General features: G+C 43.8%; 1 protein-coding gene across 1 annotated transcript; it reads right to left on the bottom strand.

The window, feature by feature from the left end:
- Positions 1 to 340: 340 nt before the first annotated feature.
- Positions 341 to 44112, bottom strand: LOC141111731 (transmembrane protein 272-like). The gene is made up of 5 exons (XM_073603872.1): positions 44093 to 44112; positions 39447 to 39454; positions 39130 to 39306; positions 33764 to 33918; positions 341 to 403 (listed from the first exon to the last, which is right to left on the bottom strand). The coding sequence occupies exons 1-5, from the start codon at positions 44110 to 44112 to the stop codon at positions 341 to 343; spliced, it is 423 nt and encodes a 140-aa protein (XP_073459973.1).
- Positions 44113 to 60948: the final 16836 nt, after the last annotated feature.

Here is a 60948-nt window from a genome sequence, read left to right as displayed (position 1 = left end):
GCCCCGTCTCCAGAAGTGGGGAAGGGGACCTGTCAAAAACAGGTCCCTGACCCCCCACCCGGGGAAGAGGAAGCGTAAAAGCGGAAGTTATACTTTTGGGTGGAATACCGCTTTGAGGTGTTTAGAATACAGTCATTATGCAATCTTTTTCAGCGTTTTAACTCAAGAAAATAATAGCACTACACTACACTTTGGATGCAATTACATATATATATTTATAACAAAGCCATCATGAAAAGACAAAATATATTGACATTAAGATTTTTATGTACAATGCATTCCTTCAAATTTAATTATCCATCAAAATGCAGTTATTTCAAGTAAGTGTAAGTGTGACAACTTAGTTTTCTGATGAGACCAGATGTGCGGTTTCTGTTTTAGCTTCCATGGCCATACGTATAGACTAAAAGAAGAAAAAAAAAAAAAAGCACACTGTTATATTTTGTCAGGCACAAGTAACTATATGAATGTATCTAGATTAGAAAATAATCTACATTATAGTGATGCATGTAATAATGGTTTTAGGAATTAGTATTAACATCAAAGCAGACCTTCAGTCATTTTATCAACTTTCCATCTATTAAATCTTCTGCCCTTGTTGTTTTAACTTTGGATAGTAAAACATTTTTTTTTCTGCCAGTAAATGCCTTATACAGCTCACTTCCAGTTTCTTGACTGGTAAAAAGCCTAGGCTTATGACATCATGCACAGCGCTCTCTCTCACTCTTGTGAGAGTTTGCCAGGAAGGGAGAGGAGGATGAGTCATAAGGGCCAACGTCCTGTAAGAGAGGGGAGGGAGGAGAGAGCAGATGCTTACAGTACTGGATTGAGTGAGAACTCAAAAGTATTTATAGGGTGAGGGGGGCGATACAAATACTGGAACATTTTTTACCTTAAAGCGGAGGTTCGCTGAAAAAAAATATTAAAAGCCAGCAGCTACAAATACTGCAGCTGCTGACTTTTAATATATGGACACTTACCTGTCCAGGGAGCCCGCGGTGTCGCCAGACGAAGCCGATCCGTCCTTCGGCTCTCGGCTGCTGCCACCACCATCCTCGGTAAGGGAATAAGGAAGTGAAGCCATGCGGCTTCACTTCCTGGTTCCCTACTGAGCATGCACGAGTTGCGCTGCGCGTCCTCAGGTCCCTGCTGTATTCTGTGTCTCACAGAATACAGTGGTGGAGGAGGACAGAGTAGGCGGCGGAAGTGGCGTAGGTCCCCGCAATCACCGCGGTGATCTATGCCAGGAAGTAGGAGCAAATACCTGTATTAGACAGGTATCTGCTCCCTCCTCTCCCCTGAAAGGTGCCAAATGTGACACCAGAGGGGGGGAGGAATCCAAAAAGCGGAAGTTCCATTTTTGGCTGGAACTCCACTTTAATGCTGGAAATGCATGGAGGTAAAAAATGTTTTCCCTTTGAAACCATTTTAATCTTTAAATTGAAAATTTTGAAAAAAAAAAAGATACTTTTTGTTATTAAAAAAAAAAATTCAATAAACCCAATTGTAATCATACATTTAGGCCAAAATGTATTTAGCCACATGTATTTGGTTAAAAAAAAAAAAAAGTCAGTAAGCGTACATTTATTGGTTTGCGCAAAAGTTAAAGCGTCTACAAACTAGGGTACATTTTCTGGAATTTACCCAGCCTTTAGTTTAGGACTACCTATCTAATTTCTTGAGGTGCTAAAATTGCAGGGCAGTACAACCCCCTCCCCCCATATGACCCCATTTTGGAAAGTAGACACCCCAAGGAAATTGTTGAGAGGCATTTTGAGCCCATTGAATATTTTATTTTTTTGTCATAAGTGATTGAAAAATGCCAAAAAGATCAAGGGGGCAGGAGGCGGAGCCTAGCGGAGCAGACATGCATTGTTAGAGCTCCACACCGCTGAGGAGAGAAGAGAAGGACAAAGCGGAGCCTGCAGGCTCAAAAGGTATCCATTTGAACCTTTTTGCCCCAGGGAACAAACTGTGAAAGTTTGGGCAGGAAATATGGTACTGGGAGGAAACCGTGGCAGAAATAAAAATCACCTCACAAAGAGCTCACAGGCACTCACTGCAGCTGAAGCAGCTCCAGTCACCTCACAAGATACAGCATCAGGGCGCTCTCACAGACAGAAAATGTCACAGCAAGACTCTCCATTTGAGTCAGATACAGAACAAATCCTCTCACAAACTTCTCCACAAGCCTCCTCAGTATCCCCAGTAATATTATTACAATTTGAAAAGATGCTTCATAAGGCTTTAAAACAAACCTCAGACCAAATAACAAACAGCCTAACCAAAGAAATAAGAGAGCTGGGAAACCGCACCGCAGCCTTAGAAATAAAAATGGATGAAATTGAAATTACAACCCAAGAAAATATAACAGAATTGGAACAATTAAAAAAAGAGAATTTAATACTTCAAACTAAGCTCGAAGATTACGAAAATAGAGCCAGACGTTCAAACTTGCGCATAAGGGGAATACCTGAAACTGTGACAGACCTGCAATCTACTATTACTGCTCTATTACAAGAACTAAAGCCAGATATCCCTATTGAATGTTTAGAACTGGACAGAGTACACAGAGCCCTCACAGCCAAAAAGAAAGATGGACCCCCACGTGATATAATCACAAAATTTCATTATTACAGAACGAAAGAACAAATACTAATTGCTGCAAGAGAAAAAAAGGAACTTAATTTTCAAGGACACAATTATCAAATTTTTGCTGACCTATCCCAACTTACTATTACTAAAAGACGATCCATGAAACCCCAACTAATGGAACTGCAACGCCACAACATTATGTATCAATGGGGCTTCCCCTTTTCAGTCAGATTTAACTACCAAGGTACAATTTACAGAAGCAGATCAGCAGATGAACTACAACAAACCCTTTTAAAATTAAATCTGACAGAACCCACAAGCAGCAACACTCCCACACGCAGAAGAATGGCGTCATCTTCACCTTCAGGCAGCACCCAGAAAATTCCAGAACAAAATGGGAATCATCATTCTCACAAAAGAGGCCGTTATGCCACATCATCCATGGACCAAGAAGATTCAATGGACTGACATCCTAATTCCTGATATCTCTTCATTTATTATACTAAGAGATGGTTCTCTTTAAAAAACCTATATTTATAACTGAATGTAACTGCATTCTGATAGTCACACACTGTGTGGGATCATGTTACATTCCAGTTATATTTCTTATTACTTCTGATTCATATAGCCTTAGAATATATAAGTGAAATAAGGAAATTCTTGTTCAGTTATATATTATCAGGTAATAACAATAGATTTATTACTTTTTAGGAAAAATATGTTCAATAATCCAGAAGTAATGGAAGCTTTTTTTTTTTTTTTTTTTTTTTCTTAAAACAAATATATTATTACCTAACTCTAGTTCCTAGAATTATGTTTTTGTTTATTCTAATCTGAAGCAATACAACCTCAATTTTATGAGTTAACATATCTAAACAGTTACATATGAATAAAATATGTAATTGTTTACTCTAAAAGGGTTAAAACCCCAAAATAATTCAAACTATCTTCATCAATACCAAAGTTATTAACAGTACCTTTCTAACTGAATTATTTAGCCTAGGGCAAGACTAACCATATACAACCACCCTGGAATAAATAATTTCAACAAAAACTATATTCTGCACTCCAACTAATGAAACATCAATTTGATGTCTTTTGACATAGCACTTCTCTCCTGTAAGCGGAAGATCCGTGTACCCCCATTAGCCCTCCTCATTCTCCCAACCATATTATGTGGGAGTGTGACGAAGGCACTTATTCCCCTGAGAGAGATATTTATTCTCTTTCACGGGTAAATTGTGATTACTTGCAAAAAATAATTTATACAATGTATCATCTAATCTCACATGTTTTTTGTTTACTCTTTACTCCAGAATTCACTGGTTTCTTTTCTATCTATTCATCTCTTCAGTCCACACAGGTTGATCTGCGCAGTCAGCTCTGCATAACAAAAAGTAAGTCAAAACTATTTGATCTGTTGCCATGGCACCACTGAATATACTTTCCCTGAATGTTCAGGGAATAAATGTCCCTCAAAAAAGGACCAAAGCCTTCCGTACTTTCCATAACAAGAAGGCTCACATAGTATGCCTCCAAGAAACACACTTCACCAAAGATTCTACTCCAAAATATATTTCTCCTTTTTATCAACAAATTTACACGGCTTCTGCCTGTACCAAGCAAAGGGGAACTCTAATTGCATTTCATCGATCCACACCATTCACCTTATCATCAGAAATTAAAGACCCAGAAGGTAGATACCTGATACTCATGGGTTATATAATGGATACAGCAATCACGGTGATTTCCTACTACGCTCCTAACAAACAACCTACACCATTCCTCTCACATATATTACAAGTGATTAATACACACAAAATAGGAACAGTGATAATGTGTGGGGATTCTAACCAGGTCCTACTCCCATTTCTAGATAAATCACCTTTTACACCATCCAAAATAACCTCTAGATTACCTTTTTCTCAACTTCTTTCCAAATACAATCTGGTAGATTCATGGAGAGAAAGTAACCCAATGAAAAAGAAATTCACTTATTTCTCGCCCCCTCATCAAACCTTCACCAGAATAGATCATATTTTTCTAACAATAGGAATGATACCAGAAATTATTGCATCAGATATAATTCCGATTCCGTGGTCTGACCATAATGCAGTATACACTACTATAGCCTCAGCCATACCAAAAGCGCATGACCCAACGTGGTACTTACCGGACATAATGCTCAAACACCCACTACATCAGATGGCCATTGAACAAGCTTTAAAGGAATACATATCAATTAATAATACAACAGACATCTCCCCAATAACACTGTGGGAAGCTCATAAGCCTGTCTTGCGTGGTACAATACAAAGACAAATGGCACTATTTAAACGGGAACGCAAAAATCTAGCAAAAAAACTAGAACTCAATTTTAATGCAGCCTACATATCATTTCAAGATAATCCATCTCAGAGTACAAAATCTCATCTGGAAAAATCTAGATTGGAATACGATCTATTTCTCACTGAGTCAGTTGATAAATCCCTCAAACGCTCCAAACACAATTTCTACATGAATACAAACAAACCAGGTACATATTTGGCTCGGGCATTAAATTCAACTAACAAATCTTTCAAACCAATACGTTTGAAATTATCAAAAAATGTTTACACTTGTAATCCAGTTAAAATAGTCCATAAATTTCACTCACATCTCGCAACTTTATACAAGACAAACAATAAATTTAATCCTACAGAGGCTGAATCCTTCTTCTCAAAAATAACCTTACCTGAGTTATCTCAGAATCAAAAAAGCAGTTTGGATGAGCCTATAACTATAGATGAAGTTGCTAACGCCATAAAAGACCTAAAACTTAACAAAAGACCAGGCCCAGACGGCTACTCGGCTTTATACTATAAAACATTCTCAGAAATACTCTCTCCCATTCTCACTGAAACTTTTAACAAACTTCTAGATGGACATTCTTTTCGGCAAGAAACACTAATGGCAATTGTTTGTATGATCCCAAAACCCCTTTCTGATGATACTTCCTGTGTGAATTATCGGCCTATCTCTCTGTTAAACCTCGATATTAAATTATTAGCAAAAATAATAGCAAAACGCCTCAATAGCATTATAGGAAAATTAATACATAGAGATCAAGTAGGCTTCATGCCAAATAGACAGGCAGGCGATAATATACGCAGGGCAGTGTTATTGGCACATATTGCTAAAAAACGGAAAATCCCTTTATGTTTTCTATCTCTCGATATTAAGAGGGCATTTGACACAGTATCCTGGCAATATATGCAATATTCATTACAAAAATGGGGTTTTGGACCCCACTTTTTAACATGGATCAAAGCATTATATAATAAACCCAAAGCCTATATAAAATATGCTGGATACAAATCTGAAGCCTTTAATATCGAAAGAGGTACCCGACAGGGTTGCCCATTATCTCCCTTATTATTTGCCCTTATACTCGAACCCATGGCCCAATATATCAGAACAAACCAAACTATAACTGGCATTGAAGTAGGAGGTATTACACACAAATTATGTATATTTGCAGACGATATATTACTTTTTCTATCATCACCACAGGTCTCTGGTCCTAACCTAATACCAGCTCTTGATGGATTTGCAGCCCTATCCGGCCTTATGATTAATCCTAAGAAATGCCTAGTGCTTAATATTTCACTCACAAACATGGAATTGATCCCGGCTAGGGCTGCACTCCCATTCACATGGGCAGAAAAATCAATCCCATATCTTGGAATTAATTTAACAGCCTCTCATTCTGACTTATTCTCAACCAATTATCCTCCTGTATTAAGACAGATCACAAATCTAATAAAACAGTGGTCGCAACTTCCTTTATCCTGGATGGGGAAGATTAATGCAATCAAAATGACTATTCTACCCAAATTGCTTTATCTATTCAGAGTCCTCCCTATTCCAATTCCTTCCTATTTTTTGAGAATAGTACAAAAAAGAGCAACTTCGTTTATATGGGGCTCTTCTAAACCACGTATACCTATACACACACTACATCTTCCCAAAAATAAAGGAGGCCTGGGATACCCTAATTTTACTAACTACTACAGAGCGGCACATTTGGCCAGTCTGTCCAAATACCATGCAAAACAGGAAATCCCATTATGGGTATTTATAGAGGCTTCAGAAAATGACCCTCTATTAATATCAAATTTATTATGGCTTGATCCTAAAGACCGCTTTAAAATTCATAATCCCATAACTAAACACTTCTTATCTCTCTGGGATAAACTAAAAACCAAATATCAGTTACAATCTCCACACAATCCTCTCCTTTCTTTTATCAGAAATCCGGCCTTTTATCCGGCATGGATCTACCCAAATTCTTTTAAAGCTTGGACAACATCAGGCATTCAGACACTAAATGACTTCATAGCATCTAAATCATTCCTTTCATTCCCATCGCTTAGAGAAAAATATGATCTACCAAACTCTGAGATATTTAGATATCTCCAAATCAAAAATTTCTATACACCATTCCTAAAGGGGGATACACCATTATCCCAATTATCCATTTTTGAATCAATCTGTACAAAAGATCCATTTGCTAAAGGTACAATTTCATCACTTTATAATCAATTATATGGAGTACCAAATCTTAATAGACCCTCTTACGTTCAGAGGTGGGAGGAGGACCTGGGACGAACTTTAGAAGACACGGACTGGTCTAACATATGGCTCACATCTAAGTCATCTTCACCCAACATCTTAGCACTGGAGACAAATTATAAAGTCCTAACTCGCTGGTACCTTGTACCCGCTAGAGTGGCAAAATATTCACCTAATACCTCAGCTCTTTGTTTTCGAGGATGCCCAGAAATAGGCACATATTTACACATATGGTGGACGTGCCCAGTAATCCAAACCTTCTGGAAGGAAGTCTTCGTGATTGCATCTAAAATATTTAAAAAAATAATACAACCAGATCCATATTTAACTTTACTTAATCTAAAACCGGAATGGTTAACACTCTCTCAATTCAAACTTATGATCCAACTAATAACGGCTGCAAAACACACAGTGGCCAAGGCATGGAAATCTCCTACATTGGTACTAGCAGAAACAATTCACAGAATGAATAATACAATGTCCCATGCTAAGATGGTAGCCATCGATCAAAATCAAATTCCAAAATTTGAAAAACTTTGGCATCCTTGGATAAAACAGTTCCTGTCAAACTTCAATGACTCTGTCCTGTTGCCATGGTAACAGATTAAATGACTTACAGAGATACCCATTCTAAGGCTTCAAAGAGAACTAAAAAGAATAATAAACTGACGAGCGGGACAACCTTGTGGACCATACCTCTACCTTTCAACCCTTTTTCTTCTTTCTCTTTCCTTTTCTCCACCTTAAGATTGAAGCTCATTATCAGAATTTATTTGACCTATATACACTCTACTTGTAAACAATATGTATAGTAGGTATAAATCATTTAAATACCTACAAAAGTAACTAAGGAAATGATATATATCTTTAATTTAGGTTTACGTGAACCCAATGTTTAATATTTGAAATTTCATGATATTTACCTATATAAACCCTCCTGTAAAACAATGAGCTTACTTTATAGATCTTTGTAAACTTACTTTATGTATCTTTATAACATTGTATACTCAATAAACTTCTTTTGACAAGGAAAAATGCCAAAAAAAAAATTACAAAGTTGTCACTAAATGATATATTGCTCACACGTGCCATGGTTATATGTGGAATTACACCCCAAAATACCTTCTGTTGCTTCTGGGTATGGGGATGCCTCATGTGTGAGACTTTTTGGGAGCCTAGCCGCATACAGGACCCCAAAAACCAAGCACCGCCTTCAGGATTTCTAAGGGTGCAAATTTTTGATTTCACTCCTCACTACCGATCACAGTTTTGAAGGCCATAAAATGCCAAGATAGCACAAAACCCCTCCAAAATGACCCCATTTTGGAAAGAAGACACTTCAAGCTATTTGTTGAGAGGCATGTTGAGTTCATGGAATATTTTATATTTTGCACAAGTTTCGGGAAAATGTATTTTTTTTTTTTTTTTTTTTTTTTTTACACAAAGCTGTCACTAAATGATATATTGTTCAAACATGGCATGGCTATATGTGGAATTACACCCCAAAATACATTCTGCTGCTTCTCCTGAGTATGGGGTATACCACACCCATTTTGGAAAGACACCCCAAGCTATTTGCTGAGAGGCATGTTGAGTATTTTGCAGATCTTTCTTTTTGTCAAAGTTTTGAAAAAAAAAATTTCTTTCCTTTCATTTTCAAAAATAATTGAGATCCGCAAAATACTCACCATGCCTCATAACAAATAACTTAGGGTGTCTACTTTCCAAAATGGGGTCTGGTGTGGGGTTTGGTGCCATCTTGACATTTCAGGGCCTCCGAAACTGTGATAGGTAGTGAGGAAGTGAAATCACCATTTTACGCCCTTAGAAAGCCTGAAGGCGGTGATTGGTTTTCGGCAGGGCCGGACTGGCCTACCGGGATACCGGGAAATTTCCCGGTAGGCTGGCTGCCCTGGGGCCGCTTTGACCAGCAGCTGCAGTGCCCCCCTCCCTCCTCCGGCTCCTCCTCTTGTATGGCACGGAGCTGGGTCTGTGTGTGTAAGGCGGCCCTGTAACAAGGTCCCGCCCCCCTAGACCAGCGCGTGTGATAGTCTTCTAGATGGAAAACTGATTGAATCAGTGTTCCGCCTATCACATGAGTTGGTCTAGAGGACGGGACCTTGTTACAGTGCCGTCTTACACACACAGACCCAGCTCCATCTGTGCCATACATCGGCCGCTGTGTGTGATACAGGAAATGGTGGGGCTGCAATGATGGGCACAGCGAGGCTGCAATGATGGGCACCATAAAGCTGCACTTGATGGGCACGGTGAGGCTGAAATGATGGGCACAGTGAGGCTGAAATGATGGGGCTGATGAGGCTGCATTTGATGGGCACTGATGAGGCTGCATTGATCTCTTGTACCATGTCTGCAGTCTTTGGCCATCTCTTGTACCATGTCTGCAGACTCTGACCATCTTTAGTATGATGTCCTCAGTCTCCAACCATCTCCTGTACCATGCCCGCAGCCTCTGACACCTACTGTATCATGTCCGCAACCTCTGACCATCTTTTATCATGTCCGCAACCTCTGACCATCTCTTGTATCATATCTGCAACCTCTGACCATCTCTTGTATCATGTCCTCAGTCTCTAGCCATCTCTTGTATGATGTCCACAGTCTCTAGCCATCTCGTGTACCATGTTCGCAACCTCTGACCATCTTTTGTCTTATATCATGTCTGTAGTCTGAGGGGGAGTCTGGAGAGGAGTCAAGAGTGGTAGTGCAGGCAGGATGGGGGTCATGGGAGAAGTAAAACTTGGACTGTGGAGAGGAGACCATAGGATAAAACCAGAGTCACCAACCTGGAGCCGTCTAACTGAGCCCTGCACAGTGTACCTGAGAGGAGGTCAGTGACAGCGCCGCCAGGCAAGTCTGATGGGGGAGTGAATACAATGTTATAAGGGGGCACTGATATAAAAGGTTTCCCCCTTATATCAGTAACCCCTCCCCCCCCATTCTTTCTGTGGAAGGTGGTCTCTGGAAACCAGAGTCCCCCCCCCCCCCCCACGTTCCTGGGGTGCCCCTTGACGATGGACCAATTTTACCACTTAACTGGAATTTGAGATAAAAAATACACTCTTCAAATGTGCTTTAAAAACGCATGGTTTTCCCTTTCACGAACAAGGAAATAATGAAGTTATGATGGTTTTTGATGTTGGGCTGGTATAATAATGCTATGGGGCTGGTTTGACATTTTTTTTCCAGGGCTTGTTTTTATTCCCAGTCCGGCCCTGGGTTTTCGGGGTCCTGTACACAGCTAGGCTCCCAAAAAGTCTCACACGTGGTATCCCTGTACTCAAGAGAAGCAGCAGAATGTATTTTGGGGTGTAAGTCCACACATAACCATGCCAGGGTTTGAATATTATACCACTTAGTGACAACTTTGTGGACGCAACATACCTATGCTACGCAAATAGCTTGGGGTGTCTACTTTCCAAAAAGGGGTCATTTGGGGGGGGGGGGGGGGGGGATTTGAACTGTCCTGGCATTTTATGCACAACATTTAGAAGCTTATATCAGACATCACCCATTCTTGTAACCACTTGAAGCCAAAGCCCTTTCTGACACTTTGTTTACATGAAAAAATATTTTTTTCTGGCAAGAAAAATTACTTTGAACTCCCGAACATTATATATTTTTTTTTAAAGAAAAGGCCCTACAAATTAAAATGGTGGGTGTTGCAATTTTTTTTTTCCCCATACAGTATTTGCGCAGCGATTTTTCAAACATTTTTTTGGGAAAAAAAAAACAAAAAAACACCACACTTTAATTTTAATGCACTAAAACACACTATATTGCCCAAATTTTTGATGGAATAAAAAATATGATCTTATGCAGAGTACATAGATACCAAACACGACATGATTTAAAATTGCGCACAAACGTGCAGCGGTGACAAACTACATACATTTTTTAAAAGCCTTTACAAGCCTTTACAGGTTACCACTTTAGATTTACAGAGGAGGTCTACTGCTAAAATTACTGCCCTCGATCTGACCTTTGTGGCAAAAGCTCAAATGCATGGTGCAATTGCTGTTTACATATGACACCAGACCGCTGCTTGCGTTCGACTTGAGCATGAGCACGAGGGGGTACAGGGGTGCCATTTTACATTTTTATCCGATTCCCGACCGGCGCACGCCGATGTACGTCGGCAGAATAGCACGGCTGGGCAAATGGGCGTGCCCGTACGTTCCTTAAAATTTGCCGCCATGCCATAGCGTGCCGGCCGGGAGCTCCGGGTCGGGTCGCGGGTCTCACGGACTTGATAGCTGTGGGGATACCCGCGATCACCTCACGGAGAGGACTAATGGGGAGATGCTAATGTAAACAAGCATCTCCCCGTTCTGCCTAGTGACAGTGTCACTGATCTCTGCTCTCTGATCGGGAGTAGAGATCGGTGACGTGTCACACGTAGCTATGCCCCCCACAGTTAGTAACACTCCCCAGGGCATACTTAACCCCTCCCTAGCCCCCTAGTGGTTAACCCCTTCACAGCCAGTGTCATTTACACAAGAATCAGTGCATTTGTATGGCACCGATTGCTGTATAAATGACAATGGTACGAAAAATGTGTCAAAAATGTTCGCCATAATGTCGCAGTCACGATAAAAAAAAAAAAAAAAAAAAAAATTTATCGCTGATCACCCCCATTACTAGTAAAATACAAAAAAAAAAAAATATAATAAAAATGCCATAAAACTATACAACGCTATAACTTTTGCGTAAACCAAACGCTTATTGCGATTTTTTTAACAAAAATATGTAGAATACATATCGGCCTAAACTGAGGAAAAAAATGTTTAAATATTCTTTTGAGATATAGCAAAAAGTAAAAAATAATGCGTTTTTCAAAATTGTCGCTTTTTTTGTTTATAGCGCAAACAATAAAAACTGCAGAGGTGATAAAATACCACCAAAAGAAAGCTCTATTTGTGGGGAAAAAAGGACGTCAATTTTGTTTGGGAGCCACGACGCGCAATTGTCAGTTAAAGTGATGCAGTGCTGAATCCCAAAAAGTGCTGTGGTCAGGAAGGGGGTAAATTCTTCTGGGGCTGAAGTGGTTAAACTGTTCCTTTCATTTTTTTTTTTAATCATTTTTATTGTTATCTCAGGGAATGTAAATATACCCTTTGATAGCAATAGATAGTGACAGGTACTCTTGTTAAAAGATTGGGGCCCATTAGATCTCTCTTCTGCCCTCAAACCATCTGACCACACCAAGATCGGTGTGATAAAATGTTTTGCCAATTTCCCAATGTCGCCACTTATATCCAGCGAAACCCAAGTCATAAAATGCTCATAGCTCCCAGTTTCTTATGCAATAGACATGATTGGAGCCATTCTTGTCTGATCAGCTCTATGGTCAGCTGGCGGAACCACCGGCTGCATTCTCGGTTTCCCTGTTGAGACAGGAGAGCCCGAGAAAACCATTGAAGACAGTGGGAGGGAGGGGAGATGTTCCCTCGCACTGCTTGTAAAAGCAGTCTAGAGGCTAACTAGCCACTAGGATTGCTTTTACATGAAAGCCGACCGCTTGCTGAAAATAATGATACCAAGATTGATACCTAAACCTGCAGGCATCATTCTGGTATAACCATTCAAAGTCCAGCAACATACCAGTACGTTGCTGGTCCTTGTTGGGCATACATTGTAAATGTTCTTTTTTTTCCCCATGCAGCCTGTGGGCTGAACGAAAAAAAGATTGATCGGTGGGTATGCCCACCATTAGAATACCGCTGTTCATCCACCCACTTCTAATGATAGGGATACATGCACCATTTTTTTTTTTTTTTAACTGTGGTGGTGAAATCACCTCCTACAGCGTTGGAGTCGCTGATTTACGTATCGTGCGAGCAAACGCTGCTGCTGTCAAAATGAATAAATTAGTGCTGCAGCTGAATGGCATACCTGCTAAGCAAATGATGGTTAACAATAAAACAAAGTAACATTACAGTATAACAGTAAGACATACCATACCTGCAAAGCAAATACAATAAAACATAGTAAAGAGAGAGAGAAAGAGAACACACACACACACACACTGTGTATATATATATATATATATATATATATATATATATATATATATATATATATATATACACACATACATACATACATACACACACACACACACACACACACACACACACAGTGGGGACGGAAAGTATTCAGACACCCTTAAATTTTTCACTCCTTGTTATATTGCAGCCATTTGCTAAAATTATTTAAGTTCATTTTTTTCCTCAATGTACACACAGCACCCCATATTGACAGAAAAACACAGAATTGTTGACATTTTTGCAGATTTATTAAAAAAGAAAAAACGAAATATCTCATGGTCCTAAGTATTCAAGACCCTTTGCTGTGACACTCATATTTAACTCAGGTGCTGTCCATTTATTCTGATCATCCTTGAGATGGTTCTACACCTTCGTTTGAGTCCAGCTGTGTTTGATTATACTGATTGGACTTGATTAGTAAAGCCACACACCTGTCTATATAAGACCTTACAGCTCACAGTGCATGTCAGAGCAAATGAGAATCATGAGGTCAAGGAACTGCCTGAAGAGCTCAGAGACAGAATTGTGGCAAGGCACAGATCTCGCCAAGGTTACAAAAAAATTTCTGCTGCACTTAAGGTTCCTAAGAGCACAGTGGCCTCCATAATCCTTAAATGGAAGACGTTTGGGATGACCAGAACCCTTCCTAGACCTTCTCCCCCCTGAGCTATGGGGGGGAGAAGAGCCTTGGTGAGAGAGGTAAAGAAGAACCCAAAGATCACTGTGGCTGAGCTCCAGAAATGTAGTCGGGAGATGGGAGAAAGTTGTAGAAAGTCAACCATCACTGCAGCCCTCCACCAGTCGGGGCTTTATGGAAGAGTGGCCCAACGGAAGCCTCTCCTCAGTGCAAGACACATGAAAGCCCGCATGGAGTTTGCTAAAAAAAAACACCTGAAGGACTCCAAGATGGTGAGAAATAAGATTCTTTGGTCTGATGAGACCAAGATAGAACTTTTTGGCCCTAATTCTAAGCGGTATGTGTGGAGAAAACCAGGCACTGCTCATCACCTGTCCAATACAGTCCCAACAGTGAAGCATGGTGGTGGCAGCTTAATGATGTGGGAGGGGGGTTTCAGCTGCAGGGACAGGACGACTGGTTGCAATCGAGGGAAAGATGAATGCGGCCAAGTACAGGGATATCCTGGACGAAAACCTTCTCCAGAGTGCTCAGGATCTCAGACTGGGCCGAAGGTTTACCTTCCAACAAGACAATGACCCTAAGCACAGAGATAAAATAACAAAGGAGTGGCTTCACAACAACTTCGTGACTGTTCTTGAATGGCCCAGCCAGAGCCCTGACTTAAACCCAATTGAGCATCTCTGGAGAGACCTAAAAATGGCTGTCCACCAACGTTTACCATCCAACCTGACAGAACTGGAGAGGATCTGCAGGAGGAATGGCAGAGGATCCCCAAATCCAGGTGTGAAAACTTGTTGCATCTTTCCCAAAAAGACTCATGGCTATATTAGTTCAAAATGGTGCTTCTACTAAATACAGAGCAAAGGGTCCGAATACTTAAGACCCTTGATATTTAAGTTTTTCTTTTTTTAATAAATCTGAAAAAATTTTAACAATACAATGTCCCATGCTAAGATGGTAGCCATCGATCAAAATCAAATTCCAAAATTTGAAAAACTTTGGCATCCTTGGATAAAACAACAGTTCCTGTCAAACTTCAATGACTCTGTCCTGTTGCCATGGTAACAGATTAAATGACTTACAGAGACACCCATTCTAAGGCTTCAAAGAGAACTAAAAAGAATAATAAACTGACGAGCGGGACAACCTTGTGGACCATACCTCTACCTTTCAACCCTTTTTCTTCTTTTTCTTTCCTTTTCTCCACCTTACGATTAAAGCTCATTATCAGAATTTATTTGACCTATATACACTCTACTTGTAAACAATATGTATAGTAGGTATAAATCATTTAAATACCTACAAAAGTAACTAAGGAAATGATATATATATATCTTTAATTTAGGTTTACGTAAACCCAATGTTTATTATTTGAAATTTCATTATATTTACCTATAGAAACCCTACTGTAAAACAATGAGCTTACTTTATAGATCCTTGTAAACTTACTTTATGTATCTTTATAACATTGTATACTCAATAAACTTCTTTTGACAAGGAAAAAATTTTAACAGTTCTGTGTTTTTCTGTCAATATGGGGTGTTATGTGTACATTGAGGAAAAAAAAATGAACTTAAATGATTTTAGCAAATGGCTGCAATATAACAGAGTGAAAAATTTAAGGGGGTCTGAATACTTTCCTTCCCCACTGTATGAGATATATTATGTGTGTATATAAATTGAATACACCTCGCGCATTTTTGTAAATATTTTATTATATCTTTTCATGTGACAACACTGTACACCCCTAAGTGAAAATGTCCTGGGCACAATTAGCCATTTTCTCTCCTCAGTGTCATGTGACTTGTTACAGTCACATGACAAAGTTTGAAAAATTTAAGGGGGTCTGAATACTTTCCGTCCCCACTAATTATATATATATTTATTATAATTATATATATATATATATATATATATATATATATATTTATTATAATTATATATATATATATTTATTATAATTATATATATATATACATATTTAATATAAATATATATATATATATATATATATATATATATATTTAATATATATATTCATACACATATACACACACACATACACACACACTTTTATATGCCTCTCATGCAGCCAGCTTACTGCATTGGGATTGGGAAGTTGGGCCACAGCACCATCTGGAAACAAAAGGGCTGTGATGATCTCTTCCTGGAAATTAAGGAAGGATCCAGTTCGTCTTGATGCTTTGTATAGTACATAAGCATTCAGCAGAGCCAATTGGAATAAGTATACAGATACTTTTTTGTACCAGCATCTGGCCTTATGGGCAACTAGGTACGGCGCCTACAACTGGTCGTTGAGGTCCACCCCTCCCATATTAAAGGTTATATTCGTGGACAGAGAGGGGTTTCTCCACAACACCAGTCGCAGTAGGAATTTGGACAGTCGTGTCTGCGTGAAGGGAGGACAGAACAAAAACATTCTTATTACCCCTCCACTTCAGAATGAGCAAATTACTACACTTCAAGCAGACAGTCACCCAGACCAAGACGGGAATCGACAAGCCACTGGGGTAAGCCCCGGTGATTAGAGTGATCAAACAAGTGACTAAAAAGTGGCACGCTCGTGTAATAATTGTCCATATACAAGTGGCAACCCTTTACGAATAAGGATGACACCAAGTACCACACAATCTTATCAGCACTCGCTATGTAGTCTGGGCAGTTCTCCAGCTCTACGTAACTATCTCTTCTAAACCACTCTAAAACTATATGTATAGCCTGTGGCCCTGTCACAGAGCTTATACATCTTGACCCCATATCTGGCACGCTTGCAGGGAAGATACGGTTTGAAAGAAGCGGCCAGAAAATGTAATCAGAGACTCGTCAATGCAGACAACTTGATCGGGAATAAACAAGGCTGCAAACTGTTGGTTGAAGTGGTTTATGAGGGGCTGAATTTTGAAGAGCCGATCGTATCCAGGGTCACCCCGAGGATGACAGAATTCATTATCATTGAAGTGCATGAACTGCAAGATCTGCTGATATCGTGCCCTGGCCATGGAGGCAGAAAACATGGGCATATGGTGAATTGGATCAGTGACCAATATGACCGCAACTCATTCTTTTTAGTTATGCCCATGAGAAGGGATAGGTCCAGAAAGGTCTTAAATTTGGAATCCGTAATAGGTTTTCATTCTCTGTCAAGGGTCAAATGGGGATTGGCAGCGATGAATTGACCAGCATACAAATTGCTTTGGTCCACAATAGATCTATAGAGATCTTTGATGAAAAACAGTGAATAAAAATCAAGTGACGTAAAATCAACTGTTTCCACCTGAATTCCGGGTTGGCCAGTGAATGGGGGTGGGGGGGGGGGTTAGTATGGTTGCTGCAGAAGTGGTGGGCTCCCAATTAGGATTGGCAAATACAGCAGAAAGGGCATTATGGGCTCCACGGGCCTGTGTTTGTCTTCTTGGTGGCTGCGGGACACTAGTTGTGCTAGCCACCTCACCAGCTTGAACTGCACTTATGGGGCTCGCAACGTCACCACGTGATACTGCAGTGCTGGTTTCACTACCACCAGGGTGTACTAGGCCGCTGGTGTTTGCCAGTTCACCAGAAGCATGAGCGGCACTAGTACTGGCTCTCTGCTCCATACGAGAGCCCTGCAGTTCTTGCACCTCAACAACAGCAGAAGAAGAAAGAGGTTGGGTATGCCTGACCTTGGCATGGACCACAACTCCATCATCAGAGCTATCTGTCAGGGTGCCACTGCAGTCTACAGGATCGTATTCTGAGCCTGAATCTGACAGATGGGTGACTTCCTCTTCACTATGTGTCATGCTCAGAAACGTGTAGGCCTCTTCACTACTGTACCTTCGATTTGACATTTTGTTCTCTAAATTCACTGGTACACTGACTGTCAGCGACTGATTAAAACGCTACCAAAAAAAAAAAATGTTAGCGTTCGCAGGGATCATGCCTGACTCTGCGAACGCTGCAGTTGTGTGTTGTGTTTATGTAAGTGACAGTGATCAATTGATACTGCACTTGGGTGGGCTGGGCGGAGGGGCTAAACACATATCTGGGCTGATTCCGCTAACGCTGCATTTTTGGCAACTCTAAACTATTGGGGATGCCAATATAGTGCTGATCAGATCAAAGTTAGCGATCCCTTCAGACACTATACTACTAAGGGAGGTGTATGGTGCCTGCACTAGTCTGATACTGCCTGGGCCGACGCAGACCCTGACTGACGGTAAAAACTGATATCACCCAATATAGAGATATATATATATATATAGAGATATATATATATATATATATAAAAAATCTCCTCGGAGCGGAGAACGACGTGTGGGTGCGAGGAAGAGGACGAGACAGTCCCGGGCTGGAGTAACCTGAGTCCCAGGTGTTGGGCCTTCCACCTGGACGTTCCACCAAGCTACATTTAGAAGAGTCCCTTTAAAGTCCTCGATGCAATTTGGATCTCATCACCGTCTGGCTCAAAGACCCTTCTTTATTGCCTGTTGGTAATACAAGCCTTACTGACTCATTGAACATACGTTTGTAGGAGTCCAACCCTTCTGGTAAGCCTACACTGCTTCTACGTATGGGGATCCACCATATTTGTATGTTTTTTACCAGCTATCCACGTGGTGAACAGAATCACTGTACTTATAACATGGGACTATGAAACCTTTTTTAAACTTCTTTCACATTCGACATTTGGAGATTGTTAGGGTGTTTTACACTAAGTGCTGTGTAAAGTTTGAGATATATGTATTTATTTGTTTTTATGTTTTCGGTGTATGCAATATTACAACTATATATCCATTGGACACAATTAGCGCTACACTATATATGCACTTGTTCCCTTCACAAATTTCCTTTTTTGTGTGAGCTGCTATTGAGTGGAGTAAGCGCAGAGTCTTTATTTTATTGTTTCTCTCTCCTCCCCTGACAGAACAGGGATCTGTTTGTTTACACTGACAGATCCCCGTTCTGCCTGTTTCTGGAGTGATCGCGTGTGGCTGTCAGACAGAGTCAGCTGGACCCACTGGTTGGCTCCCCCGCTCACGAATGGGTGCGCGGGCACGCCCACAAAATCGCCATGAACGCGCCAGACATACAATGGTGGTGATTTGTGCAGGGGAGCCAACCTGCACAGTACAACTGCGGCGGGCAGTCTATAACTGGTTAAAGTCCTTGTAAAATCATGTAATCCACTCTGTCAATGGATTATATAATGTCCAGTGTGTACCTTTATGTAGCATTGTAGAAACTACCTTATACATCGCGGCTGGTCGCTCACATGACCCGCCGGAGCGTTTCTTCCCCACTCCGAGCACTGCTGAGGGAGACGCCGAGATCCCCACTGAGGTCAGCCCTGCTCCAAGCACCCACTGACATCAGCAGGGAGGACAAGAGGAGAGCTCCAGCGGCACTGTAAATAAGGTATTTTCTACAATAATGTTACATAAAGACACAAACTGGACATTATATAATCATTTTACAGCATGGAGTACATGATTTTACAAGGACTTTAACTAGGGCTTAATTTCAGGGTAGGGCTTATATTGCAGCCATCCTAGAAAATTGAGATGATCTTATTTTCGTGGTAGGTCTTATTTTTAGAGAAACACAGTATCTCCGAAAATATGAATATTGTGAAAAGTTCAATTTTAGACTCATGGTATCACACTCTAATCAGCTAATTAACTTAAAACACCTGTAAAAGGTTTCCTAAACCTTTAAAATGTTCTCTCAGTCTGGTTCAGTAGGTTACACAATCACGGGGAAGACTGCTGACTTAACATTAGGGATGGGTCGATCACTCCCCGGTTTGGTTTGCACCAGAACACCTTGAACAGGCAAAAAGTTCTAGCCAACATGCGAACCCCATTAACCACTTGCCACTGCCCCCCCCCCCACGTCAAATGACGGAGTGATGGTGCAGCTCTCGTTCTGGGTGGACATCATATGATGGCGTCCCAGAACAGGTGCAGGGGTGCGCAGCATGGCGATCGTGGCTGCGCCATGTTGCTAACCGTGTGATTAGCTGTGTCCAATTACAGCTGGTCACATGTGAATTCGGAAGTGCTGTGAATCACCTCTTCTCGCCTCACACTGACAGAGTGTGTGGTGAGGAGTGCTGATCAGTGACATCTCCTCACAGGGGAGACCTGGGCAGGTAATCGGGGCACTGTTCATCAGTGCCCTGATTACAGAAAAGCCCCATCAGTGCCCATTAGTGCCACCAAATCAGTGCCTATAAGTGATGCCAGTCAGTGCATGCTCATTAGTGCTTCCCACCAATGCACATCAGTGCCTCCCATCAGTGCCCATCTGTACTGCCCATCAGTGCCCAAAAAGCGCCACCTCATCAGTGCACATCAGTGTAGGAGAAAAAAAATTACTTATTTTCAAAATTTACTGGATAGAAAACAAAAAAAAAAAAAAAAAAAAAAACAACACACAAAACCAAAACACACACCTTTTCAAAAATTTTCGGCCCTTTTTTCTTCTTTTTAATAGAAAATAAAAATCCCACCAGTGATTAAATACCACCAAAAGAAAGCTCTATTTGTGTGAAGAAAAAGCTAAAAAAAAAAAAAAAAAAAAAAATTAATTTGGGTACAGTGTTGCATGACCGGGCAATTGTCATTCAAGTGTGACAGCGCTGAAAGCTGCAAAATGGCCTGGGCAGGAAGTGGGTGAAAGTGCCCTGTATTGAGGTGGTTTACGTCTATGGGACACGAACGTGAAAAATCAAAAGTCTTAAATCTTATATGCAAGTTATTGCAATGAAAAAGTGTATGGGGGCCTGTGTACTGTCCTGGGGGACATGTATCAATGCAAAAAAAGTTTTAAAACAATAGTTTTTAAAGAAGTAGTGATTTTAATGATGCTTATAGTGAAACAAAAAATGAAATATTCCTTTAAATAAATATTGTGCCTGAGGGGTCCTTGTAGTCTGCCTGTAAAGTGGCACATCTGTGCGATGTACAGAACATGCCGCACAAATAATGCTGTTTCTAAAGGAAAAAAAAAAATGTAAACTTGCTTGCGGCTATAATGCATTGCCGACTCCTGGCTAGATAGAAAAAAAAAAAAAAAAAAAGGAAAATGTGGGGTCCCCCCCCAGTCCATATGGATTTTAAGAGGAACTCCACGCTAAAACTAAAAATAATAAGTGTGGGGCCCCCCCCCAAAAAATCCATAAAAGACCCTTATTCGAGCATGCAGCCTGGCAGGTTAGGAAAACCTGAACTGTACCAGGCCACATGCCCTTAACATGGGGAGTTGGGTGCATGTTGATTAAGACAAGGGCCTCTTACCGACAACCCTGGCTGGTGGTTGTCGGGGTCTGCAAGTCCTCTTTAACAAGGGGGCCCCCAGAACCCACCCCCCATGTGAATGGGTATCAGGTACATTGTACCTCTACCTATTCACAAAAAAAAAAAAAAAAAAAAAAAAAATAATATGTCAGAAAGTAAAAACCACAAGAGACAGTTTTTGACAAGTCCTTTATTAAGAAAGGAAAAAAGTGTCCAGCAATGTAAACGTAATGTCAGAAGGGCGCGGGGTCACCCAGTTAAGTCACCTGGTGGCCCTGTCCTTGCCTATATAAGAGCTGTCAAAGTAAAGAGACAGCAGTCGGCAGTAGGCCTGCCATGGAGGAGCGTTTTGCATTTTTGACAATTTTTTGATCCGTCGATCAGCGTGATGGACGGTGGATTTACATCGCGGGACACTTTTTTCCTTTAACCACTTCAATACAGGGCACTTGTACACCTTCCTGCCCAGACCAATTTTCAGCTTTCAGCGCTGTCACAGTTTGAATGACAATTGCGCGGTCATTCTACACTGTACCCAAACTAAATTTTTATCATTTTGTACCCACAAATAGAGCTCTCTTTTGGTGGTATTTGATCACCTCTGCGGTTTTTATTTTTTGCTAAACAAATAAAAAAAGGCCGAAAATTTCGAAAAAAAAAATAAATAAAAAAGTTTTGCTTTTGTTTCCGTAAAAAAAAATTGTAAATAAGTAAGTTTTCTCTTTCACTGATGTGCACTGATACAGTGGCACCAATGAGTGGGCACTGACGATGGGCACTGGTAGGCGGCACTGATGGGCAATGATAGGCGGCACTGACGGGCACTCACGGGTGGCACTGATGGGTGACACTGATAGGCGGCACTGATAGTGGTAGGCATTGGAGTGGGCACTGATTGGCAGCTGCCTGGGCACATACTGGTATTTCCCTGGGGGTCTAGGGGGCATACCTGGTAGTCCAGTGTGGTGGCCATCCTGGTGGTCCTGGGCGGGATCCAAGGGGGGGCTGTGCTGATAAACAATCAGCACAGACCCCCCCCGTCAGAAGAGCAGCCGATCAGCTGTCCTGTACTCGCGTCTGTCAGACACGAGTGAGGAAAAGCCGATCACCGGCTCTTCCTATTTACATCGTGATCAGCCGTGATTGGACACGGCTGATCACTTGGTAAAGAGCCGCCATCAGAGACTCTTTACCTAGATCGGAGTTGCGGTGTGTCAGACTGACACACCATAACAACGATCGCCGCAATACGCGCCCCCGGGGGCGCGCAGCGGCTTAATATCCTGATCACGTCATATGACGTCCGGTCAGGATATTGAAACCACTTTGGCGCTGTCATTTTGCTATATGGTGGGCGGCAAGTGGTTAATAAAGGACTTATTAAAAACTGTCTTGTGTTTTTTTACTTTGAAACTTTTTTGATGAATGGGGCCCCCCCTCCATGTGAATGGGTACCTGATACCCATTCACATAGGGGGGCTCCCTTGTTAAAGGGAGATTCCAGATTTCAATAAGCCACCCGCAGACTCCGACAACCACGGGCCAGGGTTGTCTGGAAGAGGCCCTTGTCCCCATCAACATGGGAACAAGGTGCTTTGGGGGGCACCCCAAAGCACCCTCACCAAGTTAAGGGCTAGCGGCCTGGTATGGTTTAGGAGGAAGGGTGCTCGCTCGTCCACCCCCTTTCTTGGCCTGCCAGACTCGATGCTTGGATAAGGGTCTGGTATGATTGATTGGGAGGGGCGACGCTTTTTTTTTTTTTTTTTTTTTTTTTTTATAAATGTTGGCGTGGAGTACCCCCTAAAATCCTTGCCAGACCCAAAGGGCCTGGTATGGTTTGGGGGTGGGCCCACACATTTTTTTCTTAATTCTGTCATAGGGTTCCCCTTAACCATTTTAATATATTGTATTATATACTCTGCACTGCATTATATACATTAGTGGTTCTCAACCCTGTCCTCAAGTAACCCCCAACAGGCCATGTTTTGGGAATTTCGCTGTGCAAAATACCAAGCCATTGACTCTGATTTAAAGCACCTGTGCAAGATAAAGGAAAACCTGCAAACATGGCTTGTTAGGGGTACTTGAGGACAGGGTTAAAAACCACTGATATACACTACACTGACTGCACTATATTATATACACACACACACACACACACACTATAAGCGGCACTGTATTATATATACTACACTGACTGCACTATACATGCTACACTGACTGAACTATATACACGCCACTGTATTATAGATACTACACTAACTGCGCTATATACTCGGCACTGTATTATATATACTACTCCGACTGCACGCTCAATCCACTAACTACCCTGCCTAATCTCTCTCTTTTTTTTTTTTTTCTGGGAAAATATAGTCTTTATTGAAGTTAGACAGAAATTAATACAGCACATTTGAGGTCCAAGTATAAAAACATGAAACATAATCACATGTGGTACGTTAACATATAGTAGAGTCTTATAAGGCTGGCATAACATAACAGATATACCAATTGTTGGTGATTCGGTGAGGTTCTGACAGACCTAAACAGGTTACCTATTATATGGTTGTATGTTTTAATTGCTAGGTATTGATAAACTTGTTTTCACGCATTACTATACACATGTCTCCCCATCTCCCAGCCAACCATCCCAAATCCTTGAGTATTTCTGACTGTTTCCCCTGTGTTTGTAAATCAACTGCTTGTATGGGAGGGAATTGTTAACATCTCTCTTCCAGCTTGTTATGGTGGGGGTTACGTTCTGCATCCAAGTCTTGGCAACTACTTTTCTGGCCAAGAATAGGACTTCAGATATAAATATGGCCTGGTATTTATCAATGTCCACATCTGGAAGAAGACCTAATATACAAAGTTTTGGATCTAATACCACAGGGGAACCCATCTGGTCGTGTAAGAACTTAATCACTTGACTCCAGTATGATTGAAGAATAGAGCATTCCCAAATTAAGTGAAAAAAACTACTCATCTCTGCCTGACAGTGAGGACATGCTATATTGCGTGTAGGTTGAAACTTCCTTATTATGTTAGGTGTTAGATACGCTTGATGAATGATGTATATCTGTGTTAGCCTATCAGACAGTTTTGGAAATGCCACCTTTACATTTTCTAAAATTTCCTCCCAATCCGAATCACTAACTGCACCTACGTCTCTTTCCCATCTTGTTTTGGCTTTTTGCGTCACTTCTTTGATTCTGGGTAATCTTATGGAGTAGTAGAGATTAGATATCAATTTTTGTGGATCGGCTCCCATTACTATGTCCAAAATTTGGGGATGTTCCAGGATGCAGTTTTCGTTCCTGAATTGAGAACGCAGGGCATGTCTGAGTTGCATGTATTTGAACATTAATTGTTGTGGTATAGAGTATTCTTCCTTAAGGGTTTGAAATGCTTTAGGCCTAGCACCTGCCATTACCTGGTGCAGGTAAATAATTCCATATCTGGCCCATAGATTAGGGTCTGGTATTTTTTTAAGCTCCGCTAGCTGGTTGTTAGCCCATAATGGAGTGTGAGAGTGAATGCACCCTATTTTAAGTTTTTTCAGGGCTAATCCCCATATTCGTTGGTGATGGTTGAGTACCCCATCATTAAAGTTTGGACTTTTCCTATTAAATTGGCCCCCTCGTAGTATAATTTGAAGTGGGGTAGATAAAGGACTGTCTGGGCTACTAGATACTAGTGTACTATAGCGCTGTCTTTCGTTATTGTGGTAGTGATGCATGTGCGACATCTGTGCCGCTATGTAATATTCCTGCAGATCTGGCAGAGCTGTTCCCCCCATATCTGTAGGGTTTTTAAGGACATGCCAAGCTACCTTATGTCTTTGATGTCCCCAGACAAAGGTGTTCAAAATAGATTCCATTTTCTTGAAAATCCCGATAGGTATATATAGTGGGGCGTGCCATACCATATATAGGATCTTGGGTAAAATAATCATTTTTATGATATTTATCCTCCCCATTACTCCCAGTGGTAGTTTGGACCAGGCTTGCGTTTTGGTTTTTATCATGGCAAACAATGGTTCTATGTTGTTGGTTGTGTATTCGCGTAGGTCTCTTGTAACCAGTACCCCTAAATATTTAATAGTGTTTACCCTGACTAATGGTAGTTCTGGATGTATATTGGTTGGGGGGAATTGGTCTATGGGGAGTATCTGTGATTTTTCCCAGTTTATCCGTAGGCCTGAGAGTTTTCCCATTTTATCTATAGTGTCCAAAGCTGCTTGTAGTGATGGGCCCTGATCGGCTAGATAGAGTATTGTGTCGTCTGCGTATAGTCCGATCTTCTCTATATAGTTGCCTATTCTAAGTCCCACTATGTCCATGTCAGCTCTTATAGCTATGGCCAATGGCTCAGCTGCCAGGGCATATAGCAGTGGAGAAAGGGGACATCCCTGGCGTGTGCCTCTCTCTAGAGGAAATTGTCCCGATATACAACCGTTAACGAGGACCCGTGCTTTTGGTGACTGATAGAGTATTTGTACCCACTGTATGAAATTGGGACCAAATCCATATTCTCGTAGACACTCCCAAAGAAAAGACCACTCCACTGAGTCAAAGGCCTTTGCTGTGTCCAGGGCCACCACTACCCTGGTACCCTGATTATCGTGCTGTGCTTGAATATTTAGAAACCGTCTTATATTCATGGCCGTATTTTTCCCGGGCATAAAACCGGTCTGGTCTGGGTGAATTAATGAAAGAATAACTTTATTTAGACGGGATGCTAGGATTTTGGCCAGTATCTTGATGTCTACTTGTAGTAGTGAGATTGGACGGTAGGACTCGGGATATCTAGGGTCTTTTCCTGGTTTAGGTATAACTATTATTTGTGCTTCTTGCATTGATGGAGGGAGTGATTTATATTTAAATATTTGTTGGTATAATTTTTGCAAATTCGGGACTAGTATATCAGGGAATGCAGTGTAAAATTCTAGTGGCAGGCCGTCCAGTCCGGGGGCCTTAGATTTAGCTAGTTGGGACAGTGCTTCAGATATGTCCTCCTGGCCAATGGGGGCGTCTAGTAGCTTAACCTGTTCTAATGTGAGTTTAGGGAACTGAATTCTGTGTAAGTAGTTTTTAATTTCGTGTGTGGATTGTGTTGTCTGAGTTTTGTATAAATTCCTATAGAAGTTTAGGAAAATGTCTGCTACCTGTTGTGGGTCGGTCACCTCGTCTCCCTGTGGGGTAGCTAGGGTCACCACTACTGGAGGTTTTTCAATTAAATGGGCTAAATATGCCAGTAATTTACCTGCTTGCTCCCCGTGTTCGAAGATTCTTTGTTTTTTGAAAAAAACCTGTTGTTTGGCCTTCTCTATGTGCATTTGGGTTACTGCTCTGGATTGCATTTGTAGTTTATGGAGATTATCAGTACTGGGTTCTTGTGCGTATACCTGTTCCAATTCCTGTAGTTTGTCAGTGGTCATCTGTAATAGCAGTTTGGTGGAATTTTTAAATCTGTTTATTCTTAGTGAAAGTAGTCTACTAGCTTGATTTTTAAAAGGTGTCCCAGACTGCAGTGTCTGAATCTGTAAATCTTAAGTTGTTTAGGATATATTGTAATTCTTGCCCTATGCTCTCGAGATCAGGCAGGACCGACAGCCAGAATGGATTCAGCCTCCAATTAGAAGTGGGCATTGCCTTTAATAGAGATGTTGTTATCCAACAGGGTGAATGGTCCGATAGTGCTCGTGGAGCCATACCCGACCCTGTTATTTTAGGCAGTAATGCATTTGAGACCAGTATAAAATCAATCCTGGACATCGTGTCACAGCCTGCCGAGTGACATGTGTATGCTTTTTTAGTCGGGTTTTGCCATCTCCATACGTCTGTTAGCGCAAATTCTGTGAATAGTCTGCATAGTCTGGTTTGGTGAGGCACAGTCCTGGATGTATCTCCCAGGCCTGGTCTGTCCAAATTTGGATTCATGGTTTGGTTAAAGTCGCCCATCCATATAGCAGGAACTGATGGGTGTTGTGCCATGAATGCCAGTCCCTTGAGTACTATCTCGATCGAAAAAGGGGGGGGGGATATAACATGCCAGAATCAATAAAGAGTTGCCTCCTATGGTGGCATGCAGGAAGATATATCTTCCTAATCTATCTGACTCTAGAGTAATTAGTTCAAAGGGCACTCTTTTGGCGACCAGTATCGATACCCCCCTTGATTGATTGGTATGCGTGCTGTGGTATAACCATCCTATCCACGGTTTTTTTAAGGCTACCTGCATCTGGCCTGTGATATGTGTTTCTATTAAAGCTATGATATCTGCTTTCTGTGATTTTAGAAATGTTAGAGCTGCGGTTCGTTTTACCTTATTCCGCATACCGCGTACGTTCCACGTCAAAAACTTTACACCGGCCATATTGGTTTCTGATTATAATAGTGTGGCTGCCATCTAGTGAGATTCCAAGACAGTGGTGCCTCCTTAGTCTGCCCTTTCCACAGTGCCAGTCTGCTAATACCTATCCTAACGTTGAATGCATATTGTCTGTCTAGCCGTATCAAAGTCACATCAATACTTATATTCCCAAAGTAAAACACAAAACTTATCCTTTTAACTGTTCCCATCCCTCCCAGCTGCACATCTCCCCAACCTGATGTGAGCATATTTACCCAAACTGTCAGCATATAACATATCATCCAGCGGTTACACTCCGCTGGAGGCACATTTCTTAATAGCAATAGATGTGTTGTCCTTTTATGCTGAAACAACTTTGTTAAGGGGGCGACTGTTTTCCTGTCGCTCGTGGAGCAGTTATAGTCAGGACTACCACACATTTCAGTCAGTGAGCTCCCTTTGCACTTTTCCTTCATGCAACTGGTCAAATTATGACCCATATTCTAGGATGTTGTAGTACAGTTCATCCCTGTCATTTAGGAGTCTTGCAGAGCATATCACTGTAGACTGTCCCCACTCTTCTCAGAATGTAAGGGCGCAACCGGTAACCCGCGCAACTTTATTGTATGATCCCGCTTGTTCCATGTCAGAATTATACAGGAGTTAGCTCTCTTATCCTTATCCACTTCTCTTGTGTACAAGCTGTGTATGTCCCCGTTCTTTATATCCCTAAACTAGATTCTGGTTCCCTTCTAAAAAATCTCTGTGACATTTGTATTGTAGGATTTTGTGCAAAGTCAGAAAGTACTCACTGTGGTTGTATGAACTTAAACAGATTAAGCAGGTCTGTCTCTACGATCCAGCCATGCTGTCGCTGCCGCCGGGTCGTCAAAGAACTGTACTCTTCCGTCTTCCTCCACCCGCAGCCGGGCAGGGAATAACATCGCATACTTGAGATGGAGGGTCCTCAATCGGCGCTTCACCTCTTGATATTGTGCTCTCTTCCTTTGCACCTCGCTGGAAAAATCCGGAAATACTGCTATCTGGCTGTTCCCGATCTGTATGTTTCCTCTCTCCCGGGTGAGTTTAAGGATTTTGTCTCGGTCCCGAAAATTTAGAAATTTGGCGATGAATGTGCGGGGAGGCGCTCCAGGTGGTGGTGGCCGCGCAGGTATGCGGTGCGCCCTCTCCACCGCGAACATTACTGAAAAGGCTTCCCGGCCATACGTTTTGAGCAGGAGCGTTTCTAGATAGGTTGCCGGGTCCGCGCCTTCCTCTTTCTCCGGCAGCCCTATGAAGGGGAGGTTACAGCGTCTAAGGCGGTTCTCCATGTCATCTTGATGGGCATGAAGTTGCTGTATTTGTCTCTGCATCTCCTCTGTAGTATGTCTCATGGGGTGCAGGGCATCTTCCGCGTTGCTGATTCTGGTTTCTGCCTCCGTGACCCTGTCTTTCAGTTTTGAGAAGTCCTGTCTCATCAGGGATATATCGATTTTTACTTTGTCTATCTTCGCAGTCAGAGTACCTTGCAAGGCGGCTATAGCGTCCAGCACTTTGGCGGTGTCTGACGTCTGAGGAGCGGGGCCCGTACACGTGTCTGCGCTGCCCTCCTGCTGCATGTCTTTCTCCAGGCGGCGAAATTGAGCGAGCTTGTCTGTCGTCCCAGTGTTCCGCTTTGGCGGTGACATAGTCCTCTGCGGTCCCAGGACAGAAGGGGAGCCCTTGTGATGAATTACTTTGGTGTATCGTTCCTCAGGACCTCTATCAGGAGTTTGTGTGCTGGAAGTTTGCTCTTTCTGTATCTCACTCCCTCACCTGTCAGGCCTCTCCTCAGGTGCTGTGCCCCTAGAGGAGATCCGGAGGCCCATGCACGCAGAAATTAGTCTTTTGGGGGGCCCGGCAAGTCAGGAGGACCTGTAGGGCTGTTGCTGGGTGCAGCAAGATGGCCGCCGTTCCGAGGACCAGGCCGGAGCCCCGGGCCGTCCCAGGAGCTGTTTCAGGGTGCAGAGGTTCAGCGCTGGGGGCCACGGGCAGTCCGGGGGCCGAGGCAGGCAAAGATCTGTCTCTGGGGAGCCTTGTATGTCCGGGGGATAAGCAGGAGCCGCCGCCGGGTGGAGCAAGATGGCCGCCGTTCCGAGGACCAGGCCGGAGCCCCGGGCCGTCCTAGGAGCTGTTTCAGGGTGCAGAGGTTCAGCGCTGGGGGCCACAGGCAGTCCGGGGGCCGAGGCAGGCAAAGATCCGTCTCTGGGGAGCCTTGTATATCCGGGGGATGAGCAGGAGCCGCCGCCGGGTGGAGCAAGATGGCCGCCGCTCCAAGCACTAGGCCGAAGCCGGGGACTTTCCTACAGGCAGGGCCCAGGGCGGGACGATCCGGTCTCCGCGGCCTCGAGCAGCGCTCCAGATGGCCAGGCAGCACCCAGGGCCACACAGATGATGGGACAAGCCTATTGAAGTGTCTTGTCCTGACAGGATTGTTAGGATTGGAGCAGGATGTCAGTTATAGGATTTTCTGCAAACGGAGCTCTCTTTCCAAGCGTCCTACTCCATAGCTCCTCAGGCCACGCTCCTCCTTAAAGACCTTGCCTAATCTCTCTCTTAATTCACACTATACACGGTTGCCGTGTAAGCAGTCTTACAAAGTGTGGGGCGTGGACTTAGCCCCTGAGCCATGATTGGCCAAAGGCACCCTGCCTTTGGCCAATCATGGCTCTCAGCACATCGCTGTGATTGGCCAAAGCATACTGGTCAGGTGCATGCTTTGGCCAATCAGCAGCCTTCAATGCACTGAGATCTCACAGTGCATTATGGGGTGCTCCACAGCGGTGGAACATCCCGCGAGCGCCCCATATGTTTGTTTGTTCTACGAACAGCTGATGTTCAAGTCAAAATTAAGTTCGACTCGAACATCAAGCCCATCTCTACATGACATTTGTCCAGAAGACAGTCATTGACACCCCCACAAGAAGGGCAAGTCAAAGGTCATTGCTAAGAAGCTTGCTGTTCAAAGAGTGCTGTATCCAAGCATATTAGTGGAAAGTTGAGGTTGGAAGGAAAAAAAAAAGTGGTAAAAAAAATAAAAAGCGCACAAGCAACAGGGATAACTGCAGCCTTAAGAGGCTTGTGAAGCAAAGGCCATTTAAGAATTTGGGGGGAGAATCAGAAGGGGTGGACAACGGCTGGTGTCAATGCTTCAAGAGCCACCACAGGCATATCCAGGACATGGGCTACAACTGTCGCATTCCTTGTGTCAAGCCACTCCTGAACCAAAGACAGCATCAGAAGCATCTTACCTAGGCTAAGGAGAAAAAGGACTGGACTGTCGCACAGTTGTCCAAAGCCTTCTTTTCAATTGAAAGTACATTTTGCATTTAATTTGGAAATCAAGGTACCAGAGTCTGGAGGAAGAGTGGAGATGCACAGAATCCAAGTTCCATGAGGTCCAGTGTAAAGTTTCCACAGTCCGTGATGATTTGGGGAGCCTTGTCATTTGCTGGTGTTGGTTCACTGTCAGAGGCAGACTGACAACTCATGGGGCCCCTGGGCAATAGGAGATTGTGGGGCCCCCAGGTTTAACCACTTGCTTACTGGGCACTTAAACTCCCCTCCAGCCCAGACCAATTTTCAGCGCTGTCACTCTTTGAATGACAATTGCGCTTTCATGCAACATTGTACCCAAATGAATTATTTCTCTTTTTTCACACAAATAGAGCTTTCTTTTGGTGGCATTTAATCACAGCTGGGGTTTTTGTTTTTTGCTAAACAAAAAAAGCCAGAAAATTTTGAAAAATAAAAATCATGTTTCATAGTTTGTTATAAAATTTTGCAAACAAGTAATTTTTCTACTTCATTGAAATGCGCTGATGAGGCGGCACTGGTGGGCACTGATAAGATGGCCCTGATGGCCACTGATAGGGGTTACTGGTAGCTACCACTGATAGATGGCACTGATAGGTGGCACTGGGCAGCACTGTTGATGAGGCACTGATTGGTGACATTGATAGGTGGCACGGTTGTCACCGAGGTGGCGCTGGTGGTCTCTGGTAGGTGGCACTGGCAGGTGGCACAGATGAGCTGGCGGCTGCTCTCCTTGATCGGGACCGATGTCCCTCTGACAGTCACCTTTGATTGGTATCAGTGTGGAGGAGGAAAAATAGCCGATTACCAGCTCCGTTTACATCACATGATCAGCTGTCATTGTCTGACAGCTGATCACGTGGTAAGGGGTCGGGATCAACCCCTTACTCCGATCTGTGACCCAGCGAGTCTCAGACTTGCTGCTCACAGAGCGCGCAGGCCACACGAGCACGGGAGGAGGAGATCTATGGTCGCCCTCCTGGCAAAGTAGGTCCGCGCTGTAGCCGTTATTCAACTATAGCACGGATCTGAAGCGGTTAAACATGGCCACCACGCAGCAGCCATCTTTATGACGCAACATTAATGTGACCTGCGGTGTGCATAGCGTGCTGTGGCACTCAGTGTGTGTGGCTAAATTATGCTGCGTATTTAGTGTGGCTTTTTAATCTAATTAGAAATTTTAGTCAGATTTTCTACAGTTTTTTTTTTTACAATTTTTTTAATTCTAATGTTCAATTAATTTTAATGTTTTTTTAACATTTTCGCATGCTGTTGGGGGGCACTTTGATGAAGTATCAGGGGTCTAAATAGACCCCCGAAGTCTAATTTTTGAGACAGGAAGGAACTGAGGACACATCCACAGTCCCCCTCTCTGTAGCCTTAGCTGCACTGCAAATGAATAAACAGAAGACAGAGGCTCCTGCCTTTTCATGAACTGAAGCATAGAAAAAACACAAATACCTGCAGCTGCTGCCAGCAGTAAAGGAAAGGAGGGGGCACTCTGGAGGAAATAAGGGGGCACTTTAGAAGCACTAAGGGGCACTCTGGAGGAGTTAGTACCTTCAGAGCGCCCCCTTACATCCTCCTGTCGATTGCCTTATGTTCTGCTCCTCCAGGGTGCCCCCATTTAACCACTTGCCTACTGGGCACTTCTTTTACCCCCTTCTTGCCCAGGCCAATTTTCAGCTCTTAGCTCTGTCACACTTTGAATCACAATTGCGCAGTCATGTAACACTGTACCCAAATTAAGAAATTTCTATCTTTTTTTCACACAAATAGAGCTTTCTTTTCGTGGCATTTAATCACCGCTGGGTTTTTATTTTTTGCTAAATAAAAACCAAAAAAAGACCAAAAATGAAAATTGGAAAAAAAAAAAAAAAAAACCCTTTTCATAGTTTGCTATAAAACAAGTCATTTTTCTCTTTCACCGATGTACGCTGATCAAGCTGCACTGATGGGCACTGATGAGGAAGCACTGATAGGCGGCACTGATGGGCAATGATAGGTGGTACTGATAAGGAGGCACTGCTAGGTGGCACTCACCAGCACTTGAAAAATAAATAGCAAAAGCCATTTATGGGTGGCACTGATAGGCTCCACTGATGAGAAGGCACTGGTAGGTGGCACTGATTGGCAGCATTGGTGGGCACTGTTAAAGTACCAATGCCTGCTTTCATGATCATGGCATCACTGTGCCTTATAGGCCAGCAGACTCGCCTGACCTAAACCCTATAGAGAATCTGTGGGTTATTGTCAAGAGGAAGATGAGACACCAGACCTAACAATGCAGATAAGCTGAAGGCTGCTATTAAAGCAACCTGGGCTTATATACTGTAACACCTCAGCAATGCCACAGGCTGAACGCCTCCATGCCATGCCACATTGATGCAGTAATTCAAGCAAAAGAAGCCCTGACCAAGTATTGAGTGCATTCTATACTGTACATGGACATACTTTTAAGTAAGCCAACATTTCTGTATTAAAAATCTTTTTTTTTTTTATTGGCGTTATGTAATATTCTGGTTTTCTGAGATACTGAATTTTGTGTTTTCACTAGCTGTAAGCCATAATCGGGTCAACTCCTCTATAAAAGCAAAACAGACCTATATTGCCAAAGTGAGAAAATAAGGAAAAGTATGTCTACTGAAAGGATGCAATAATATGGCACAGCCTTTAGTGTTCTTTACACAGTACTGTAAAAGGAATGTATAGTGGTTCTGTTTGCATGGGGTTTATATTTTTTTGTGAGAATTAATTTTTTCTACTTTTCTATTTAAGTAAAACATGAAATATTGCGCATTATCATTTTGTAGCTTTCAGATTCAAGCTTTACTTACCATAAAACGGAAGAAACAGTAGCATAGACAAACAATTGCAGAAATAAAGGTTAAGACGATATATTTCAATATCAAGACCCCAAATGTGAATTTATATATTATATCATCACAGTTTCTATTATTATCTTGATAGATGCTAAATACCCAGATGCTTCCTAGGAAAAAATGTTGGAATGTTGATGAAAATCCAATGTAACATTTCCAATATTATTATTCAATTACAGTCTTGTCCACAAACCACAATGATCTCCATTCACTAAAGCATATTGCATGCGCCATTTGGGTCACGTGACAATTTTTCCAAATATTGCATGCGATACTAAAAATGTCAATTCACTATCCCTTTATGCATCATTTACCTAAAAAAGCAATAACTCTACTGCAGAAAACAGCATTAAAATAAATAAAAAAAAAAAAAAGCATATGTTAAATATGAAGTGGTTCAGACATGCAATAGTTAAAGAATGTATAGCAGCCACCGATGTCCTTAACCAGTGAATAGCTGGTTGTTAAAGAGGGGTTCCAGTCTCCTGTTAAAAAAAAAAAAAAAACAAAAAAAAAAAAAACAAACACAAGCTAGAATTCCACAAAAGGGTATACTGGCATATTACCAGTATGAAAACTGCAAATCCCGATCTACCTTTGGGCAGGCATGTTAGGGACCACCATGGGGGAAGAGTTCCCCGCATGCAATTCCTGATCCTGGATTGCATTCATCCCAACCCTGGGGGGGAGATTGGAACAAGCTTCTTCTCCAGCACGAGGCACGCTGGATTGCGGCGCTTAGGGAGACCTCCCCCCCTGGACTCAATGACCAACTTAAGTTTTCGGCCATTTCTGGAGGACTTCTCAGGGGGATGTCAAAATACCAGTTGGTTCACCAACTACCCAATATTTACACAAGTATTTCTGCACTACTATAGAGGGCACCGAGGCAGAAGGATTTCACCAGATGGACCTCTGGATATATATGTGTCTGTTACTAAACACGATGTGGATTCATATATTCGGTTGATTATTGTACAATTCTTTGTATCTGATCTATGTATTGGTAGATATTCATTATCATATCTCTGTATCATATGGATTGCTGCCTGCCATGTTCCTTGTTTTCTTACCAATCTTCCCATGTATTAACATCTTCTCTCATTTTCCATAATCTCACTTTGTGCCACTAGGTAGTTTTCTGCTGCCCCATCTGGGGCTCTATGTACTCCCACCCTGCGCACCCAGGCCTCCCACAGGTAATGGTGGTCAGTCGGGGTCACCACTGGCCCTTGAGTGTCCACATCCTCCCCCTAGGCCGCTCCTTGTGTGCATCGGTGGACCGCCCATGCATGACGTCACCCCGCATCATGACAGACTGGCCATGTGCATGAACACTTCAGGGCAATCACCCCGTTACCACACTGTGCATGCCTCTTTTGGCGCACGTTGAGTAGATGCGAACTCGCATTGCGCATGTGTGAACTTTTACGCACTGCCTGCATCCATAACCACATTTATGGCAGTCAGCACGATCAAAGTGAGCACTGCTGCCTGTGTCATTGGGACTGACACCATACCCTCTCCACACACAGCTTTAAGGCAAGCCACTTTCATGACTTCTCTCCTCATGCTGAGACCATCTTTTGAGACTCGTGGGATCTTGTCTAACCTTCCCCAGAACACGTCACCATGGAGGGTATGGTATATCCCTGGGGAACTGTCAGGGGACTCTTGCATGAGATCCCAAGATGTCTCCCTCTTTTAAACCCCCTGGTCTCTTTCTATATATCTGGCTACGCTCAGTGGTTCTTCTGGGGGGGATACCTGTGTGGAACATGTGGAGCCCCGGCTAACCACTTGGGGGCCTGAGACACCTTAAACTGTGGCACAGTAAAATTTCTTCATACACCCCATGACCTACATTGAGGTAGTATGCTATCCAAAACATCTTAGCAACCAATTTGTACCTCTGATGTTACTTCCTTGCCTCCTGATAATGTTTATACTCGGTTATAGAACTCAAATTTTTGTGACCTTCTCTTAAAGAGGAAGTAAACCCTGATGGTAAAAGCAGTATGGGCTAGTTACCTGCAAATGAAGCCCGCATTGTCCCCGCTGGCAGCCACCTTACAGGGTCACGGACTCCGGCTCTGCAACTGGCCGAAGTCGCGTGACTGTCACTCCCATGCATGAGCCATCAGGTCTGGCACTTGCTAGTGGAGAAACTGCACGGAGGGCCGTTTCTTCACAGAGCATGCACCGTTGACGTTGGTGCAAGAGTATATGGTAAAAGGCTTAGTGTAAATACTGTAATTATTATAGGCTTACCTGTAGGTACAAGTGGTGTAACTGGGTTTAAAACCACTTTAACACCCCTGAAAAAAGGATTGAACCCTTCTTGAAATGCATTGGTTATATAGAGAAAAGACAGTGTTACTAATTTGCACATACCCTAACAAGTCAGCTCCTTTATTGTTGATGGCTTTGTTTTTATCATTTATACAGATGGTGTACTACATTTTTATATGCATGCAATAAAAGCTTTATACAATATAAAAGTTTATTTCTTCTGGCCCAAGTTGCCTTTAAAGTCCCATAAGTAGCTTTGGGGGTTACGGCTTTTGCTATTGTTACATAAACTAGGGATGGAGGGAGGAAAACTTCCACTTCCAATTGCCTAGGTGGTTGGAACAGGAACCCGCCCCTGGCTCCTCAAAAAGCCATTCTTCAAGAGGAATGGGAGACTAGTCCTTAAAGCGGAACCCCCCCTTTTGGATGGAGCTCCGCTTTAAGGAGCCCAAACCCACTCCGTCCTTATACGACTCATGTAAACAAAAGAGCCGGCTTTAAAAATTTTAAAAATTTAAAAACAGCAAGGGGGCCTCCCTCAAATCCATACCGGGCCCTTTGGGTCTGGAGAAAGTGCATTTTGCTTAGTTTTGCTGTGTTTTATTGTCTAAGGATGGCAAAAAATATAATTATTTTTACTCATTTACAAGATGATATCTAGTGACTTTTACCATATTTCAGATACAAGAACAAATGGGCCAAGGTTTAGGCCTGCTTAGCATTTCTACAATGAAACTAAGACATTGGGTAAAGTGAATTTTTACTTTATTAATAAAACTCAATTGAGCCTAGGTTCACACTGACAGTGGGAATGAAATCGTGTGAGTTCAGCTGAACTCGCACAATTTAATTCCCGACTTCGGGGGGCGATTTCAGAGACATCTGTGCAGGTGGGAATCGATGCAGCTTCTCACCGATTCGGACAGTGCCATTGCCGGCAGTAGCCGCCGATTTGGCATGTCGATGTGAACCAGGGCTCAAGCACAGTTTATACCTGCACACAACACATTAAATGTGCAGATGTGTGGAACATACAAATGTAGTTCTTAAAAGCAATGATCACCTTTGAAACATGTTACACATGTTCTACCCATTTTTAGTAGGGTGGAACGTACACCATGTTCCAGCCTCCCCTCCCCCAATCTAGCACCCCCCCCACACTGACAGCAGGTGGGGGTCCTCTCCCTGCACCCGCTGTCACAATTTGAAAATAGCGCAGCTGTGAGGCTTTCTGCCCACACAGTAGCGCCATTCATTCATAGTTTTCTGTGAATGAGTGCCTACAAGTACGGACAGCCATTGTGGCCGACAGCTTGTAGTGCTCAATGAACTACGAGGGCACTGGTGGTAGTTCAACGATTCTTCCTACTCTCAGGCAACTGCCTGCCTGTACGATATGCAGGCAAACAACCATCCTGAGAGTCTGTAGGAGCAGGAGATTACACCCACAATCTGCTGATTGCATGTGCAATGCTCTGTAGGCTGCTTAGAAAAAAAAAATGCTGCACTTTTTTTAAACCTGTGAAAAAAAGTGATTTTTTTTTCAAAATGTGACCTTATCCTTTAAAACCATAAACTATGTGCAAAGGAAGAGAACAGTAGCAGCGCTAAGATTGAAAAAAAATATATAAATATAATTCCAAATATTGATATTAATTGGTTAGCACCAATGTTTCACAAATAAATGAATCACTTAATTAGTGATTAAACAAAAAACGCCCGTCCAATAGAGACACTGGTACGCGGTGACGTCAGCAGTCAACTCCTCCCGACGTACGCTGCGTCAACAAATGACATCGTCTGGGGAACCTATTGGACGGGCGTTTTTTGTTTAGCCGGCCGGCTTTCCCTGTTGATTGCTTTTAACTTCTGTAAGTGCAATATATTTTGTATCCTTTAATAAATCCTCTTGATGGTATAACGCTATGGCGAGCCTTTTCTTTCTGGGTTATATATATATGACTGCTTGTCGGAGGTCTTTGGCCCAAGAGAGCTTGCTGATTATCCATATCATCCGATGAACGCTGAATTTCCCTGAGACATCCGCTCTATGCTTAATACCAGCTAGGGATTCAGAGCTACCTGCTTGCTTTGGGATAAAGGCCCTGACCGGGTTTGAGGTCACAAGCTTCTCTTGCTTGCTGTTTGGTAAGCCTGGTCACTTCTTGGATGCAGTGGTGGATTTTTCACGGAATTATTTCTATCATATTTATGAACTTTACTACCCTTTGCACATTTTTTGAACATTCTTTTGATTATTATTTATTAAATATTTTTTATTGACACTTTTCAGTTAATTAATTATTTACTGATCCTATAATATATATCCCTTGTGGTAAGGTTTTTCATGCTGTAGATATTAATCAACTAATTGAGTGATTCATTAGTGAAACATTGATGCTAACCAATTAATATCAATATTTGAAATTATATTTTTTTCAATCTTAGCGCTGCTACTGTTCTCTTCCTTTATACTATTGGGTGTATCTCACTTTTAGCAGCAGCTGTACATGTTCTGTGTTGCGATATAGCGCGGTATTCTACTTTTGTTTACATAAACTATGTGCGGTTGTCTGAAAGACCCCTTAGAATGAATGTCCATAAAAAGTGTTGCCATAGCTACACAGTCAAATCTATATTTGAATTAGCCTTGGAAATTTAACTTCTATCCATATTAATTTATGGTCAATTTAAAAGACAATTCATAGGTACGAGTTTGAGTGATTTAGACTCCGCACATCAGCCCTTCAGAAAAGCAGCAAAAAGCCCTTCAGAAAAGCTCTCCTAGCATAAAAATACCAAATATCCATGGTTTTCATATCAACTGGTAAGTGGCAGTGCTCCTCAATACGAGGTATGTTGCATTTTTCACCATTATATGAGGATTCATTGACACAAATGACCTTCATTGTCACTCTGGTGCTCCAAGCAACCTACCCTACAAGATTTTTGAGTTATGCATGCCTTCTGGAACCAATGATGCAACGGTTTAAACTCTATAGACCATCTCATTCAGGAATCAGTCTTACCTGCAGTAAACCAGCAAAATGAAAAAAGGCTCAATATCATCCTCAAGAAACAATGCAATTTTACAGAGACAATCTTCAGTAAAAAAACTATAAATCCAGCCAAACAAACAGCTCCTGACACTATAAGATAGATAGGAATTTTGGGCTCCACTGGACACTTGTGTATATATAAGGAACCTTTAGGTAAAAAAGAATATGCAATAATTATCATTCAAATTATATAAAAGCATCTGGCATCCCTACAGTATAGACAATATTGTATTACCTAGGACAATCATGGCTGCGCTAATTGTTATGCAGAGAAACATACATAATACCCGTGAACCTGTAAAAAAAAAAAAAAAAAGTTATGTTTGCAGTTCAAACTCATAATTGTTTTTAACTTATACGAAGGATGTTGGCCTGATCTACCTTCTATAATGTCAAATGCCATTTTTTTTTTTTTTGATCAGAGGTAAGCCAGGACAGTAACAGAGTTAAAGTGGATGTAAATCCAATGTCATCCTTTCTAAACTACTGCCATAGGGGTTATCTATAAGGATATACATGCCTCCTGCATGTATCTTTACCTGTCAAATGTCTCCCCTCTGTCTGTTATTAGACCCGAAAAACTGCATATTCTGTGGGTGGGTCTGCTGTCTGGAGCTCGGTGGGTGGAGTCGTGATGTCAGTAGACTCCCGACCACCTCTACACTCCCCTTGTCAATATGCATTTTCTCCTGTGTATTTCTTACACTGAACTCCTGCTATGATCTCTAACATCCAGTGAAAAGACAGGAAAGTAACCACATGAATTCAGCATGCCAAATCATGCTGAGGTGTGGAACAGCCAATCCTTGCAGAGCTGCTGAAAAAAGGAGTGGGAGGGAATTAAAAAATAATGCAAGTCTTAGGCTAGTGCATGAGATTTGTAAATCACCTGTCACTCACAGCAAGGGGGAGCATTTGTCAAAGTTTTTCTCAGTTTGTCAAGATTTATCTCACTGAACATTAAAAGAGGATTGCTCAGAGATGGATTAACTCGGTGTAGCAAGACTAGGCTCAAATGATAGGAAATCTTATGCTTTACAGTATGATTTAAAAAAAAATTTCGGGTTTACATCCACTTTAAGCACAGGAACTGGTAACAGGATGCATAGATACTCGCCAGCCTGCCAACATGTATGCACCTTAAAACATTATCTCCATTATGGGTAAGCCCTCTGACACTAGCCTTGTGGACAATGCACACCAAACTCCAAGAACTTCATCAAAACCGTTACAACAGAAACGATCAAGAAGAAAGCCTAGATCCAGACTACTGAACCTACTCCAAGCAAGTTCCCCAACAAGTTAGTAGGGCCTTTGCTCGTAGTACCAGTTCAAGTGGAATGTATTTATACCAGGGTCTTCCTAGACACAGGAGCACAAGTCATCCTGAGGTATTGACACTTCTATGATAAATAGTGAAAAATTTACCCTCACAGAAGTTGGAAGATGTGGAGATTTGGGGATTGGAAACTCAGAACTTTCCCTATGATCATAGGTGTGCGCAGCCTATTGCATTAGGATGTGCACCCCAAATCTCCAACACATATACGCGTTTGACATATTTACCGGCCTCTTCCCCGCTCTCCATCCTGAAACAATGGGAGAAAGGGGGAGCCAGGGAGGAGACAGGGGGGCCCGGGTAACAGAAGGAAGAGGAACAGGGACAGGAGGGATGGCGGGGGCGGCATATATTGGTACAGATCCCCTGTATTTTCCTCTTGTTTCAGCTGAATGTTGAGAGGGAGAGGAGGAGAAGCCTACTTTAAGCTGCTGCAGGAGGAAAATACACATCAATTCCACTAAACTCCACCCCCGCCGCCTCTCCTGTCCAGGTTCTGAGGGCCAGCAAGGAAGGATTGCAGTTTACCTGTCACCTGCCAGTCATTGGCGGGTTGCCATCCACAGGATTAGGGTGTGCCCAGGCACACCTGGCACACCCCTTGCGCACCCCTATGCCTATGATGGATTGGATACCAGCCAGTCAAGGTGACCTTTAACTCTTCTATAGCTGGACAGCCTGAGGCTTCCCTTGTGGCCAAGTTGCAAGCACCCCTGAGGGTGAGAACAGGGAGTGCTAGGCTCAAACAAGCAAGGGTGCTGTTTATTTAGATTTGCTGGTAGCTGCTTGCAGCACAGCTGAACTGGATAGCTTTCAGGACAGATTGGAAGACTTCCATTGCCCCTGGAGACGTAGCGGTACCAGGGTGGCAACCAGAGGCAAGGTGACACCTGAGGAAGAGGCAGGAGCAGGCTGGCTGGACCGGACTGAAATGCATGGTCAGGATGGTAGCCGAAGTCATACACAGGAAGGGAAGCCAGAAGCGTTGTCAAGAACAGAGCCGAGGTCATTCACAGGGATCCAGTAGAGCAAGCAGAAGAGTAGTCAAGAGCAAGCAAGAGTCATGCAGGGTAGAACAAGAGAAGCAGGGGTCAAGCTGGGGTCAAAACCAGGGATTAGGCAACAAGCCGGGTCAGTAATGGGTAATCCAAAGAATACAGAAAATACAGGCACAAGGAGTACTGGTAGATGAAGATCATCCAGCAAAGTCTGAGTGCAGCCACTGTCCTTATATAGGGCGTTTGGCACCAGTTCTGGTAGCAGATGTGAGTGAACGTGTGCATTTCTGTTCAAACAAGCACAGCCACGTAAAGTATGGACAATCATGGCTGCGCTAATTGTTATGCATATAAACATACAAAATACCACATACAGAAACAATTGGTTTGTTTGCAGGCTAGCTGGTAAATGAGCTTTACAATTTGTTTCCATTCAGCATACCCAAATCCAGGGGTATGACAAAGTGCACCCTGCACTTTTTTTTTTGATTGTTACTGCAGAGTTACTGAGCGACTTTTACTTGTCATACTATAGTCTAGTATTCTTGTTGCTTAATTTCAACACATTCAAAACGTATTTAGTTATCTGTTTATTGTTTTTTTTTTTGTTTTTTTTTGTGCATTGCATTTATCGTGCAATACTACTGAGCCCATCAATTAGTCTGTAGCCTTATTCCTGTATGCTAATATAGTGTGGTAGTATAATAATAATTAAGTTATACAGGTGTGTGCAGCCTTCTATGCTATACCTAGGTGTGTCAAAAGGGATGGAGTGGTTTGCAGCGGAACAGAGAACCCATCATGCCAAGCTGCTCCTTGAGGGAGAGATGTCACAGCCTGGGCACACATTTTTTACTGAATAGCTGTTCTTCATGAGTCACCATAATCTAGGAGACACTTTTGCTAAATTTAAGTATATTAAATTTATATTTGGTGAAGCAACCATGAGCTTATAGTCTACGTGAAAGCAACCTCCATAAAATGTATTGGGCTGGCCAGTTACAAGCAGTTCTAATCTACTGTAACCCTTACTGTATATATCAATTGGTGTGGAAGGATTAAAGTACACCCAAAATCCCTTGTTAACCATTATATTGTTTATTTTCCTCCCAACCCTGTTATCCCTCCCACTTTCCTGATGGGGCTGTGTTGTTGATGGTGTAGTTCGGCGGGGCCGCCTTGTTGCCTGGTCCCTGTCCCCCTCGGGAGCCGCGACGCGCCTTGCGGGTCTCCTCCCTCCCCCCGGGTCTTCCCCTGGGGTGGGTGGACACTTGGCCAATGCGCGTCGACGTCACGCATGACGCTGTGCGTGCGGCTTCCCCTTTGCAGCGCCGTCACGCACGGCGTTTACTCCACCTCGTGGGCCAATGGGGAAGTTCTCCTGCGCCGTCTTGCCGGCTGTGTCCGACTTGCGGTGCTCCTCCCCCCGCCACACGGCGTGACGTTGGTGGGCGGCACTCGCGGCGGCGTTATCTGGACGCTCTCCGGGGCGGTACGGGCACTCGAGGTTCTCCACACAGGCGATCACACACCTCGGCAATCCTCTCCCAGGACCTCACCACTTACAGGTACACTCCCCACCTCTCCTACCTTGGTTATTACACCTTGTTGATCTGGTTTCTTCACTCCACTTCTCTCCTCACGGTTTTCCTTCTCTTTTCTCACATCTCCCACACCCTCCATCACTCTACCCCATCTCTGGGGGCTTCCTTCCCTCTCTCCTTCTACATTTCTCCTTACATGCCTACACACCTCATCCTTTTCACCTTTCTCCAGACCCTCCTTGGTTCCTGTGTCTGCCCTGGTCGGCGTTCGCTTCCGTTTCCGCGGGGCTCCCTATCTCGGCTCCCGGTGGGGGTCACCTGAATGGCTCATGGGGCCCCGCCGCTGCACCGTCACTATACAGTCTCTCAGTGAGTATTCCCATACAGCAACTTTGGGGGCTCGTCTACCACGCTCCCCCATTACCAATGCCTCTTGTCCTATTGCATCTGTAACTATTTCATATATACCTAGATACCACATGGGCTTGCTCCTGACGAGTGGCATGGAAGCCACGAAACGCGTTGAGCCACCAAATGCCGTGTTTAAACTGTCTACCCAGTTTTCATCAACTATATCCTTTCCAACTTCCCCCCACAGGTCTAGTGAGGCCTTAGGTCCAGCAGATATTACTGGTTTTTACCCTATTTCACTTTACCTTGAAATCATGATGTACTAGGGAATTTATTCCAGGTGGTATCTTGAGTTACCATTATTTAACCTTTTACCTTATTTATCCTTTTATCAACTGTATGAACAATATTATCATGAATGTTTACTATATGACATTATGTACTTACTTGTTTTATCTTGTACCCATTCTGCGATTGTAATGTATGTGCTCTGGTATTATGTCAATAAATTCCTCGATGTTCATCTTACTACCTGCTTGCTGGTACTTGCTTCATTTAAAGTCCCGACCTCCCCTTTAATAATTCCCCTGTTTGTGCTACACCCAAAGGCTCCTGAGTCTTGTATGACAGGACAAACTAGTACAAAATCTAGTTACTATGATGCAAATGCCTCAAAGTAACAAAAAATGTCCTTTACTTACCTTGTCTGAGCCAGGGCCATCTTAAGAGCATTATAGACCCCTGGGTAATACAGTGCACTGGGGCCCTGTCTACACAATCATGCACGATTGCCCATCAAATGCAGCTTTACTGTGCCAGTTAATTGCAGCCTCACTGTGCCCATCAAATGCAGCCTCACTGTGCCCGTGAATGCAGCCTCACATTACACAGCACCCTGCACCTCTGGACCCCTTTACATTACACAGCGCCCCACAGCTCTGGACCCCTGTATGTTATACAGACACCCCCTAACAGTTCTGGACCCCCTGCATGTTACACAGACCCCCCCACCATGCAAACCCCCCCTCATTCAGTACAGACCCCCTAAAGTGCAGACCCCCCCTACAATACAGACCCCCCCATAATGTACCTCAGAATCTGATGATCAGGGCGGGGCATGCACCTTCCTACACAGGGCCTGTGTAGACATAAAGGAGGAGGGGTAGGCGGATTTACTTTGCTTGGCTGTGTGAGACAGCCGAGACTGATCAGAGCCATGGCCACAAGAGAAGGGGTTCATTGCGGGTCCAGGGTGTGCCGATGGGTGTGACTCGGGTGTGGCTCGCACCCCCCCTGTAAAGCACCACTACAGCTCGCCTCAGGCTCTCCATGTGCCTGTCACCGTGGTGCCGCTGCCTTAATCCGCCCGTCTCCACTTCAGTCGCGGAGGGGGGGCGCCGGCCTGACACCCCCCCCAGTGTGTGGCACCCATGGCGGCCCACCCCCCCCACTTAGTATGCTACTGCTTTTTGGGGACGCTGGGCAGGTGGGGCCCCGCAGGCAAGTGGGACCCTAAGACAACTGCCCAGACGGCCCTGGACTGAGCCCAATCCTTCATTTGTGTTACACATGCTCCCCTTCCATACACTGCAGTTCACAGTGGGAGAGTTTCAGCAAAAAAGAGTTAGAGACAACATGTAGCATAGAGGGCTCTCTAATACAGAAGTTGTGTTACTGGCAGATCTACAAGGTAAAAACAGAGGACAAAAACAAAACAAAAACCCCAACGCAGCCACCACATTTATATTAAATATTTTGTTTTGTGTTTAATACCACTTTAAAAAAAAAAGGTAAAATGACAGCAGTAGAGATTAATTGCTATACACCAAAAAATAAAGGATGGTTACAATCCCAAACCAGCCCGACTAATAGTGCAGTATCTAAAGTACACCCGGCGGTAGGGCTCATGAATATCTAACAGTGCAAAGTCTACTGAAAGCTGAAACAAAAGAATTACTAAAACACTAAAATGCTCCATTGTCCTCAATGAGCTTTGGTGCAAAAATTATCAAATAAAGGTTCAATTCAAAAACTAGGTTTTTCACACATGTCAGCCATCCTTAGTGGGTCTAGCTTCATTAGAGATTTCACTTAGAGCAATTTGTACCAAAAATTGACAGTTACTTACCGGTAACTGTTTTTTTGGATATCTTCTAGGACGGCACACCTGAGAGATGAGAGGCTCCTCCCTACAGGAAACACAATCAATCGACAGCTGTTTTAAGCCTGCTGTCCTGGAAGATATCCTAGAAAAACAGTTACCGGTAAGTAACTGTCAATTTTCTCTTAGTCATCTTCCAGGACGGCACACCTGAGAGGATAATCAAGTACCTCAGGCCTACCTTAGAGTGGGACCACTGCAAGACCCTCTTGGCGAACCTTAATTCTGCAGAGAGTTTTACCTCGACTCCATATGCTTGATGAAGGTATCTTAGCTGGATCGTGCGGCTGATCTGCTGGTCTACTCCGATGTCCCTGCCTTCTCCGCTTCGGATGCAGGATCTAGGTGGAGTAGGCTCTCAAAGATGGAATCAGAAAACATGTTAAACTTGTAGGTTAGCAATGTTGCCTGTCTCACACATCTAACAACCATGGCCTATTGTGCCTATAGGTGCTACTTAGAACCCCAAAAAAAGGTGGGCCCCTAACAGACAACCTTTTTTGTTCATTTTTATCTTTACGTCAGCAAAGACTAAAGGGAAGCCTACTTAAGGATAATAGATGAACAGAGGCTTGATCCCTGGGTTTAAGGCATGCCCACTCTGTGGCTTTACTTACGCCTGAGTGCCTACTTCAGGAGAATAAAGTCCATAGCAGGAGTATAACACTTATACATCTAGTTCTGCTAGAAGGGCGAGATGAAGGCCATGCACCGAGCCGTAACCTATTCGGTTGGGTATACATCTTTATACTTCATCTTCAGGCCATAATTCAATGTAGACAAACAGTCCTCACAGTCTGGTTTTCTGATGTGCGGCCAATATGTAAGCATTAAGACACAAACAAACCCTAAAACGTGCGCATTTCTGAAGTGAAGCTAGCTAGGTCATAACTGATATAAATACAGAAAGGACAGAAACCCTCTTTACAGTGGAGTTTTACTGATGTACAGCAAAACAAGGCCATAAATATAAGACAGAAAGACCCAAACTTCTATGTTGCGTATTTCTGACGAACCAAACACAGTTATAAGATCAATATGGCACACAAGACAATATCTTTTCTGTTATGCAGTTCTGCAGTGCAATCACATAGAACCAACACAGAAAGGACACAAGCAACCTGCAGGATTGTGTTTTTCTGAAGTGCAGTAAGGTAAGGGAATCTGAAACAGAAAGCACCAACAAGCTTCAATGTTGAGTATTTCTGCTGTGCAGCAACATAAAAACAGACATCCTTCCTAGCTGCGATCTTTCTGGTGTACTGCAAAGTAAGGCAATAACTCCATGATGTCTATTCCTGTTGTGTAGCAAAACCTCAACCAGAAGGGACAGATAAGCTTAGTGCTCCCACACCTGTGCGACCCAACCTGCAACCTGGGACCGCAAAAATGCAAGAGAAAAGTCATACACTATGGCTTCCAATGGGTACCATTCGTGTCTGTGCAACTCCAGGTCGCAGCGCCACCAAGCAGACCCTGCTTTCTGGATCCACAGACCTCAAGATTACACAGGTCGCAGGGAACTTGCAATTTTCAGGTTGAACAAGCGAGGGGTCCTTAATGCTGTATCTCCCTGGAGGAGTGCAGCCCACAACCCCCCTGCTGTGTATCCCTAAGAAGCAGCCAGGTAGAACAATGAGAAACAGAAAAGACACCGCTCACTGCTGTGCCTTTCTGATATGCAGCCGATAAGGCAGTAAATATAGAACATGCAGGACACAAACAAACAATCTTCAATCTTTGTGTATGTCTGATGTGTAGCAATATACCAAAACTGAGCAGAGATGCCACCATCCTCAATATGTCTCCCTGCTGAGGCAACAAAAACAAATCAGAAAAGGACAAGCAACCTCACTGCTGTGTCCCTTTTGATATGCAGCCAATAAGGCAGTATATGTAAGACATAAAGGACAGACAACCTTCAATCGTGTATATGTCTGATGTGCAACAATATAACAATCTGAATAGAGATAGCACATCCATATTGAAGTAATTTGGCATGCGACTCAACATGTCAAATCGCATGCCTAAAATCGGCAGCCTTTGCCGTTAATAGCACTGTCTGAATCAGCACAACGCCACTTTGCGGGGCTGCACTGATTACCAAAGGCAATACAAGTACTACCCCTGGCCCAGGTTCAATTTGTATTTATGCTATGTAGCCCAACAATTCAGGACCATCAATCTTCACTACTGCCTTTCTAATAAGCAACCAATAAGGCAGTAATACAGGACACAAAAACCCCAGACAGACCTCAATCTTGTGTATGTCTGATGTGCAGCAATATAACAAATATGAGCAGAGATGTCACAAGACTCAAGGATGTGCATTTCCGCCATGCGGCACAAGACCAGAAAGTACAGACCACCTTCCCTGTTGTATTTTTCTGATCTGTAGCCAAATAAAGCAGTACCTTTAGGATATAAAGGACAACAAACAAGCTTCAGTGCAGAGCATTTCTGATGTACAGCAATATACCCCTTATGAGCAGAAATGTCACAAATCTCAATGTGTATTTCTGCTGTGCCACAAAACATCCCAGCAAGGACAAAGCTTCACTACTGAGGTCTACTTGTGTGCAACCAAGGAGGAGTCATGGTGTATCCCTTTATGAAATAACCAAACAGGGCAATTTGATCCATAGCCTGGGCTGTAGATACTAACACTCCACCCCCAGTGAAGGAACAAATCCTAAAATGGTTGGACACCTTACTATAGTAGCTGCTGTCCTACCTTACCTCTGTAGACTGAGAAAACACTAGCCAGCTCACACACAGGTGGGGCTGATCAGCAACTAAAGTCTCAATGAGCCCAGCCCTAGAGACCAATTTAAGACAGCCTCTACAAGAGGTGGTCACCCATTTAGCCTGGAGGTAAATAGCCACCTGCAGGCCTTAAACAAGCAATCATGTAGCCATCTAGCTCTTGCATATGTTTGCACAGAAAATCCTTAATTAAAGGATATAGGAAACGATTTATGGTAAATCGCCTTTAGATCTGCCACTGAGTGGACTGTAGCCCAAACCAACAAAAAGGTTTTTCTTACCTCCTGCACTATAATATAACCACAATGTAAAAGGTGGAGTGGGAGGTTGGAGCTTATGAAAAGTTACCCATAGCAAGCAACCCCCAAAAGGAGGATCTGTCACAAGGGAACCCCTACTGTGCCACCCAGAAGCTTGGTCCCTGCCACATTGTTGAAAGTTAGGTCAGCTTTTAAGCATTTTGGAACAACTTCAGATTCCTAGCAGCTGGGCTAATAGGGCCATATAACCTAGTTCACCTGCTGACCAGGGGAGCTTACTCCTGAATCCTTTAACCATTGCACAATCAATAAATTTGTTCAGTGGTATACCTGGCCTGTAAGGAACTCTTTGTATCTACCAGGTCCCCCCTTCGCTCTATTCACCCCTTCTAATGTACCACAACCGGACATGTAGGGAGAGGCTGGCAACCTACTGTTGCGATAACCAGTGTCTCTGCTATAAGAGGGAGCTGTGGCTGGTGGTTTTAGCAGTAGCTTCTGGGCTATTTTGTTACGTGGACCCCAGGTCCTGCACTGCACCACTCAGTAAATACAGGGGGAAGGGGAAGAAATGCCTTACTTACCTCTTTCCCATCTGAGGTGGTTAGGCACACTCGCTCCTCTGCGCCACTTGTCCACCATACAGCATTTCTGATGTAAGAGGGAGCTGTAGCTGGTGTTTTTAGCAGAAGCTTCTGTGCTATTTGAATCCAGACCCCAGGGGAGATTTTCTCAAATGCCCAGAAACCATCTGGCTGGGATTGGGGATTTTGCAGCTAAATTCCCAAGGTAAAGGAAAGTACTCACCGTTGTCGTCTTCCCCTTTTGCCACAGCCACCGGGCTTGCTTTTCCATCCTTATGGTCCACACAAGGAGGATAGCCGCCAAAGTTCCCCCCCCCCCCAACTGTTGTCCCCGTAGGGAGCTGCAAGGTTAGGCTGTGTCCTGCACTGTACCAGTCAGTATATACACATGGGGGGGGGGGCAATGCTGTACATTCCTCATTCCCATCTGAGGTGGTTTAGGCAGACATCCACCGTAGTGAACTGGTGCCTCCTCGAAAGGAGAATGTGGGCACCTGCTCCTGCTGACTCTCAGCCTTCCCTCCTGGGTAAGAACGCGGGTCGTTGAGGCGGCACCCTCCCCAGCAGCCCACGCGAGCTACCAGGGGCCCAGGAGTCGGGGGACATGCTCCCCCTGGAAAGAACCGACGGCCAGCACCCCTGTCTGAGCAGACGCCCGGACAGGTAAGGGGGGGGGGGAGACAGGATAATTGCCCCTGAAGTTCTGGGGACACCACTGTACCCAGGGGCCTTCAGCTCTCAGGGAGGCTCTTCCAGTTTCTGCTGCCCCCCTGAGGAAAGCATAGGGGAACCCCCCCAGGAAGGATAAATATATCCGGCCAGACCCAGAGGCTTCCCAGGCATTTGGTCCGGCTCCCAGGGGGAGACCCCCAGCCCCAGGCTTCGGGTCATTTGGAAAAAAAACAAACGGTTTCACTGTGTAGGCAGAAGCACAATCAAAAACTGAGGATCAAGGGGAAGGGTCGGGAACTTAAAACAGCTGTCGATTGATTGTGTTTCCTGTAGGGAGGAGCCTCTCATCTCTCAGGTGTGCCGTCCTGGAAGATGACTAAGAGAAATAATGGCTTCAAGAATAGGAAGAATAGTGGTTTCTAGTCTTACCTGAAATGGTTAAACTGTCCCACTCATTCCAAATTTTTCTGAAAATATTTTGAGTTTCTTCCATTTTCTGTGTCTCTGAAATACAGAAATATTATGTAGCAATATCTCATGCAGCGTTTACAGGAATATTACAATATTTGGTTAGGAGGCCTGGTTTTTATTAAAGCTTTTGTTAACCCGCCAAAAAAAAAAAAAAAAAAAAAAAAAAAAAATCCTTCTCCTTTAACCACTTCAATACCAGGCACTTAGACACCTTCCTGCCCAGGCCAATTTTCAGGTATCAGCACGGTCGCAATTTGAATGACAATTGCGCGGTCATACAACACTGTACCCAAACAAATTTTTTATTATTTTGTTCCCACAAGTAGAGCTTTCTTTTGGTGGTATTTGATCACCTCTGTGGTTTTTATTTTTTGCGCAACAAATAAAAAAAAGACCGAAAATTCTGTTAAAATTTTTTGTAAATAAGTACGTTCTCTTCAATGACGGGCACCGATAGGTGGAACTGGTGGGCACTCATAGGCGGCACTGATGGGCACTCGTAGGTGGCATTGATGGGTACTTATGGGTGGCCCTGATGGGCACTGATGGGGGGCACTGATGACACTGATGGGTGGCATTGCTGGGCATCAGTGCCCATTTATGGGCACAGAATGGGCAAAATTTACACATGTGGATGGCCATGGGGTACATACCTGGCCATTCAAATGTTGTCCCCTTCCCTGGTGGTCTAGTGTAGGCATCCGAGGGGGGGCTGCGCTGATAAACCATCAGCACAGACCCCCCTGTCACGAGAGCCGCCGATCGGCTCTCCTCTACTCGCGTCTGTCAGACGGGAGTGAGGAAAAGCTGATCAACGGCTTTTCCTATTGACATTGTGATCAGCCGTGATTGGACACAGCTGATCACGTGGTAAAGAGCCTCCGCCGGAGGCTCTTTACCAAGATCGGTGGAGCGGTAAAGACTGACACACCACTCCACCGATCACCGCAATGCGGGCGCGCGGCAGCCGTGATCCTGCTAGACGTCATATGACCCCCAGTCAGGATAAGTGAACCACCGCCCGGCTGTCAATCTGCTATAGGCCGGGCGGGAAGTGGTTAACCACTTCAGCCCCGGAAGATTTGGCTGCTAAATGACCAGAGCACTTTTTGTGAAATGGCACTGCATCGCTTTAACTGACAATTGCGTGGTCGCGCGATGCTGTACCCAAACAAAATTGTCCCTTTTCCCCACAAATAGAGCTTTCTTTTGGCGATATTTGATCATCTGTGGTTTTTATTATTTTAAAAATGGGGTGTGTAGCCAGATGCTGGACTACAGAAACTACAGAGAGTTTTACGTTCACTTTCTGCTGCTATATTCTACTACACGATCCCCTCCAGCTAGCAGAGGGAGAACTATAGCCAGAAAAGCTTATGGATTCCTGTGCAGAACCCGAAGGATGATGGGAATTAAAGTCTGTGACAGCAGACATAGAATGGGACTCATGGACTCTGGCCTGCAATTTCTAAGAGTACTCTGGGTCAGAGAACGAGTGATGGAATAGCTTTTTACCAGACTGCTGCACAGACTGCTTCCACCTAGCAGCGTGGGAGCTGAGATGTGCACATCTGTCGTGGTCTACACAGATCATCCAAGGGTGGGTGACCAAAGCCAGAAACAGACATTCAGGGTAGTGCAGCACAGATCACAACGCTCAAATCTGCCCTGCCGCCACAGGGAGAACGAAGCATCCTCTCACCCTCTACTTCCCACCCATTATCACTGGGGGCATTCTGTGGAGAGACTGAGGAGGCCCCCTTTTTCCAGCAAAAGTTCACTGCTGCATTGCAGTGACTGGCGAGAGGGCTCACTACCCACAAGATTAATAGGAGCCGAGTTACTGGGGGCAGGGCATTAGGCTTAATTCATCTTTACCACACTTATGCTGTATCCAGATTCACTAAAACTGTTACCAAGTGCAAACCCTTAAAGGGCCCCAACGATAGCCCGCAGAAGAACATAAAGGACTGCCCCTCCCATAAAACCATCCAGCAAATACCCTTTGTTCCCTTCTCACATTTTCTTCATTGCTATGGACAGTGCCTACCCAGTCAGGTTAGGCCTAGCATAGCCGCCATTAGGTCAAGCTTTATTGCAGATCACTGTTGCACTGCTACTGTATATGCAGACCTGGGCATTACGTGTTATTTTTCAAAATGGCCAACAATAAGGGCCAAGCATATGCTGAACCGCAATAGCTAATCTATTTCTATTTATTTGGTGATCAAGTTTAAAGGCATGAGTACATAAGATTACCTTTGCTAACTGATTTGTTGATTTTTAGCACTATTAGTTAACAGGAAATATTTGCTGTGCTTGACCGTGTTTACTTGCTTTTACACTCAACCTAGTGTGCCAGAGGGGCTGAGGCCCTTTGGAAGGTCAAGGCAAAGCAGCTCATGCAGGGGTAGTGCTACAGGTGCAATGGAGTGCATCAACAGAGAAAAGTCAGGGACCAGTAAACATTTCACTGAAATTCCCTGTAAAAATCAGATCACCTTGTATTGTCCTGTGTTTAACATATTATAAACTAGATTATTCTTAGAATTGTAGCTGGATTAGCCTTGGCATTATTTTATATGTTACACACACACCAAAAAAACTAAAGACCCAAATAATTCGATGCAATACCTTTTTCTGGTTGCACGATATTCCAGGCCCACTTTTTTCTTCTGTTCTGTAATGTGGGAGGGCCCAGTCTGTAGGGGCTGGGCTTGTGAAATGGTTTACAGGAAAGGGGCCAATACAGGTTCCTGCAGCATTCAGGAGTGATGTCATGTTAGGGGGAGAGGGCACAACACCAGATGGCCAAACCAGTCAAGAGAACAGAGAGCAGAGTCACACCACCGCTTGCCACTACCAGAAGAAATGACCTAGAGAGATTATAGGGTTGATTTACTAAAACTGGAGAGTGCAAAATCTGGTGAAGCTCTGCATAGAAACCAATCAGCTTCCAGTTTTTTTGTCAAAGCCTAATTGAACAAGCTAAAGTTAGAATCGGATTAGCCAACATGCACAGCTGTACCATATTTAGCACTCTTCAGTATTAGTAAATCAACACCTATGTGACAGTTTGAGTAACTTTTTATGGGTTTTTTGCATGGAGTTGCCCAACATGTTAAAGGATAAGAGGACCTGTAACAAGATGCAGGGTTTACGACAGTGATAAACAGAAAATTGTATACTCACCTTTCTGTAATCTTCCCTTCTTGGTGCATCCTAATGACAGCATACACTGCGTTGTGGCTCCTCCCTTGCAAACTGATAGTACTGGTTAACTATACGTTTTCTGCTAGACCACAGCACAGCATTCTCTGTAAACTATCACCTCAAGGGTGGGAATCCGTATACTGCCATGAAGATGCACCAGAAAAAGAAAATTACAGAAAAAGTGGGGAGTATACAATTTCCTGGTTTTCCTGGTGCATCATACACTGGGAAATAACTCACCAGTCAGTTGGGTGCAAAAAAAATTTAAAAAAAATGTATTAACAGGGACTGGCCTGGCCCACTTAGATAATGGATCTGCCAAACTCTACTGTCATAAGCTGTGTCAGATCCACATGGTAGTGAAAAATGAACATATTCCTAGAGGACCATGTTGCCGCCTTACAGATAGTTTCTGCAATAAGCTGTCCAGGAGCTAGCCACTGCCCTCCTGGAATGTGCCCTCAACCCTCCGGAGTTGAGACGCTGTAGGATTAGAAAAGCCTTCATGTTTTTGATCAAGAGGATATATAGTGTGAGGATGCCGCTTGCCCCCTTCTGGCCCTGTAGGGGATTACTAGAAGGTGATCAGCTTTTCTGAATGATTCAGTGACCGTCAAGTATGTCTTTGTGTTTAATCCAGGATCTAATGGATGCAATGCTCCTTGATCATTGAGAAAGGTAATCATTCTGTCATCCTGAATGAAGTGGAAGGCGGTAGCTACCTTTGGAATAAACTGTTCTGACGGTCTTAGGATTACTCTGTATGGATATAGTATAAAAAGGTGAGGCTCTTTAGTAACAAGAGCTTGAATTTCCGATACTCGCTTTGCTGAGGTTATGGCGATGAGGAAACATACCTTCAGCATGAAGTCCCATACTGAAGTCGACACTGGCGGATGAAAAAGCAGGAGCGCGATAATGCTTCCAGGACTACTGAAGATTCCAAGCAGGGAATATCGGTTTTCTGGGTGACATGATTTTTAGACATGCTCTCATGAATTGGATGACCAGATTATTTGCTGCCCATTTAATTCCTGTATTGGCTGACACCTGGACTTTTAAGGTACTTTAATTCAGGCCCTTGTCGAACCCAATTTGTAAGAATTCCAGAACTTGGGCCATTTCTAGGGACGCCGGATTCCAGTAACTGCCACTGAGAGGAAGCTCTGCAACATTTGATACGTGCGGTTTGTGGACCTATTTCTGGACTGAAGAAGTGTTGCTACCACCTTGTTATGCCCCGTGCACACGGTCGGATTTTCCGAAGGAAAATGTGTGATAGGACCTTGTTGTCAGAAATTCCGACCGTGTGTAGGCTCCATCACACATTTTCCATCGGATTTTCCGACACACAAAAGTTTGAGAGCAGGATATAAAATTTTCCAACAAAATCTGTTGTCGGAAATTCCGATCGTGTGTACACAAATCCGACGGACAAAGTGCCACGCATGCTCAGAATAAATAAAGAGATGAAAGCTATTGGCCACTGCCCCGTTTATAGTCCCGACGTACGTGTTTTACGTCACCGCGTTCAGAACGATCGGATTTTCCGACAACTTTGTGTGACCGTGTGTATGCAAGACAAGTTTGAGCCAACATCCGTCGGAAAAAATCCTAGGATTTTGTTGTCGGAATGTCCGAACAAAGTCTGACCGTGTGTACGGGGCATTAGAGCAACTAAATTTTATGAACCTTTGCCTCTTAGTTTCCAGGCCATCAGGTGCAGCCTCTTTGGAGCTGGGTGCAGAAACTGCCCCTGGAACAGAAAGTGCAGGGTTACTACAAGAGTCATCAGATCTTCCATGCTGAGTTGCAGTAGCATCGTAAATTATGGCCTCAGTGAGCAAAATGGAATTACCGCCATCACTGTTTAATTCCTCCTTAATTGCGAGGAGGTCCTTGAACGGAATATGTAACCCAGGCTGAATCTCGAAAGGGTGGAGAAGGCAGTCTATGCCCTCTGCCGAGGGACAGGGAGCTCTCAACAGAAACCTTGAGCATTTGGCATTTGCTGGAGTTGCCGCCAAGTCCATTTCCGGGACGTCCCATCTCTGGGTTAGAAATGAAAAAGCCTGGGGGCTCAAAGACCACTCGTTGGATAGAAAATTCTGAATCAATGAATTGGCTAGTTGGTTTTCCGCTGCTGGATTGTATGCTGAAAATTTGATTATTTAGGCGTGTCTGGGCCCAGTCCAGGATGGGATGGACTTCTTCCAGTAAAGTGGGGCTCCCGGTACCCCCATCTCTGAATGTAGGCTACTGCAACCTTTGTCCAGAGGTAGGAGTACCCTCTTTCCCTCCAACGCAGGACCAAAAGTTAGCAGGGCTTGCATAGCTGCCCCGAGTTCCAGGGTATTCAAAACAATCCCTTGGGGGGGGGGGGTAGAACACCCAGCGCCCCTGGGCTGCCTGTTGGTAATGTGCACCCCATCTCTCTAAACTGGCATCTGAAGTCACTACCTCTGGGTGTATGGGAACGATCGGGCGAGGTTTCAGAAGGCTGCGGACCCAAGTTGACCTTCAAAGTGATCGGTTCACTGTGTAGGGTACTACCATTGATTGGTGCATTGATATTCCATCCCATTGTGCATAAAGAAACTCTAAGGTTCTCGAGTGCCATTGGGCCCATTGAATCATAGGGGATGTGGAGGTCAATATCCCTAGGATTGCAACAAGGAGTTCCATAAAAGGCTTAGACCCAGGTGTATTGTTCAGTGTGGATAGGAGAGAGAACAGTATGTAGATAAGCGCCTCTAAAAGTTCCATGGTTAAAAGTGGTTTATTGAAGCATTAAATGGTAGAAAAAAAAAAAAAAAAAAAAAAAAAAAAAAAAAAAAAAAAAAAACTTACATGAAGTCTGCCAACCCAGAAAATGAGTCTCTGCCCACAAGGCCCAGTAGCTGAAAAACCATGCCTGTCTTCAGATGGAAGATTCCTGGATGTGTCTCTATGATTGCCAGTGATGCCATGGGTGTTTGTGGATATTGGATCCAAAGGCAGTGTAGGTGGATAAAGTGGGGAGCCTCTATGCCGTCCTGGAGATGGTGTGTAGTCAGATGGAGCTGTGCGAATCTACCCACAGTAGTTCCATGCAGGGGCGGCGACTTGCGATGACGTTACTCGCTGCGCCGGAGGACAGAGCAATTGCCAATAAGAGAAGTGGAGGGAATGACTCGGGGAGGCAGGTCATGAACGTGGTTCGCACCAGAACCTGCAAACGGACCAAAAATTTGCACGAACGTTAGAACCCCATTGACATCTATGGGACTCAAACGTTCGAAATCAAAAGTGCTCATTTTAAAGGCTAATTTGCCTGGTATTGTCCTGAAAAGTGTTTGGGGACCCGGCTCCTGCCCAGGGGACATATATCAATGCAAAAAAAAAAGTGAAATATTCCTTTAACCACTTGCCGCCCACCCTGTTACATATTGATGGCGGCAAAGTGGTTTGATAATCCTGATCGGACGTCATATGACGTGACACTTGTCCCTCGGACACAGCGCATCCCCGATCAGGGTAAACAGCCAATGAAATGGCTGTTTACCCATGTGATTGGCTGTGTCCAATCACAGGCGGTCACCTGTCATAGCAAGTCAGGCACGCGCAATGCGCGCCGCCGGGGGGCGCACAGCGCGCCAAACAGAAAAGGCGAGTGTCCCTCGGACACAGCGCATCTCCGATCAGGGTAAACAGCCAATGACATGGCTGTTTACCCATGTGATCGGCTGTGTCCAATCACAGCCGGTCACAAGTATAAACACTGTGGCGGTTTCCAGGGATCTCTCCTCTCTCCTCACACACCGATCTTGTGAGGAGAGAGAAGGAGAGATCTGATCAGTGAGTAAAACATCCATTTCTACTGTCTACATCTGTTCTATAGTCTGTCTGCACAACACGAACCCCCCCCTCATCAATAAAGAGAACCTGTCACAGCCCGTCAGGATCTGTCACAGCCCGTCATCAGTACCGCTATCAGCACCGGTACCGCCATCAGCACAGCCACCTCCATCAGCACCGCCACCGCCATCAGCACCGCCATTGGCACCATCTGGATCTGACAGCCCATCTGTCACACAGGCCGCCATCAGTACCATTAACGGTACCGCTATTAGTACTGCCATCGGTAACATCTGAATCTGACAGCCCATCTGTCACACAGGCCCGCCATCACTACCATCACACAATCCCATCATAAGTACCGCCAAAAGTACCACCATCATGTCCCAAAGAGTTTATACACCTGAGGAGGCATATAACATCCTCGCCATGTCGGATGATGAGAGCAGTGGGGAGCTCTCATTATCCGATTATGGTTCGGAATACGAGCCAGTGGAGGGTAGCGGATCGGAGTCCGAGTCAGCGGAGGAAACCGCCCCTCCTAAAAGAGTAAGGAGATCAGGACCGAGATCAGAAAACCTGCCTACCACCAGCAGCGCTAGACCCCAGGAAGAGGAGACCAGTACTGGAATTGCACATCCAGCCCAAAGAATCCGGGCCCAGTCCTACCTTCCCGATGCCCTGGCAAACCCCTTATGGTTGCCTGCCAACTAAGGATCCGCTACAATCCCCCCTTTCACTGCACAGCCAGGTGTGCAGCTGAACACTTCACATTTTTCATATTTGGACTATTTCCATTTGTTTTTCCCAGAAGATTTGTTGCAGTACATGGTGGACCAAACAAATCTCTATGCAGAGCAATTTATTGCTGCCAACCCCAGTTCGTCCTACGCCCGTATGTTCCATTGGCGACGTCTCACACTAGACGAATTCAAATTGTTCTTGGGCCTTACAAAGAAAAATGAACTGCATGCCTACTAGTCCACCCACCCCATCCACAACATGCCCCTATATTCTTCCGCTATGTCCAGGACACAGTACGATATGATAACACGTTTCCTACATTTCAATTATAATTCGCAGTGCCCTCCCCAAGATCATCCCAACCACGACAAATTATATAAGCTTCGCCCCCTAATAAATTCTTTTACCAAACGATTTTCTGAAGTCTTTATCCCTGACCAAAATATTTGTGTAGACAAATCCCTTATCCACTTTACTGGCCAGCTGAATATCAAACAGTATATCCCATGTAAGAGAGCAAGATACGGAGTGAATTGAACAAATTATGTGACCGAGCCACTGGTTACGTGTACTCATTTCGCATTTATGAGGGAAAAGACTCCCAGCTCCAGCCCCGTGAGTGCCCCACATACATAGGAACCAGTGGTAAAATTGTGTGGGATCTTGCATACCCCCTGTTCAAAAAAGGTTACCACTTATATGTAGATAATTACTACAGCAGCCTGCCCCTTTTCCGTCACCTGTATCGTGAAAAAACCCTGGCCTGCGGAACCTTCCGAAAAAATAGGAAGGGCTTCCCACAGAACTTACTTTCAAAATGGCTACAAAAGGGGGAAGCCGCATTCATGAGGAATGAGGAGGTGTTGGCCATGAAGTGGCGGGACAAGAAGGATTTTCACATGATGACTACCATTCACAATGACACCTTGGTGGAGGTTCAGAGAAGACATGGCCCCGTAGTAAAGCCTGAATGTGTCCATGACTACAATCTGTATATGGGGGGGGGGGGGGGGGGGGGGGTTTAAATGATCAGATGCTGCAACCATATTTGTCAACCCGCAAGTCCAAATATTGGTATAAAAAAGTTGCATTTCATCTGTTTCATATGGCCATGTTCAATTAATTTGTCTGCTATCAAAAATCACCCGAAAACCAACCCATCACCTACCTCAAATACTTTGAAAACATTGTCACTGCCTTTATCAGCAAGGACCCGCCCCAGGAAGCATTCGCTCTGAGAGTGTAAGTTGACTTCATGAGCAACATTTTCCCTATAACATTCCCCCCACAGAATCTGGAAGAAGACAACAAAAGAGATGTTGTGTATGCTCAAGTGGAGGAGCTAGAAGAGATACAAGTTTTTATTGTCCCGAATGTCCCTCCCAACCTGGCCTGTGTATCGGTGATTGCTTCAAAAATTATCACACATCCATCAGATATTAGTTCCCCTTATTAGTAACAGACTGCCATTTCCCCATTTCAATTACCTGTGTGCATCATTTGCCTGCCACCATGTTTCTACCTTCCATGTGCACCGACCTCAGCCTGTTTACTGACAATGTCTTTGCCTGCCGTTTTAACCACCTTTCTGACTTCCACGTGCACCGACCTCGGCCTGTTAAATCGACCATGTTTTTGCCTTCCACTTGGACTGATCTTTTGCCCTTCTACTTCAGTACACAGGGGTCTCACATATGTGAGGGGCTTCAGAATAGCGTTCTGAGAAAATCAGTTTTTTGGTTTTCTGTGTTCTCAGAACAGGGTCTGGTTGCCCGGAGGCTTCAAAGAGATTTGGGTGGGAGAAGCCTCTACCCCTGTCCCCCTGGCCCTAAGCTTGATGGTCCTTCCTGCTGCCTGGACCAATACTTTGGCTGTGCTGACCATATCGCTGCCTGTAATGACCCAGGACTTTATGGACTGTTTATTTCTGCTGCCTGGACCAATACTTTGGCTGTGTTGACCATATCTCGGCCTGCTGCCTCTACTGACTATAGACAGTATTTTTGCCTGGACATCTCTGCCTGCTACCTGGACCAATGCTTTGGCTGTGCTGACAGTATCTCTTCCTGAACTAACTATGGACAGTATTGCTGCCTGGACGATTGCTTTTGCTGTCGCTGACCACATCCCTGCCTGCTGCCTGGACCGATGCTCTCCTCTGTGGACCATTAAACTACTAAAACCACAGGTAATCTTTTGTTATTTGGCATGTACATGTTATGTATTAGAAATATGAAGGGCCTTCAAAAATATGTTCGGTAGTCATGAAATTATGTGTGTAATTTATGCTCCTAGAACGACTGGAGGTGTTATTTGGATGTTGGGCCTCTGTATGTGGCCAGGCTGTGTAAAAGTGTCACACATGTGGTATCGTTAAACTCAGGAGGAGTAGCAGAACAAATTTTGTGGTGTCATTTATGCCATGTACATGCTATGTGTTAAAAATATATATCTTATAAAATCGACAACTTTGTGTAAAAAAAAAAAAATGCGTTTTCATTTTTTTCCCACGTTTTCCGAAAACTTCTGGAAAAAAATGAACCGTTCAAAAGACTCATTATGCCTCATAGATTATACGTTGGGGTGTTTGCTTTCCAAAATGGGGTCATTTTGTGGGCGTTTCCATTGTCCTGGTGCTTCAGGGCCTTCAAAAGGGAGATAGGTCGTCATGAAATTATATGTGTAATTTTGCTCCTAGAATGCCTAGAGGTGCTACTCTTGGATGTTAGGCCTCTGTATGTGGCCAGGCTGTGTAAAAGTCTCACACATGTGGTAGTGCCATACTCAGGAGGAGTAGCAGAATGTATTTTTGGGTGTAGTTGCAAGTATATGCATGCTGTGTTCAAGAA

The sequence above is a fragment of the Aquarana catesbeiana genome, linkage group LG11 (genome assembly GCF_042186555.1).
Source record: "Aquarana catesbeiana isolate 2022-GZ linkage group LG11, ASM4218655v1, whole genome shotgun sequence".
In the NCBI taxonomy this organism is placed as follows: Eukaryota; Metazoa; Chordata; class Amphibia; order Anura; family Ranidae; genus Aquarana; species Aquarana catesbeiana.
The sequence above is the reverse complement of the archived record's forward strand: the minus strand, read 5'-3'. Positions and strand labels throughout refer to the sequence as shown.

Excerpts from the sequence above, each read along its gene's own strand:
- LOC141111731 (XM_073603872.1), bottom strand. The coding sequence starts at position 44,112 with ATGGCCCTGGCTCAGACAAG. Across the intron at positions 33,919-39,129 it reads ATTTTGCTGGTTTACTGCAG|GAAGCATCTGGGTATTTAGC; the intron begins GTAAGACTGATT and ends ATTTTTTCCTAG. Across the intron at positions 404-33,763 it reads ACTGTTTCTTCCGTTTTATG|TCTATACGTATGGCCATGGA; the intron begins GTAAGTAAAGCT and ends TTCTTCTTTTAG.